The 72,089-nt window shown below is 38.4% G+C and overlaps 2 protein-coding genes across 2 annotated transcripts; one reads left to right on the top strand and one right to left on the bottom strand.

The window, feature by feature from the left end:
- Window positions 1-9,726: 9,726 nt before the first annotated feature.
- On the bottom strand, window positions 9,727-56,597 carry LOC149257431 (uncharacterized). The gene is made up of 7 exons (XM_089414291.1): window positions 55,813-56,597; window positions 15,840-16,171; window positions 12,791-13,121; window positions 11,166-11,314; window positions 10,946-11,039; window positions 10,268-10,339; window positions 9,727-10,165 (listed from the first exon to the last, which is right to left on the bottom strand). Exons 1-7 carry the CDS (start codon window positions 56,344-56,346, stop codon window positions 10,121-10,123), a joined length of 1,557 nt encoding a protein of 518 aa, XP_089270417.1. The 5' UTR covers window positions 56,347-56,597; the 3' UTR covers window positions 9,727-10,120.
- LOC149257432 (uncharacterized) lies at window positions 34,399-35,973 on the top strand. Its single transcript, XM_089369739.1, has 2 exons — window positions 34,399-35,752; window positions 35,876-35,973. Exon 1 carries the CDS (start codon window positions 34,454-34,456, stop codon window positions 35,498-35,500), a length of 1,047 nt encoding a protein of 348 aa, XP_089225865.1. The 5' UTR covers window positions 34,399-34,453; the 3' UTR covers window positions 35,501-35,752; window positions 35,876-35,973.
- Window positions 56,598-72,089: the final 15,492 nt, after the last annotated feature.

A 72,089-nucleotide genomic window follows, 5' to 3' on the forward strand; every position in this document is an offset into this window, starting at 1 on the left:
GTTGCTTCCCAACCTCGCAAGCTCCACAAACTCCCTGGATCCTCTGTGAATTGTCCAAAATTCTATCTACCAAATTCTTTTGTACCAACTGAAAGAGGTAGGACAAGTTGAGGCGTTCATACCTCTAATTCCATAAGGTACTAATGTCAAATGTACTCTTAATAGCCAGTGCATGCACTTTGAACTATCCAACATCCACCAGTGTAAGCAACCAATGGTCATCCACACCAAGAGCAACAGTCTTCTTGGTCTCCCTATCAATTATGTAGCATTTGTGATTACTAAAATTGACATCTAAATGGGGGTTGTGCCTCATAATCTAACTAACTAAAATAAAATTAAGCTCCATACCTAGCACATAATAGAAATTTAGGAACATGAGCATTTTTCCTCCAAAAGAAATTTGCAGATTTCCTATGCCAACTATAGTATACTCCTCCCCACCACTAAAAATCATGAATTCCTTCAATGAACAAAGTGAAATCCGTGAACCAAGCCTACCTATTAGTGAAGTGTTATGGTGCCCTTGAATCAATGAACCAAGCATATGACCTAAGGGAATCTACTTGTGTCATGGCCATGAATACAAAGGCAGCGAACTCCTTTATGTACTCTACGACATAAACTTTTCGTTGAGGCCCTCCCTAGTTGGATTTTTGATCTACCAACCTCTTTTTGCAGTGCTTCTTCATATGTCCTACCTTGCCACAGTAGTGAGGTGATAGTATTCATGCTCTTGACTACATCCTCGCCATTTCCCTGACCATTATTTTTTCCCCTTTTCCTTTTCACTTGACATTCGCTGCAAAGGCATGTTCTGAACTCTCGTTCTCATTATTGCTACCAAATTGTTTCTTCCATCTGTCATGTTGTAAGAGTTTATTGCACAACTCTCCAAACTCGAAGTCAACAAGTTTATGTTCTATATGAAGTGCTCATAAGCATGTGGTAAGTTGTGTAGAAAATTTGTGATAGGTTAACCTCATAATGCAATATAAATCAAAGCAGAATACTATAACCTACTTCTACTATCAATTTGCGGAAGCTTAAAGATCGAGTTGAATAATATAACCAGAAGAAGAAGAATCAATGGCACAATACATATGAAAATACTTTGGGGAAAGTCTCAGATAAAAACCCCACACTATTGTATTATCATACATGGTGGAAATACATAGGAATTATACAAAGCCTTAGCACTCACAGCTAGCCAGCTCTCAGTACAATCCTCACAGATGCTCACAGGCAATCTTGGCTTCTCTCTAGCCTTCCTCTCTACCCTCCAACCTCCTATTTCCTTGCGTTGTTCTTTGTGGATGATTAGCCTATTACCAAGTGGAAAACCAAGCCTTCAAAACTACGCAACCCTCAAGGATGAACCCTTGACTACATGCATGAGTTTTCTCCATGAGAAAACACATGCAATTTATAGTACATTGTCCTTGAACATTAATCTCAACTGGGTCTTTCTCGGAATAGACATGCATGAGTTTCTGATGAGGGAATCTTCAGTTAACTGGAGTAGCACTAGTTGAGTGCATTAATGCATCAATTGACTATTAACTCACTATTAGTGCCTCACGCAGTTTGGAACTAATTTAACTACACTTAACTCAATAAACTGAGTTAACTAATTACAACTCAAATATAACTCAATCTCATCTCCTTAATTTAAGGGATAACTCTTGCATGACTTCAGAAAGACTCCTAACTTGAATTTTTCCAACTAATTAATTTAAAAATAAATTAATTAATTATTTCCAAGTAGCTATTAAGACTAAATTTGATTTTGATTCACAATTTAATTCAAGGACAAATTAAATTGGAATATTCTTGTTTCCATATTTCAACAAGTTGTTTCAACGTGATTACCACCATGTCCTCTTCTTCCATCTTCTATTCAATGGCTTCTAACTGTTCTCAGATGTCCTTGATCATGAGTAACTCCCATAATGATGCACCCTCACTCATCGTGATCAAAAACATGTTCTTCAAGATGAAGGCTCTACCCTTGTCTGAAGTCTCATGCAAATATTTCAAATGCTTCCAAATCATGGTGAAACTCTTCTCAATTTGAATCTCAAGAAGAATATCATCTATCACTAATAACTTGAGCAACATCATTTATTATCTATCTTGTCCATCAAACGTGTCCTATTCTTTATCCACAACAATGGGTCGAGCATCCTTGCCAATAACAATGTTTGAAAAACACGTACTAATAAATGGCCAACATAACTTGTTTCCACATATTGTAGATCTTCCCATTGAACTTCTAATTGCCTTCTAGCATGTTTTTGGAAAGCAAAACCATAGATACAAGTCAAGAGTACAAAAAATAGATGGCCCTAAACAACTATAGCAGCGATGTCCCACTAAGAAACGCACAATTTTGTGAGAAACCTACACCAAATCAACTCAGAAATACTTAGATCTACATACCAATAACTGAAACTTCACAGTCCTAAATAGATTTGCCCTCAAACAGTTCAAAAACAGTCAAATCTACTCATAACTAACAACAAAACAATCAATTTGTCCTTGGATTTGTTGAAAAATAATAAATCAACAGCGAAAACTTCCATATCTACAAATCAAGTCACCAAAATAGGGAAAAACAATGCCAATCTACCTCCAATTCTATATTGTGAAGGAAACTAAGAAATAAGATATTTTGGGCCATAGATCAAAATTTTCTACACTTTTCTAAGAAATTCCATAAAATTTCATATGAATTTCCTACAACTGTATGGATTTCATATGACTATGCTAATGTACAATATAATTATTCTATACAACCTTTGGAAATGATGGCTAAAAATAGTGACTAAAAAACTTTGTATGGTGGCTTAAATTTTACAAAAATTGACCTTGCTTCGAAATAAAGGAACAATACCTAGGTTCAATGAAATCCTTTTGATTCTTCAATGTGCTACACTAGAAATCCCTTGATATTAGTGTTGCAAACTTCTCAATAGCCTCCCAATTTTATCGCAAAATCACAATTTTTTGGCCTCGCCGTTGTTTGCCAAATTTTACTGATATTTTGGTGGTATTTTATTTTTTCCGATGTTTGTTGATTTTTACCGATATTTTTTCAATTTTTATGATTTTTTGGTTTTCCAAAGCCTTGTCGATTTTATCCCAGTGTAGATATTTGCAACATGGTTTGATCTCTTTCTATCGACATCAATCTCTAGGTATTCATGCTATCACACACTCATCAATCTAATCACGCCTTTTTTTATTCTCTAAAGCATGCAACAATGCAAGGGAAAAGCATACTTAGTGGATTAAATTGGCTCTAATACCATATTACAAAAACCAAGCACATAAAGAAACTCAAAAAAACAAAGAATTTTATGTATTTTAGTAAATAGTGAGAAAGTGAAATATTTATTATATAGGTTACAATGGAATCAAGTCAATCTACTTTATGAATTTGGGATTAGACCGAAATATGCACTAAAGATAAATAAGACATAAAAAGCATAAAATAAACTAAAGTCCAGTTTACTTTATTAATGCCCAAGTCTAGTACCTAGTTGACCACTATTAAACTAATATTATTTTAATAATTGTTAGTGTTAATTTCCATGTGTTGTAAAGGCTCTTAGTGACATCTATAGTTCAATATGCCCATCACCACATGACCCAAAGATGAAAATTATCATAGACATTTGAATGGTGTACTCATTTTCTTTCAAACCAAAGTTTGAAACCAAACCTACTTTTGAGTAAAAGTGGAAGAGGTATATCCCATTACCAAACCTTTGGTAAAGGTTCTTTGATTGGTTGACAAGCCTGCAATGGGCTACTTGTATAAGCCCATGGATAGGACCAAAAAATCCATTCGTACCTATTATGAAGAAAAGGAGGATGAGAGATTTGGGAAACAACAAATGATTGATGAGCAATGGAACAATACACACTATCGTCTCATTCATGTTGCAAAGATCTACCTCAACCCTCCATTTTCTTACTCTATTTTTCTTCAATGTGCTACACTAGCAATCCCTTGATATCAGTGTTGCAAACTTCCCGATAACCTCCCAATTTTCTCGCAAAATCACAATTTCTTGGCCTAGTCGATGTTTGTTGAATTTTACTGATATTTTGGTGGTATTTTAATTTTTCCAATATTTGCCAATTTTTACCTATATTTTCTCGATTTTTATGATTTTTTGGTTTTTTGAAGTCTTATCGATTTTATCCCAGTGTCGATATTTGCAACATGGTTTGATCTATTTTTGTCGACATCAATCTCTAGGTCTTTGTGCTATCACACAGTGATCAATCTAATCACACCTTTTTTTATTCTCTAAAGAATCTAACAATGCAAGAGAGAAACATACTTAGTGGATTAAATTGGCTCTAATACCACATTACAAAAGCCAAGCACATAAAGAAACTTGAAAAAACTCAATAGTTCTATGTATTTTAGTAAAGAGTGAGAAAGTGAAAGATTTGTTATATAGGTTAGAATGGAATAGAGTCAATCCACTTTATGAATTTGGGATCAGCCAAAATATGCACTAAAGTGAAATAAGACATAAAAAGCATAAAATAAACTAAAGTCCAGCTTACTTTATTAACGCCCAAGTCTAGTACCAAGTTGACCACTATTAAACTTATATTATTTTAATAATTGTTAGTGTCAATTTCCATGTGTTGTAAAGGCTCTTAGTGACATGGATAGTTCAATATGCCCATCACCACATGACCCAAAGATGCAAATTATCAGAGACATTTGAATTGTGTACTCATTTTCTTTCAAACCAAAGTTTGAAACCAAACCTACTTTTAAGAGGATAGATGGGACAATTCCAATGAGATAGAATGTGGATCCAACTTTCTATTCAGTAATGAGCTATGAGTGAGATTGAATGTAGATCTAACTTTCTATTCACTTGTGTGCACTAGACAATCCTAAGGGAGTTCACCCAAATCTAACAATGTGCTAAAATCATTGTTGCAAACATCCCGATCAAATTGGCAAATAGCGGTTTTTCATAATGCCATTTTTTTTGCCCAAAAAAACAATAATTTGTTTATCGTTAATAAAATCATGAAAACAATAGAAAAATCACGATAAATCGCACCACAACCAAAAAAAACACCCACACACACCTAGGAGCTAAATCGTTTTTTGGTTTGTTTCCCTCATTTTGCAAATAGCGAGTACAATTTGGAGAGCAACAAAGGAGAACATCATTTTCCTTGGCCATCATAGTGAAATTTTATAGTGGGCATGAATTTCCCTTAACATTGGGTACACCTACAAGATGGGTATCAATTTTCTCCCTGCTTTTTGGTTTTCACTATTTTAGTTTTTTCTTGGGGTTTCAATCACCCATGGTTTTCCTAATTTTTATCATTATCAATTTATCAAGTGGAGATGGTTTCCCAAGCAATGACCAACTTCCCATAGCGGTTGATGTCTTTTCCATTTGGTAATTTGCAATCTACAGTTATGCCCCTCTATTTATTCCTTAAATTTCTTTTGTTATTAAATTTGTTTTTATATAATTTTCTTATTTTGAATATTGATAGTAAAATTGGAAAAAAAAAATTGCATCTTAAGTTTAATCATTAGCATTGAAGACTAAATTGCTAAGAAATTTGGACCCTATGTGGAAATATGGTGAACCCAAAGGAGAGTTCAATAGACAAAAATTGAATTGCAAATTATGTGGGAAGCATATGACAATGGTAATCTCTCTATTGAAATTCCACCTTGCACAAATTTTAAAACATGATGTAGGATTTCACTTAAATGCAAGTCTAAAAATCATCCATATTGCCACCAAAGCACTGCAAGATAAAGATGGAGCCAAAGATAACAGTGTCACTATGAGAATTCAAATTGTGAAGGGAGGAGAGGGAAAAAGTGAGTGGTTTTTTGGCAACCTCACCTTCCACAATGGCCAATCCCACATACACCCCATCATTTTTGGTTCCTAGAACCACCCCTAGTGCAAAACTTTCTTTCATGTCCACGCTTAAAAGAAAAGAAAAGAAAGAAGCTAATAAGTTTGGGGGTAGATTTTTCCTATAGAATGATGTTCCTTTCAGCATTGTCGAGAACAATCCATGCTACCAGCCTATGATTGGTGTTATTGCTATTTTTAAGCCAACGTACAAAACCCTTTTTCATGATGAGCAGAAAAGACCTATTAATCAAAATGAAAAGGTCAATTACATTGCTAGAATAAAGGAGTTTAAAGCATCATGGGAACACATTAGATGCATTGTGATGTCAAATGATGCACTGATCAAAAGGGTATAACCCTTGTTCTTGGTTAATTGTCTCAAGAGGACAATGTTTATGAAATATATTGATGCATCTACCCATATTAAGGACGCACAATTATTATGTGACTTTGTTGAATGTTTTCATTTAGGAGGTAGATTCACATAATGTTGTCCAAATCATAACAGACAACATCGCAAATTATGTTGTTGTTGGCACGTTGCTTATGAAGAGACATCATAACTTGTTTTGAACATCTTGTGTTACACATTGTATTGATTTGATAATAGAGAATATAGTGAAAATTCCTTATGTCAAAGATATTATTGAATCATCCATGAGCATAACAAAACTTATATATAATAATGTATCTATTCTCAGCTTGATGAGAAGATTCATACCAAAGAGTTTGTGTGTCTTTCCATTATATGGCTTACCACTAGCTTCACATATCTTCAATCTCTAGACTTATATGTTAGAAGTGACGAGAATCTTTCTTCACAGGAGTGTCATGTTTTATCTTTTAGCCGCAAACAAGACAGAGAGGCCATATGCAAGCCAGTGTCATATCGAAAGAGCTTTTGAGTAAAAGTGGAAGAAGTATATCCCACTACTAAACCTTTGGTAAAGGTTCTTCGATTGGTTGACAAGCTTGCAATGGGCTACTTGTATAAGCCCATGAATAGAACCAAAAAAACCATTCGTACCTATTATGAAGAAAAGGAGAATGAGAGATTTGGGAAACAACAATTAATTGATAAGCAATGGAACAATACACACTATCGTCTCATTCATGTTGCAAGAATCTACCTCAACCCTACATTCCCTTACTCTAGTTTCAAATTTGGTGTTGAGGTAATGGGTGAATTCTTCATTTATCTTCAAAAAAAGGGCATCATTTCCACAAGAATGTGCAAAATTTTCCAAACAAATGGAGATACATAGGATGGTAGGTGGCAAATTTAGCTTTAACATGGCTATCTATAATATGAAGACCAAAATTCCAAGCTTCAATTTGTTTCAAATTTTATTCTCTTATTTGTTGTAGATGTTTGGTGGACAAGTTATGGTGTCAAAATACCCAATCTCCAAAAGTTTGTCATTATAATGCTCAAAAACATGTAGCTCCTTCAAATGAAAATACAACTAATGTATTTGTAAACTCGCACGTCAAGAAGCACAAGTTTCAAAAAAATTCAAATTAAATTTTAAATTCATTATAATGACAAATTATTATTTTTATAATTATTAATTCATAATTTATGACCCTCATACAAGTTGGAGTCCCAGCACCTTAATGACAAAGTCCACATCTAATACAATCTTCAATCGTGGGTGAAACAAATTCAGAACACACAAGTCATTTCATTGGATGGGATTGACACCGCTACTACATGGAGGATTCAAGCCAAAAGGCCTATCATGGAATCAACCCCTACTTTGTTAAAGGAGGCACATGAGAAAGTAGCAACAATAGGGGAAAGAGGCAAAGGTGGCGTTGGTGGAGCAAGAGGAGTTGACACCACCTACCATAGTTACCACTAGAAGATGTCATAGTCTACTTTGCTTCAACTTTCAAATTCAATGTTTTTTCTTAGGTTTTCCTTATTTGTTGTAGATGTTTGGTAGACAAGTTATGGTATCAAAATACCCAATCTCCAAAAGCTTGTTATTGGAATGCTCAACAAACATGTAGCTCATTCAAATGAAAGCACAACTAATGTATTTGTAAACTCACACATCAAAAAGCATAAAAGCATAAGTTGATAAAAAAAAAAAATAATAATAAATAAATAAAAAATCAAATTGAACTTTTAAATTCATTATAATGACAAATCAATATTTTTATAATTATTAATTTATAATTTAAGACCCTCATACAAGTTGGAGTCTCAGCACCTTCATGACATAGTCTACATCTAATAAAATCTTCAATCGTAGGTGAGACAAATTCATAAAATACCTAATACATAGGTCATTTCATTGGATGGGATTGACACCACTACTACATGGAGGGTTGAAGCCAAGAGGCTTGTCATGGAATCAACCCCTGCTTGTTTAAAAGAGTCACAAGAGAAAGGAGCAACCATTGGGGAAAGAGGTAAAGGTGGTGTTCGAGCAAGAAGAGGCGACACTACCTACCATAGTTACCACTAGAAGATGTCATAGTTTACCTCATATTTCTTCTTCTAGAGGATGTCAAGAGTCCAATGCTAGTCCCAGAGCCTTTTCCTTTAGAGGAAAAGCCATTACCTTTTCTAGTAAAATCACTTGTTGGTAGCCTTCTTCCCTTAGAGGAAAAGCCATTACCTTTTCTAGTAAAATCACTGGTTGGTAGCTTATGTCTCTAATTCATTACAGATGACTCTTGATGATGAGATAAATTTATCATATTTTTTGTTGATATTTTGAGACTAAGTCGAGACTCAAGATTCAAAACTTGATTCTTGTTGATGTGGGATGTAGCACTAGACATCTTATATATCAGTTTTATTTTGATATTTATGTGGTAATACATTTATTTGTTATAGATATCTTATATATTAGTTTTATTTTGATATTTATGTGGTAATACATTTATTTGTTATAGATATCTGAGAGGCTAAGAAAAAAAATTGTATTTTTCGATTTTGCCAATTTTGCCTTTTTCTTTAGAAATGAATGGCATATATGAATGCAAGGTCCATGCAAAGGAATACACAAATAGTAAATGATATTATAAATACACGAATGTCTTACTATCCAAGATCTCCCTAATCTTATTCATGGTCTTCACTATAAAATATATTATGAAATTATAATCTCTCTCAAATAGATGGCTATAGTTAGCAGTGGAATACTGGTTTATCTAGCTAATATTATCACTCGTAAATTTTGGAATTTGTATGGCAAGGTCCGGCTTGCCAACAAAGAGTTATGCCTGTTGTATTAGTCAGCCAATATATTGACTTTAAATCACAACAAAACTCTTCCACAAAACAGAAGATATCCCACAAGATAATACATGAAAAACGACCTTCCATTGACCCTTCCATTAAAAGAAACAAAATTTAAAGAACAAACACCAAAAACAAAAAACCTCCATTGACCCTCCAAATACCAAAATGTCAGAAGCTGAAGTTGTACAACATGACCATTTCATACGGCTACCAATATGTACTGTTCCATTGATCGATTAATGTGTGGGGGCTGTATATGCCACCCGTTAGATTTAAGCAAGTACATTATCCAACAGGTGGCATATATTGTCCCTGCGCATTAATGGATCAATGGCACAGTATATATTGGTTGCCATTCCATACTAACTCAATTGCAGAGAAGTAAATTCCTATTTGATTCATTCAATAAATAAGAGAAATCAGGGTCCTCGGATCACCCTAAAACATTGCTGAGATTTGTTCCACGAGTAAAGATCTATTTCAACTTATGGTACAACCATCATATCAAATCAATTTGACACTTGAAGAGATGAATTGGTACAAAACAAAGTTTTGCAATTTTGCAAACATGCTCAGATTCAACAAATCATTTCCCAATTGATCTCTTGGATGTGCTAGAAATTTCGTAGTTTGAAAAAAAGGGATCTCAACAGAGAACCGGTTAACATTTCCTGTAGAGCCACCAGGCTAAACCAATTTGACATCTTTAATGAAATTAATTAAAATAAAAGGTTGGAATTCTGCATAACATGCTCAATAGGAAAAAATGAATGCAGATGTGTCCCTTGAATAAGCTCATAGCTTTGGACATCCTTAAACAATGCACAAACACCTACCAAAATCCAAGACTGCTCTTCTCTAATTACAAAATTTGGATGTTTGACCTCATTACAGCTGGCATTTGCATAATGCAAAAACAGCAACCATCTTATTCAAGCTTAACTCTGTCCAAATCACTAATAATCTCTTCACACTGTAGACACAATCAAGACGAAAGAATTTGGTATGGTTTTATAGAAAGGACATCGAACAAGGGCAGAATACAAAATTTCAAACTTTTGAAATAAAAGCATACCTTGATAATGTGACGCATAAAGTTATCAGCGTATAGCTTTGAAGACTTTGATTCAACAATATGAACAATATCCTGAAAACATGAAAATGTCTCCATAGTTAAACAAACTAATATTCACTTGCAAAACCACCCTAGACCTCAAAAAAATATGGGAACACCAACCAGATGACACAGGAAAATAAACAATCCTATGTTTCTAAAAATAGTCCTCCAAATCGAAGTTTGAAGAATTACAAATTAATTCTCAAACAACGGTCTGACAAATACTTTCGAGAAAGCATTCTTAAAATCAACCTGTACGCATACAATGGATGTCAGAAATATCTGGACATAATAGCCCAATTTGATATATACTGATTTACGATATCTAGGCAGCAATATGAAAGCCATAATTGAAATAGCAAAACCACGACTCTTGTAACTAGGATCTGAACTGCTAAACAAATCTATTTTAACCAAAACCACGACTCTTGTAACTAGGATCTGAACTGCAAGCAAAATCTAGAATCATTGGATCGTCACTGCTCATCCAAGAATAATTTGAACTAGACAAAACACCAGAGTTATAAAATTTAATATCAACGAGACATAGAAAGGATATAAATAACTGACAGCCGTAAACAGACAATAAGAATGCAAAAAATTATAGAAGTAGAATGCAAGACCAAGAGCAAATACCTCATCAATATAAAAGTCAACATCCGCATTTGATATAATTCTTCCATCATGATCAATTGCATGAGTCTTATGCTTGTATGTCATAAGAGTTGTCCTGATATCCAAATGGGGATAAAATTGATGTTAGTTTCAACCAGAATAATGGATGCTTATTATACATTTGGATATCCAAGAAGAAGAAATTTTCTTTAGGAAACAGAGGTCCTACAAGCTTACACACCTTAAGGTAGACTCATCAACGTCCATAAAATTCGCGAGCTTTTCCATTGAGATGGATGTATACAACTTCAAGAAGCTCCGTAGACCTGACAAAAGCTGTTGCTGTCTTACTTCTGATAAGAACAGCTTCAACTGAAGCCTATATGCATCCTGTCAAGAGTCACTTTCCATTAGTTAAATATGACACAACCAATACATACTCAATTTCTTAGAGAAGTAAAAAACACAAAATAAGGTAAAAGAGACCATCTGGAAATAACAACCATTACATTGTTACGAGTGTATAGTAACCTTCTTTGTCCAATTTTGGATCCTTAGTTTGCATGGCCTTAAATCTTCATAATATATATATATATATAAAAATACCATTGACTGATGTATAGCCTGGTTATGTTTTATTCTCCTTGACTATGAATTTTATAGGAGTAATTTTTTAGTCTGACCAATCTGGAAATATCCTAAAAATTATTTTGGTTCATATTTTTTGGTTTACTGATACTGTATGTCTGTGACATAATTTACAACTGGTAATTGTGTTTACTGATGGGGTTACTGTGTTTACACTAACTAGTAACTGTACCACACCATTAAACTATTTAATTGAGAACATGTTTCAGTGTATTCCTATAACCTCATCTATACTGGTTCCTAGTTGTTTGACTACTGTCTTTGTGATTGCTGGCATCAAAGACTAGGTTATGCATCCCATGAATCAAAAGATTCATTTCAGAAATCCAGTTATTCTCTCTAGAACATTTATAATCAAGGATCAAAACAGGATCAGAAAATATCACAATTAATTCAACTGTCCACGTATAGTTATGCTAGCTAATTGATACGAGTCATGACCTTATCATTATAATTCATCACACTTGCTATGTTATAAATTACAAGATGACAGCAATAATGTTTACATTTAACATAACCACAGAACCATCACTGTACACACCCATTATGGCCACTGCAGCATAATTAAACACGGACAAGTCGACTATCAACACCCATATTACTGCCCATGTTCATGCAATTATCAAAAACGTTACAACAGTTCCAGTAGGAGATGATACAGCTGCAGATCTGCTTAATCTACAAGCAATGGGTGATATGGCATGGTCTGCTTCTTGTACTGCATTATGGCACCAAAGATGGTTCCACCTACTCTGACTGCTTTTCATTTTATATCCAACCACATGACTACCATCTGTAATCTAGATGGATCACTTTCAACACATGGCAAAGATGCCCTATGCATATCTCTGTTGATTTCCAATATGCATATGCATAGAACCCATTCTTTGACATCCATAAGACCTTTACTTTCTGGAATATGTATAAGCATCCCCTGCTTCACCCCAAGAAAAGGTTTGAACAATATCTGACTCATGTAGCCAATGGCACTTGAATAAATAACCCTAATAGTGTTTTCTCTCTATAAATTTAAAAAATAATAATAGATCAAAGTAGTACAGAATGTAAATATCATCAACCTGAAATTTGAAATTCATAAGCAAACTCGAACAGTATAAGAAACATAAATAGATCAAACAACACATTCACTGCAATAACATTGGAAAAAGAAGTAGAAGTAGATCCTGGAAAAAGAAGTAGAAGTAGATCCAACATTACCTGGTTATAATTTACAAGAGCTTCATCATAGTTTGGTACTGAAGGAGTAATAAACTTAGGACAGGCATATGAAAAAAGTTCATCATACACAGCCTCATCACTTCTCTGCATTCTTGCCATCTTCTCTCCATACTTCTCTTTCAGCTGATTGTTCACATTTTCCTCAACAAGCTTCATTTGTGGACAGATAGAGAGGCATATAGCCAATAGAGCATACATCTGTTCATTTTTCTTCAGAATTTGGTCAAACTGTGGAGACTTTTGATGGAATTGTTTGGTCTTTATTATATACAACAGAACTTGATTGAAGGCCCGTATTGCCTCAACATACCTGTTACCAAATGCACCAATTAATATGTGCCCTGTCTTTCAAGCATTGACTATAGCCATTTTGCAGAGAGCTACACCCCAAGCTTAGTATATATTTCTTAAAAAATGGAAGAAATTATAAATGCTTTGATACAAGGCAATTTAGAATCTATTGACTGAGACTTAGTACTTAAATGGCAGGGTAAAACACCAAGCAAAACAGAATGCCATGAGAACAACAATGACTGGGGTTATAGTGAACACATGCTGAGTTTTATTAGCTCACAAATCCTAAAGAATAAAATGGTAACAAAAGAGAATGAATGAAATAGAAGCTGCAAGCTATGCATAGCCCAGTTTCAATCTCCAAGCTTGCAACCTGCTGGATCCCAAGCTTAAAACACTAACATAAAAATAAAGACCTTGCTGACACAAGGGAATATATATATATATATATATATATACCTTGTTAATATTGGCAAATCATTCAGGAAGGGGGATGCAGGGAGAGGCAGGGGAACCTTGTTAATATTGGCAAATCATTCAGGAAGGGGGATGCAGGGAGAGGCAGGGGCAGGTCCTTCAGCAGACCAAGCTGCCAATATACACGGTTTATGCCAGCACCCACTGAGGCCCCCTTCTTGGTCAGCAAGCTAGTGTTCACATTAGAAGAGCTTAATTTTTTTAGGCCAGAGTTTGACCAGACCAATACTATAAGTCAGTGAATCCAGGTTGCAACTGCCTCTATGAAAGATTCACACTGACCAGTTTCAGTTTGAGTCAAGCCAAATAATGCACTTTAGTTCCTTACAAAAGTTGTCCAGTTGAGCAATATTGGGGATTCCTTCATTTCTCTTATCATTCGAGGTTCTATTTTCATTGTTAGTGGATGGTCTTTTGTCAGTCATTGTTGGGCTCTGCTGCCTGCATAATTCCTCTCACTCTGCAAATATTCTCAGGAGTTGGGAAACAAAAGAGAACTTTAGTTTCTTTCAAGTCTTACCCCGTTTATCCTGCAAAAGTATAAGAATCTTGACTTTTTATGGAGCATAGTTCTGTTCTCAAATTTTCTCCATTTTTTGGGATTGTCAGCAAAATAGATAGACCTCCAATCAAACTGCAAGCACAAGCTGTAAAAGTATGTTTCACAAGTTATAAGAAAGGCATCAGGTAAGTTGGGTCTTAGGCCTTTTGCAGTTGTTTACTGCACTACATGTTTCTTTGTTTAACATTTCAAGACCAGGAGAAACAAGGAAAATCATAGAAATGGAGCCATAGTTCTGAGTCAGAGAGCCTAGGTTGTATCTTAAAACTTGGCTCCCCGGCTCTCATCTCACAATAGTTGTGCCTTCTTCATTTCCAATTTGAGTAACACTTTCAAATCTGCCTCTTAACAGAATGGAGAGATGTTAGAGCATAATGATAACATCATTGATAAATTCATCTTCGCAGAGATAGAATATCAGAAAGGCATTGAAATCTTCACCCAGATACATGTCTAAGTATACTTCAAGAAAGAATTTCTGGATGAGATTTGGATTTCCAATGGTTCTCACGGAGATATAAGTTGGATAACAAAAATACTGCTTTCAAATACAGGATCTGTAATGGATATGAACATCTTGCTGTGTCTTGCAACAGGAATATCAAAGAAGAACCATAAAAAGGATAAGAAAAGCTTGGATGGAGAAGAGAAGCACCAATGCAAGTTTGGGTTTTCTTCCACATAAATCCACAACTTCAAAAAGAAGAGATGGTCAAATGGCTCTATCTCAAGTGGTTGGGGTGGAGAAATGTTATCCTCTCCACCCGGATTCAAATCCTGTATGTGACATGTTTCAGTTCTCATGAGCCAATTGTTGTTGAGGCTGTAATCCACGTGGAATATCTTACCCAGCTTACAGGCTGGAGCGTGGGCTGCTTGATTACATGTAATACAAGTAATAAATATTTTATAAAAAAAGGAGAAAAAACAACTTCAAAAAGAAAGAGAGAAGACAGATGTTGGGGAAACAATTCTGGCTTTTGATGCAGAGTTAACAAGCTTCATAGAAAACAAAAGGCAGATAACGAGGAAACATTTCAGGTTCAGGCCACTGATGGGGAGGGAAGAAGCTTCAAAGGAAACTGCTTGAAAGGAGATGAAAACATGGAAATCCTTCACGTGTAACTGACAAAAATCAAGTTTTCATGAAAATTAGAAGGTAGTTGAGAGTCAAGACTGAGGCAGGATAATTCATTTCCAGCAAAACACGCATAAAACCTGAAGTGTATTTGGCCGTTCAGAAGGGGCTGAAAAGAGGATTAAACCCCAATTAATCCAGGGCCCAGGCTCTTCTAAAGGTTCTGTAGGTCAGGAATCTGAAAACGCGTTCTTTTGAATAAACAGAAGAAAATAAAGGGACAGGTCTGGAAAATACTATGGACAACCTCCAGAGTCAGGCGGCTGGAGAAAACCACCTTTAGGCCTCTTGACGTTTGGAAGAGGCGGTGTTTCATGTCATTTCTATCAAAGCACTCGGATTGTACAACTATAGACTGGACTTTTTATGAACTTTTCCAATTAACAGAACTAGATTTTAATTAGAAAATAGAAATAGGTATGAATTCCCAAGGTTGTCTTTTCTGTTATATTGACAGATAATCAGAGTGTTCTCCTGGAAATGTCCTAGATCAAAAGATCTGATATATAATGTTGTGACAGACAAAAAATGAAAGATGTATAGTCCCTAGCTTTTACCTTCTCAACATAAGGTTGGCGAATCCATAATAATAAATAGTTGTGATATGGCTTCCAATCACTGAATTGTAGACACCTGTCTGGTTAACATCTATAGGTGCCAAGCACTTGAGTCCACTGTAATAATCTCCAAGAAGGCAATGTACACGAAGTAGACCAATAATACTAAAGTATCCCAGAACCTTCAGAACATTGCTTCCTCCATTGTAGTCATATCCATCAGTTGCAGTAAATGTTAAATTACCTTCTTTCTCTTCCTCTAGGATCTGGATGATCACAGACTTCTCAACAAGAGCCTGTAAATAGTTCAGCACACCATAGACATTCCACACCTGCAAAAACGAAATTGAATGATTTTATATGTCAAACTGAACTCTCTCTCTCTCTCACACGTATATACCCCAGGGGAAATGAAAAAGATCATCCACAACAATATGTAGACACTACATTACTTAATAACAATACATACAATATGTGAGGTGCTTCATTTGACTAGAATTTGTCCTATACACAGTTTTTAAGTTAAAAGCATTTTTAAAAAAATTGGTAAATTGATTTAAATTGTGAATATCATGGTCAGTTTAGGCCATATTTATTGTTTGATGTGCACATTAGGACAATGAAATGAGTTAAACTGGGAGCAAAATTCTATGGAATTTATTTAACTGAGTTTTCAGTGCAAATAAAGGCTTTCAAAACAATCATGGACATTTCAAGCATGTGAATTGCAAGAGTTCAAACCATATCAACTCAAGGGTCAAGACTAAGAAACATAGCAAACATAGCTTACTATGTGTCGAAGCTTTCTGACAGCAATAAAAATAATTTCTAGAATTCCTTCTGACAGCTGTAAAAGTAATTTCTAGAATTACTTCTGACAGAAATAATTGACTTTTAACTAGGGCTGTGGCTGAGATTAGTGAACAAAAGGAACCTAACTTTTCCAATAACGATATAGAAAACAAGCCAGATAGATGTAATTCTAAACAAACACAAATCGATCTTAACAGAGATTTAGAGCATGAAGCAGACGTCAAAATTACACCCTTGTGAAAAGGAACCAACTGAGGAAAATGTTCTAACCTGAATAATGGCCTGGCAAAGCTTGGTGATAGACTTGTTCTCCAGATAGAAATTCAACCCACAAATAGAGGAGAGTGACCAAGAGGAAATTCCCTCTGGCCTAGGAGAATTACAAAAAGTAGATTAGAAAATGAGAATGAGAGAAAGAAAGAGAGAGAGATAATGAGGAAGATGGAGTCAAGGACCAAGGAGAGAACATCCAAAGATGCCAGGATGGGAACTGAGCAGAGGAAATCCGTAGTGAAGATTGGTAAAAAGAGTTTCCCTAGAAGTGTTTTCAGGATTGGAAGACAATGATCAATAAATTTGAAAAAAATGCAAGTTGTTACCAGATGAAAGTTAAGTGGTGGACTCTAAATTTTCCAAACCCTAGGTGACTGCTGTCATATGCTTCTTTATTAAATAATTCAGGTCTTGAATTTACTCAATAACAAAAATAAAAATCTCAACATGCATCAATCACACAGATGGCTGAAAAACACAGCGGAAGCATAAAAAAAAAAAAATCTCACCCACTTAGGTAATTACTCCAAATCAGCTTTTCATTCCATCAAAATACCTTACAAGGAAACCTCCACACACTGCCCAAAAAAGCAGCATGCATGGATACCAAAAAAATTTCTTTAATTGAGCTTGTACAGCCTGTTGAAAAATCCAGAAACAGCAGAAAACTGTTGTAAGATCTGCAGGACAACCTGTATGGTCTGCCCATATGACTATACGGACTATCTGTATGATTGTACAGACTTCAATACAACTCTACAGAACAATGTCCTAGGAATTCGAACTTCCTTCATCCATATTTGGTGATAGCCTGAGTGGAGGTCCAACTTGGTAAAATTTTTGGCATATACAAACCACTGTCTCGTACTGCATGCCACTAAAGAATGTCTTTTCCCTGACTTCCTGCTCTCTCTCTCTCTCTCAACTGCTCAAGTGTGTGTAATAGCCTATACCTTACCCCGTCTTTATAGTTTTAGTGTAAAATCTATTTTTAAGATTACTCCTAGTCTAAGTACAATTTTAGACTCGATTGCTAAAAATAAGACTTTCACTTTTTTTTCTAAAGCAATTTTCAAAATAGAAGTACTTTTCTAAAATTAAAATTACTTTAGAAAATTAACTTTTTCAAAAATATCTCGAATTACTTCTCACATGTTCACACTGAACATATCCAAAGGTTCCTTTATGAGCTATAATTCTCAACACTCTCTCTTAGCAAGGAAAGAATCATGCATCAATCCAAGTTTGTCTCTGAATGCTTAAACTTCCCTTTTTCCAAGGGCTTGGTCAAAATATTAGAAACATGATGATTTGTGGGTATATGTTGGAGCTTCACTACTCCCTTTTGAATCTCGTCTCGAATGAAGTGATACCTGATCTCTATGTGCTTCGACTTGCAATGGAACACTGGATTCTCAGAGTTTGATAGAACTCTAATTGTCATAGTAGATCACTGTGGGATCCAACTCCTAATCAAATAAACTTGCAAGTGACTTGCAAATCCAAATGGCTTCACAACTCATTGTACTATCCACCATATAATCTACCCCTACTGAGCTAAGTGCCATAGAAATTTGCTTCCAATTGAATCAGGATATCATCGTTGATCCCAAAATAAACAACACTCTTATATTCTCTTTCTGTTTGTTGCATTGCTTGCCTAATCGAAGTTTGTATACCTGTACAACTTCACCTCACCATCTCCAAGATAGCTCCGACCACTGTGCTCCCCAAATACCTAAGCACATGTTTTGCTACTACCCAATGCTCCTGACTCAACTCCACCACACACTCACTCAAGGTGTTTGCTGCAATACATATATTTGGCCTTGTGTTGACCAAATACATCAAAGAACCTATAAGTTGCATGTACAACATGGGATCCACCAACTCTGAATATGTAATTGTCACCTTCTTCAAATTAGTGATCATGGGTATGGCCATAGGTTTGCAATCCTCCATCTGAAATGTCTTCAGGATCTCTACTGCATACTTACCCTACCCAAGGAATATCTCCCCTTGTTTCTGCCAAACCCACAAACGCAAGAAGAAATGCATCATGCCAATGTCCTTCATCGCGAACCCATCTACCACATCTACTTTTCACCCTACAAAGAACTTATTTGCACCTAAAAGAAACAAGTCATCTATATAGAGCACCAAAATACACAAACCAGTCCCAGCAAATATAAAGTATAAGTTCAAATCTACTTCACTTTTGGTGAAGCCCACACCAAACAAGTACCATCGATCCTATAATACCATGCTTTCGGTGCCTGCTTGAGTCCATATAAGGCCTTCTTAAGCCTGCAAACATGGGACTCCTTCCAATGTACCTCAAAGCCTTGTGGTTGTTCTATATACACTTCTTCATTAATGATCCCATTAACGAAAGATTTCTTCACATCCATCTAATGTATCCTCCATCCCATCACTGAGACAATAGACATAACAACGCTAATGGAAGTGTGTGTGGTGACTACAGCAAAAGTCTCCTCATAGTCCACTCCCTCTCTTTAGGAGAACCCTCTCACCACAAACCTCACTATGAAGTTCTCAATGTTGCCATATACAGCATGTGTGATCTTGTAGAGCCACTTGAAACTCACAATTGATTTCCCCTTTGGTCTCAACACCATGTCCCAAACATCATTCTTCATGATGTAGGTGTGTTATGGAATCCTGCTAGTCTGCTACCTCCTGGAAAGTGGAGGGCCCAAAATCAGTGATGATGCTCATCAAATGCCATATAGTCAAGAAATTTCTTTGGAGACTTGCTCTCCTTGAATTTGCTCATAGGAGCCTCAACATACCCTTGAGTGTTGAGTTTTCAAGTGCAATAGATACAAGCAAATATTTCTGAAATATCGATAATTACTTCTAATAATCTATATCTTCTTTTAACAATTCCAGATTATCATTAAGCAATTACACTTCAGAAATTCAACCATAAAACCATAAGGACAGTAGAAATCACAATGCACAAAGAGAGCACAGGATTTACCTTGGGAAAACCCAGCTAGGGGAAAAACCCAGCAACCTTTTTCTTAGAGAAATTCTTCAATTCAACAAGAGATACACCTAATGTTGCTAGTCACTATGAGGTCAAACTAACCAACAAAGCTTATGGTCAAACCTAGTCTCTAGCCCTCAAGTCAAGCCTCCAAACTGCCCTGTAACTTCGGCCCTGCAACTCTGCCTGCCCAGAAACTGTTGCCTAGAATTCACAAATACGAGTTCTGGAGAGAGAAATGCGAGCTAGAGAGAGACAGAGATCTTCGTCCTTCTTGTCCTTCGTTTGGATGCCCAGAAACTTCTTTCTCATGTGAGGTCAAATAGTGCCCTTATGGAGGAGGTTGAATGCCTTTATATAGTGTTCTGGCTTCACGAATGGGAATGTCCCTTCACTGGGCCAACTTGACTTGAGGGAGGGCTGACTTGACTATTTTAGAGCCAAAAATTCAAATTTTAAATTTCAAAATTTTCCCTTTTAAATCCGACATGAAGAACATGTCTTATACAAATTCTTTTAAGGGCCAAATAATCACAATGACATGAAAGAATATGTCTTACAAATTCCTTATGCATTACAAGTGCTAAAATATAAATTATGAAGACCAACCATAGCTACAAAAATCAACATCGAGCATCCCTCAATGTTTGTGTGATCAATCGAGGTCTCCTGACAAAACTAGAAGGGGCTAATGTCTCCTCCTCACCTGAAATTTGATTTCTTGAATTGGATAGTTCTTGTTTTAGGTGATCTTGGCTCAACCTTCGAAGCTTCCTACTCATCTTCTATTATGGGTATGGGCTCATGCGGTTTCCTGGATGCAAAGTCCTCCTCAAACTTTACATCTATGCTTACTATTGTTTTACTCTATGCTAAAATATAGATCCTATAGGCCTTTGAAGTCTGACTCTAACCCACAACTAAACCCTTTCTGCTAGAGGGCTCCAACTTGGTCCTTTTCTCTACAGGTAAATGAATATACACTAAACAACTAAAGATGAGAAAATGACTCACCTGTAGCTTCACACCAATGAATGCCTTGTTTGGTGTTTGTCCTTCAAGATTTTGTGCTATGCAAGCTACTATGTTGCACGCCTCTTCCAAAGAAACATGGACAAGTCCTAATCATGTATCATGGCCCTAGAAACCTCTATGATGATTCTTTCTCTCTACAACTCCATTTTGTTGTGGGCGATATGAAACTATCAACTCCCTCTTCATTCTTGCTTACTTGCAAAAATCCTTGAAATCATTGGAGGTACACTAACCCCCATTATCTAATCTCAAAACCCTGATCTTATTTTCTATTTTGTTCTCAACATTAGCTTTGAACTCTTGAAACCTGCCAAAGACTTCATCCTTCATCTTCAATAAATAATCAACATTTTGCAAGAAAAATCATCAATAAAGGAAAAATAGTACATACCTTCCAAAATTGATGCTACTAACTTCAATCCACAAACCTCTAAATGAATCAAATTTAGAATCTCCTTAAAGTTGTACTTACTACTCAAGAAAGCAACCTTGGCATGCTTGCAAAGCACACAACCTATGCATACTCCTTATTGCTCAATGCTAAGATCCAAAAGTCATGTGATTGTCTCCCTCAGAATAGGCAACACTCTATATTGCAAGTGCCCCATCCTCTTGTGCCATAACCCACGTGGGCTATTACTACTATGACCCAAGGCTCGAATAGGTTCACCCTGTAACATGTACAAATTGCCTTCTCTAACCCCAATCACTTGTGCTACTTCTGAGCTAGATTCTTCCGACCTAATAAAGACTTGTGTTTCCTTGAACTCTACTACAAAACCCTTATCTTCCATAACTGAAACTAAAAGAAAAAAAATTCTTTAGACCTAAAACAAGTAACACATCATTGAAGTCAAAGAGCTACCCGACTTGAACAAGAAGGAAATAGTACCAACACCTACTACAGAATACTTTGCATCATCACCAAGCTCAAACCCTACTCATAAGTCCTACTCTGTTAAATTAGAAAACAACCATTCAGTTGATATCATATGACGAGATGCCCCATTGTCCACATATCACGCATTCCTCGAAACTATGCTAGTAAAAAGGCAAGATACCAATAAAAATTATTTCTCAAACTCAATAGCAAACTCGTCCTAAGTTTCTACTAAGGTTGCTACTTGCTTCTATTGTTGCTACCCATTACCCTTCTTTTATGGACATTGTGATGCATAATGTTTGAACTTATGACAAATGAAGCAATTGATATTACTCAAGTCCCTTACCTTTATTGCAACCTATTCCTTTTCCCCTCTTCGTCTAACTAAATAAGGCTAGGTTCTTGTTGCCATCCTTCTTGTTGGCTTTTGACTCCATCCAAGTCTCCTCCCGGATATCATCCCACAGTGTTTCAAAGTTGGGAAGTTTCTCGCAGGCACAAACACCTTGAACAAATGGTTCCCAAAAACCAAGAATCCATTTAGTGCCATGTTCACCAACTCAGTGTCTTGCACCTTTTCTCCAATTATTACAAGTTGATCATGAATCTATGTGATCTTCATCAGATAACTAATAACAATATTAAATTTGATCATCTCTATCGATCTAAGTTTGTTCCACAAGATCATTTTCGTATTATGTTCTCACTATTGTATAAGCTTACTAGTGCATTGAACATCTCCTTAGTTGTATTTCTTCTCAGATATGTGAGGGATGAAGTGATCTTTAATGGCATCCATGATCATCTGTTTGGATATTACCTCTTTGCTGTGGGTTGCCAACTTCTGCGAAATTGTCAGTGGTGTCACCGCATCTTTCACGATGTCCCAAAGATCATTTTTTCCCAACAAGAGAGTAACCCTGACCTTCCAAGATAGAAAATTAGAGACACCAACCAATCTGTTCTCAAACCTGAGGCTAGTTGATGCCATTTCTGATCTGCACACAAACTACTACTCTTCGATCTTTTGATCAAAGAAGCTCTAATACCATGTAAATTTGGAGAAGGGTGGAATCCTGCGTGGTTTAATTTTTCTTCAACGTATCAAACCCTAGGTGATTGATGTCCTATGCTTCATATTAAATAAATCAGATCTTGAATTTACTCAATAATAACAGTGTACAAATAAAACATGTATCAATCACATAGATGGCTGGAAAATACAGCAGTAGCATAACAATTAATTTCTCACACACATAGGTAATTACACCAAATCAGCTTTTCATTCCATCGAAAAAGCTTACAAGGAAAACTCCACAGGCTGCCCAAAAAGACAGCATGCATGGATACCAAATAAATGCTCTAACTGAACCTGTGCAACCAGGTAAAAAGCCCAGAAACATTAGAAAATTGTTGTGTGGCCTACAGGATAACCTGTGTGGTCTATCCATATGAACCTGTCCATACGATTGTATGTACTTCCGTCTGACTGTACATAACCATACAAACCACTGTCTCATACTGCATGGTGCCCATGAATGCCTTTTCCCTGACTGCCTGCTCTCTCTCTCTCTTTCTCTCATGTTCAACTGCTCAAGTGTGTGTAGTAGCCTCTACCTTGCCCTGTCTTTATAGTTTTAGCAGAGATTGATAATATCAGTCTCGGCAAAATATCGGTGAGGGTCCTGAAAACATCTTTTCGGCAATATCAACGAAATATCGGAAAATATCAACAAACATAAAAAAATCATTTTTTCAGATTTTTAAACATATAAAGCAATAATGTTATTTAGCCGAGATCTTCAAAACATCATGATATTTGGCTAAGATTTTCAAAATATCGCAATATTTTTCAAATCTGAAAATATCGCGATATTTACCTGCCAAAATATCGTTTGCTTGAAAATCGTGCGATATTCGCAATATTTCACAAAATATCGCCGATATTATCAACACTAGCAGAGACTCTATTTTTAAGATTACTCCTAGTCTAACTACCATTTTAAACTCGACTGTTAAAAATAAAACTTCAATTTTTTTCTTTTTTCTAAAGTGAATTTCAAAATAGAGTTACTTTTCAAAAAATAACATTTTCAAAAATGTCGCAAATTACTTCTAGTACATTCACACTGAACATATGCGGAAGTTCTTATCCAAGCTATTTGAAAAAATCGAGGAAGGGGCAAAGAGCTCACCTGTATGACTCGAAACCTGAAAGAACTAATAAATAATGAAAAACATGGAGACAATAGATGGTATGTTTAAAAAACAGTCCCTAGAAGGGTTGCTGACTTGCTACCCAAAAGTTTTACCCACGTCATATTATGAAGCTGTCAACCAGATATACTGAATTTAAAAAGTGAAGATCATGGGAGATGCAACTAGAAATGACTTTGAGAAAATAGAAAGGTCTAGGACAAACACCTTGGGACAGAGACAGCATCCAGAACCAGTAGGTGAAGTACTGTTACTTGAAGAATATTATTAGGATGAAGTGACTTCAGACAGGGAACATAACGCAAAAAGAATACAAAGTGTTTGATCCAAAATGTTTTTAGGGGTCCATTATAAGAAGATTAAAGAAAAGATAAAGATATTATGCGAAGGACCAACATAAGAACAACTCGCCCAATGAAGGATACTGACGAGGCATTTAGAAGTGATAACAATAATTATCCAGCATAGATAGATGTTAACCCAGATCTATTGAGCACTGCAAGGAACCAACAAGAAATCAAATAGTAAATTTGCATATGCTTAATGGATCCAGGTTAAATGGATACACACTGGTTTATTCATGTCGTCCTTTTTTGTGTTCTTTTATATTATTGTGATTAGTTTTCTTTTCACTATCATATTGTGCATGTCAATTTTTCTTTCATTTTGAGTATATTACAATCATGTTATTTTACACATCTCATCCATATCATGCTGTAGAGTGCGCTTCACTTTGCAATTAAGATGTTAACCAACCTTAATGTTATTATTCTTATTTTATTATTAATTATCCTTTGTTTTATTTCTTTTCATCCATGTATGCCACATGACTGTTACATTACACCTCATCCACACTAGGCTGTAGAAAACACCACACTTCTCTTGGTGCAAAGATCTTGAAGGATCAGAGATTTGGCCAAGTCTGAATGTCATTGAATCATGTGCAGCTTTAAAAAGTGCACTAACACAATTCGACAGTCAGTGCCAATACCAAAATAGTTTATGTGTCAGCACCATACTCAGTGCCTACACCAAGATCCTGCACTTGCAGAAAGCTCAGCACCTGCACCAGTTGCAGAGCTAGATGGAGGGTCAGCTAATAGCATAACAACAAATCATTTATGATGCAAGAGTGCAATTGTAGCTCTCCAAATCTTACGGAACAGATGTGCACCACGCACGAGGTAAACAGTGCTGTGGAAATGGAGAATCTGCTGGCAGAAGCAGACAACAGGTGATACATTATTTTATATGAATCATTTTTCCCTCCAAGATAAGACAGTTCAGGAAGCTGAAGAGTTTTTCCTTCCCTACAGTTTAATAATTCACTTCTTCCATTGTACCAGGGTTGTTAACTCTATTCAAAACTGTAGCTATACATCTCTATTCTGTCAATAATGATTTTTTATTTCAATACTGCCAAATTTGTTATCAGGATTTTTTATTCATGTTACAGTTATTCTGAGATCTGCCAGTAAGCTTGATGGATGTGACAGCACCACTTGTAATAGCCCTGATAGGAATAACACAGGAATCAGAGAAACTGGATTGCAAGAGATTGCTTCTGCAGGACTCTGCCTAGTTCATGGTAAAACACCAATCACAGACTAAGAGAAAGCATACAAACAAAGAACAGAGCAGAATTGAAGCACTGCAAGAAGGAAGTGGTCATCTTGATGGGAAAATGACAAACCCGGATAGCCAAATGTATCACATTATGCAGATGCAGCAAACATTAACTGCTGCATGCATTCCCAGAATTGATATCAAAGATAAATCAGATTCTTCATGTAAATAAATTCCAGAATCCATTCAGCCTTCTTCATCTTTAAATGTGTTGTCATTGCTCAACTTGGACACTACTCTGAAAGTTGATATGAACACTGAGGGTTGAGATCTTGTCTTATGATGACCAGATGGGTACTCAAGCTGGATGATTGGATGAGTCAGTTGAAGAGGTACCACACAGTACAGCAGTACTGGGATGAGCAAAAACTTGCTTTAATAGAAATCAAAATATGAAGCTTTTGCTGTAGTGGGAGAAATTTAAATTTATATAAATATCTACTAAAGACCAAACCAGGTCAAAGTACGAGAGATCGTAGTTTTAAAAACCAGAACCGGGCTTTGAACCAGCCCACATATCTAACCAGGATTTGAACCAGATTGAACCAGATTCAGTGAACCGGATTTGAAAAAAAATGAATAAAATAATTATTTGTTTATGAAAAAAAAATCAGACCATGATTCCAAACAATTAGAGACAAACTATGCAAAGTTTGCTCATCTATATACCATGTAAGGAGATATATATATATATATATATATCAAAATGGCACTGAGTGCAATTCACATCAAAAACAAAACACATAATCAATGAGGCTCTAAATGGCCTCTAGAGTCCAAAACAATGCTACAAGCTACTAGGCCACCAGCCTACTACAAATCACTAATCAATGTGATCACTCATTAGCCCATGGGGGGCAGCTCAATTGGTGACCACCATGTTATGAAGTATTATGTAAACTGTGAGATTAAAGGTTCAAATCCCCCACGGTTCAAGCCAACCAAAAAAAATGTAATCACTCATTAAACTCATGACTAATTCATCACTAATAGAAATGGGATCGTTAACAAGAGCTACATAAACATCATCCGGATTGGTCTTTAGACTTGGATTCCTCAATCTTACAACACGGTAGAAATTGAAAAAGATTAACATGCCCAATCAATGATTTCGGTTTGAGTGAAGGGTTCATCTCCTCAACATTATAATATGGTAGAAAATCCTTAACATGCCTAAGCAATTATTTTAGTTTTAGTGAAGGGTATATTTTGTTGAATTTTGTAACTATGGTCGCTCTTCATAATGTCCAATTTGTACTTGTAAAGAAAAATTATAAATTATATTTGTGATGAAAGAAAAATTATATTTAGCATGTTCTTCATGCTTGTGATAAAAGAGAATTTATTTATTGATTTGTCAAAAGAATATTTGTATAAGGCATGTTCTTCATGGCCTTTTTAAAAGTGGGAAATTGAATTTTTAAATTTGGATTTTAGACACCACAAGATGTCAAGTCGGCCTATATGTGATCAAGTCGGCTCTGCCCCAAGAGACACCCATTCAGACCCCTTCGAGTGCATATAAATAAGTGATTCATCCTCCCTTCAAAGGCACAATTCAATTTCACACAAAAAGACACCTGTTCTAATCAAAGAAGAGGATAATATTAAAATTGGACAACTAGGTCCAAACTCCATGTTCTGATGCTCAGATTAAGAGGCTAATATTTTTGTTGGATTCCTCTTTCTGAGAGGTGTAAAATCCATATAAAAATAGTCTTAATCCGATGAGCAGAACTTATATTTTGAATTTATTATTCTTAATAAATTATATGTGCAAGGTCAGCCAGTTTTGTAATGTAGGCTCACATGCCCAACAGATGTGTCACACACCCTCATTGATGGATATATATACAGGAAAAGTTGGAGAGAATTTGAACACAACTCACATCTCATTGACCTTTGTAGAACTGACTTGGGTTGACTCATCTACTGGTTGGAGGGTTGTTGTGACACATGCCGGGCTGGCTGACCAAAGGAGACTTTGCTGGTTGAAGCATCCTGTTGACCGCCGAAACGAACACATACATTTTTCTTGTTTCTGATTTGTCTTCTGTAAGATCTGCTTATATGTTCTATCTGCATTTTGCTTATCTACTTGTATGATTGCTGTGAGAAAAGTGAAATTGCTCTTAGCATAGAACATCTACAAAACTTTACATGGTATCAGAGCTGAGGTGAAGACAAACTCACTTCAAGTGATCTCCTCTCCACGTCTTGGGTTTTGGAGAAGGAGATTCACACTAGATTACGCCGGCCTAGTATGATGCCCTAAGGGAGAACGCAGTCATGAAGTCATACGCTATGCAATCATATGCTGGAGTTATGTATACGCAGGAAATGGATGGTTCTGAGATTTCAGATGGGTTCGAGTCTACTGTTCGAATCGCGGGAACGGATAAACCAGTGGATCGCAGAAAAAATTGAAAAAATTTAAGGCTCCTTGAGTTTTCGACGGTCAAGAACAATTAATTGACAGGAGGCGTTGTCGCAATGAGGAGAGCTTTAAATTCCCTCCAAGAACAGCTCGCAGAAGCTGTCTACGGCACGGGAATGTACGGCAGGAATCCCACAAACACGGAATCCCGTTATGTGGCAGACACCGTAAAAGGATCCCACGATTTAACCATCGTGGGATTTTCTCTGGCCAAGAGCATGGGTGTCGGTAATTTCCTTGCGAGCGAGACTTTCAGCGTCGGAGGATACGACTGGGCCATTTACTTTTACCCCGACGGAAAAAAAACCCTGAAGACAATTCTCTGTATGTTTCGGTTTTCGTGGCTTTGGTCAGCGAGGGCACTGATGTGAGGGCTAAGTTTGAACTGAGGCTGATTGACCAGAGCGGCTAGGGGAGGCACAAAGTTCATAGCCATTTTGAACGCAGCCTTGAACGCGGGCCTTACACTTTGAAATACCACGGAAGCATGTGCATGTAGCCGCAGTGATAACAAGCACGGAAGAACCGCAGGTAGAGCCGCATGCATAACATGATAGCCGCAGTGATACAGTCAGCCGCAGTAACGAAACCATCGTCGAGATCCCTCACAGTCAATGAAGAATGCATACGCAATCAAAAGCAACGGAGCTATGAAGAAACGCAGTCAATGGGTCAATAAGACGCAGTGAGTCAACAAGACCTGTTCACGCATTCCTCTGCCATTCTATACATATATACGCTATACAGGTATGCCCATTCTTCATGAAGTCTGGAACAGGGATGGCCATTTTACGGTTTGGAACAGGTATGGCCATTCTACATATTTATGGCAAATTATAACTGTGACAACCGCAGTAAAGGAAGGGTAGCCGCAGTTGAGGAATAACGAAGCTGCTGGAAATGAAGACCTTGCCATAGTATATGCATTGCTAGCCACAGTAAATATATACACGCTGATCATCGAGATAACCTACGCCGCAAATGGAAATATATATATACATATACGCAGATACCTATTCCACTGTTCAATAAATACACGCGCAGGTCGATGGGACATGAATACGCTGTTCAATACATTGTGTATGTATTCATATATACGCTGGCAATGACTACGTATACGCAGGCAATATATACGCAGCAAATAACTGAGGTACATATATGCAGCAAATGGAAATATATATATACATAGTAATATACATGTTGTAGTACCGCTGTAAGGGAAGACAGTCATGATATACGCATAGCATGGAGATACAGTCCTGTAATGAAGAACACAGTCTTGTAATAGAGTCATACGCATGAAGAGCACCATATACGCTGTCAATATATGCAGCTAGAACTCTCTTACGTTCTGGGCCAAAGCATATTTTGGCATACATATAGTTCAATATATATTTGTGTATTGATCTGAGCTCTTGCTAGCTCATATATCCTCAGTAGTAATTCTTGGTTATAATATCAGAACTCAAAGATGCAATCCCGATCTCATTAAGGATGAGCCTCTCAAACGTTGTCACAAGCCTGTTGACAGTGTGAGGTAGTCTAGATGGACAACATGTAAACCTTTGCGTATTGTAAGTGACAGCGTGGCACATAAGACAACCTTAAGGCAGCAACATAATGATGATTCATATTAGCATGGGCAGCATGGGCAGCATGTAGCATGATGATGAATAGGGTTGCATAATAATGGAAAATGCAGAATAATGGGCAGCATGATGATGAAGGCAGATGAGATGGTGCTCCACTGTAAGATGCAACTAATGGACAAAATGGATAGCTGAAGCAGTCACCTTAGAGAATCAGTTGAAGCAATATGTCTTCAACTGATCTCTGTAGATATCAAAAGTCAAAGTGTTGACTTCTGTTGTAATTAGAAGCTGGCATTAAGAGGGAGACTACCACTGCATATACTCCTGAGCAGAATGGTGTTGCTGAACGCAAGAATAGGACTATTGTGGAAGCTGCCCGTGCCATGCTATGTGACCAGGGTCTTCCAAAGTTTCTGTGGGGAGAAGCTGCAAATACTGCTGTGTACATTCAAAACCGATGCCCTCATTCCGCTTTGGACTCCAAAACTCCCGAAGAAGTTTTCTCTGGTAAGAAACCTGATGCCTCACATTTTAGAATTTTTTGGATGTCCTGTCTATTTTCATGTGCTGAAAGAAAAGAGAAGTAAGCTGGATGCTACTGGGAAGAAAGGAATGTTTGTGGGCTACAGTGAGATTTCTAAGGCATATAGAGTCTATGTACCTGGTCAAAGGGAAGTAGAGATAAGCCATGATGTCACTTTTGACGAAGATGCTTCCCTGAAGAAAGTAGTAGATCTTCCTAGATCTGAAGAAAACCATGAAGAAAGACCTGGAAATCTGGAAGAACCCAGGATGAGACTATGCCTGATGTTGAAGGGCCAATGGACCCTATTGATCCTTCCCCTTCTCTAGGAAAGAGGCCATCATGGCTCAGGGACACCCTCGAAGATGCTGAGGGTCATGCTGCCCCAAGGGGAACATTCCGAGAAAGCAAGAAGCCGTGTAGATACCAAGGGTATCTAGCTGCCATGAGTACTATTATACAATCTGGACCTGGATCTTTTAAGGAAGCCATCAAGCATCAAGTCTGGAAGGATGCTATGCATGAAGAATATGAGGCTATTATGAAGAATGATGTCTGGGATGTGGTCCCGAGACCAAAGGACAAATCTGTTGTCACCGCTAAATGGCTCTACAAGATTAAACATGGATCTGATGGGAGTGCTGAAAAGTTTAAGGCAAGATTTGTTGCCCGTGGCTTCTCTCAAAAGGAAGGAATTGACTATGACGATATATTTGCACCTGTGGCTCGATATACCACCATCCGATCCATCATAGCCCTTGCTGCTACGCAAGGATGGAGTCTTCATCAGATGGATGTCAAGACCGCTTTTCTGCATGGTGCAATAAAGGAAGAGGTGTATGTAGAACAACCTCTGGGATTTGAAGTTCAAGATCGAGACACTTATGTCTGCAGGTTGAAGAAAGCCCTCTATGGGTTAAAGCAAGCACCCAGAGCCTGGTATGAGAGGATGGATAGTTACTTGATGAAGCTGGGCTTCACTCGAAGCAATGCTGATCCAAACCTTTACTTTAAGGTTGAGGAAGGAAAGCCTCTCATTCTAGTGCTGTATGTGGACGACCTCTTCCTGACAGGTGATGACCCTCTCATTCATCAATGTAAGAGGGAGCTTGCTGCTGAGTTCGAGATGAAAGACCTAGGACTGATGCACTATTTCCTAGGCCTGGAGGTCTGGCAGAGACCTGGAGAGATTTTCCTTTCTCAAGGAAAGTATATTGTGAAGCTTCTAGAAAGATTTGGGATGGTGGACTGTAAGTCCGTGTCGACACCAATGGAACTCAACTTCAAGAAGTTGAGTGGCAGCGCTGCAGGGCCTATCTTGGCCAATCCTACTGAGTATCGTCAACTCATAGGAGCTTTGATGTTCTTAGTGAACACCCGTCCGGACATATGTTTTGCAGTGAATACTTTGAGTCAACAGATGGTTGAGCCTCATCATTTTCACTGGGTTGGTGCCAAGAATCTTTTGAGATATCTTCGGGGCACGATAAACCATGGGCTGAGATACACTGCCGGGAGTGTGATACTCCGGGGATATACTGATGCCGATTGGGCTGGCAGTGTGGTGGATCGTAAGAGCACATCTGGATGCTGTTTCAATCTTGGTTCTGCTTCGATCTCATGGATGAGCAGGAAGCAGAAGTCGGTGGCTTTGAGCACCGCGGAGGCCGAATACATTGCTGCTAGTATGGCCTGTTGTGAAGCAGTTTGGTTGAGGAAGCTCTTTAGTGAGCTGTTCCAACATGTGCTAGATACCACTGTGATAATCAGAGTGGGATTCGTATGACTGAGAATCCTGTGTTCCACGACTGATCCAAGCATATTGATATCGGGTACCACTTTATCCGGGATATGGTACAGCGAGGCGCCGTAAGGCTCGATCATATAGGAACTGATGAGCAGGTCGCGGATATTCTCACTAAGCCCCTGGGGAAGGTCAAGTTCCTAACCTTCCGTGAGAGTCTTGGTGTCGTGGAAAGACCCTATGATTGGGGTCCTGTTGGACAATGAGCTCTGGGAGCTCTGGGGGGCTTTGGGGATAGCTTCTCGGAGCTATAAGCACTCATAATGCTTCTGCCCCACCCTTGTGATTATTGAGCTGGTTCGCCACTCATTTAATCTGTGCCCCGTATGCATCCTACCCATTGAGTTCAGGGCTCATGGGAAGTACCTCTCATTTGGCCAATGAGGTGTGGAAAAGCTAGAGACTATTAGCAAAGACTGATGGACGCATCAGAGATTGCCGTACTCTCTATCTAGGATGGCATGGTCCAACCACTTGATCTGGGATCAAGATTTGTGAGGTCTGGGACCTCTGGACTGATTATGTCAGTCGGGGAATGATGTCTTTGTGACTGACCCACTTCTGTTCTGAAATAAAGAAGCCAGCAAAGCAAGTTTCGGCGGGATGACTCACGATGTTAATTGCACTAATAGATGGAGTTCTCCCTAGTTGAGAGGGAGTGTTAAAATTGGACAACTAGGTCCAAACTCCATGTTCTGATGCTCAGATTAAGAGGCTAATATTTTTGTTGGATTCCTCTTTCTGAGAGGTGTAAAATCCATATAAAAATAGTCTTAATCCGATGAGCAGAACTTATATTTTGAATTTATTATTCTTAATAAATTATATGTGCAAGGTCAGCCAGTTTTGTAATGTAGGCTCACATGCCCAACAGATGTGTCACACACCCTCATTGATGGATATATATACAGGAAAAGTTGGAGAGAATTTGAACACAACTCACATCTCATTGACCTTTGTAGAACTGACTTGGGTTGACTCATCTACTGGTTGGAGGGTTGTTGTGACCAGTGTTGTTAAAATCGCGATTTTATCGGAAAATCGCGAATTTTTCATCTGCCCGATCAAATCGCGATTTTTATCCGTAAAAATCGCCACTTTTTTTTATACCGATTTTTATCGAAAAAATCGCGATTTTTTGAAAATATCGCGATTTTTTCGAAAAAATCGCGATTTTTACGCAAAAAATCGCGGGAGGCGCGGGCAGCGGGGTTTTATATGGCAAATTCGATTTTTTTTTAATTCATTGTGCTGTCGCCGCGCGGAGGAGGAGGAGAAGAGGTGAGGGAGAGGAGCTGAAGGGTTTCCGTCGGATTTGGGAGCGAATCCAAGCGTTTTTAGGAGGAATCCAAGCCAAGATCACCAATTTTTCCATAAAAGAGGTATGTAGATTAATTTTTTTTGGTTTTGCTTCTATAAAAACTTTGGTTTTCATTGTTTTTAAAGAATTTTTTGAAATTTTTCATTGATTTGGGATGGGTAATTTGTTATGACTATGAGAACCAATTTTTTATTTTTATTTTCTCATTTTTTTTAAACATTGTTTTTTTTTTTTGAATTTTCATTGTTTTTTGGCATTTGCCATTGGCATTTGGTTGGGTAACTTGGGTTTAGAAATTGGGATTTTGGAAATAATTAACTTGTAATTTTGCAAATGCTAAATTGTAATTTGTATTATGTAATCCTAAATTCCTATTTCCTAATCCTTTTTTTTCCATAGGTTTGCATTGTGCAAATTCAAAATTCAAAAACAAACATGCCAAGGAAATTGGATCCTTTCTGGGAATATGGTGACCCTAAAACTCCGAATGATAGACAAAACTTGTATTGCAAGTTGTGTGGAAAGGAAATATTCGGGAGGGTGTACAGGTTGAAGTTCCACCTTGCACAAATCCCTGGACATGATGTGGGGCCCTGTCTAAATACAAATGCTGAAATTATCCAAAAAGCCATGAGAGCATTGGGAGAATTAGAGCACACTAGAGATGCCAAAGAAGAACTCAAAAGGCAACTAAAAAGGTCAGTTGAAGGAAGTGGGCCAAGTGGCACTGGTTCTACTGCAGCGTCAGTCAATCCGGTAGCTGCATCATCATATTTTGTTCCTCGAACCACACCTGGTTCACAACCAACTATTGGTTCAATGCTAAAAAGAACTGAAAAAGAACAAGCTGACAAGTTGATGACAAAATTTCTCCTCTGGAGTGATATTCCTTTCAGCATTGTAAGGAGTAATCCATTTTTCCAACCTACTGTTGATGCTATTGCCAGTGTTGGCCCGGGGTACAAAATCCCTTCTCTTCATAATTTCAGAGGCCGGCTTCTTCAAGATGAAAAGCGTGACTGCACCCAAAGATTGGAGGATTTTAGGGCATCATGGGCACAAACAGGATGCACTGTTATGTCAGATGGTTGGACTGACCAAAAGGGGAGAACCCTTATAAACTTCTTGGTTAGTTGTCCCAAGGGGACTATGTTTATCAAATCTGTTGATGCAACTCATCAAATCAAAGATGCAAGAACTTTATGTGATTTGCTGGATGTGTTTATTTTGGAGGTGGGTGCAGAAAATGTTGTCCAAGTCATAACGGACAATGCTGCAAATTATGTTGCTGCTGGTAGAATGCTTATGGATAGGCATCCTGCTTTATTTTGGACACCTTGTGCTGCCCATTGTATTGATTTGATGTTAGAGGACATAGGGAAAATTCCCTTTGTCAAAGAGGTTGTTGACTCATCAAAAAGCATCACAAAATTTATTTACAATCACACATCTGTGCTTAGCTTGATGAGAAAATGCACCAACAACAAAGAGTTGGTGCGCCCCGCCATTACACGGTTTGCGACGAGTTTCATATCTCTTCAATCCCTCTTGAATTCTATGTGGGATTTGAAGAGAATGTTTCTTTCAGAGGAGTGGCGTGCTTCGTCAATGAGCCGCAAACCAGAAGGAGAGGCCGTCTGCAGACTAGTTTCATACCAGGAAGACTTCTGGGCGGGAGTGCAGGAGGTGTGCGCTGTTACAGAACCTTTGGTAAAGGTTCTTCGATTGGTTGATGGTGAGAAGCCCGCAATGGGCTATTTGTATGAAGCCATGGACAGGGCCAAAGAAGCCATTCGGTCCTACTATGATGATAAGGGAGATGATGGGTTTCAGAGACAACTCCTTCTATGGGAAGTCATTGATGAGCGATGGAACAACACACTCCATCGTCCCATTCATGCTGCTGGGCTTTTCCTGAACCCTGCATTTTCTTATGCATGTGGGTTTAATTTTGATGTTGAGGTCGTGGAAGGATTATTAACCTGTGTCCAGAAGATGGTGAGATCTCCAGAAGAACGTATGGAGATCTCTAGACAAATTGAGCAATATAAGTTGTCAGGTGGCACATTTGGCTTTGAGATGGCTGTCATTGATAGGACGATTAAAATGCCAGGTATTTTTTAGTTTGTAGTATGTACTTTGTAACTTTGTTTCAACTTTCAAATTTCATTGTTTCTTCAAATTCCATTTTTTTCTTATGTTTATTTAAAATTTTATTTGTAATTTTGTTGTAGACGCATGGTGGAAGATGTATGGTGGCAGAGTACCCCTTTTGCAAAATCTTGCCGTACGCATCCTCAGCCAAACATGCAGCTCCTCGGGATGTGAGCGCAATTGGAGTGTATTTGAAAAAATACACAACAAGAAGCGCAATAGGTTAACACTTAAACATTTAAAATATTGCAAATTTCCAAATAAATTTTTGAATTCATTAAAGTTTTAAACAATATTTTTTTTATAATATTAATTATTAATTATTATTTCATGAACTTTGTACAGGTTGGAGTCCCATAGACTTAATGACATGGTCTATGTCTACTACAATCTTCGATTGTGGGTGAGACAACTAGAGAAGAGTAAGACACCTGATACGGAAGCCACCTCATTGGATGGGATTGACACCACTGCTGAATGGAGGGTTGAGACCGAGAGGCCTCTCATGGATCCCACTGAGGATTGGTTAGTGCAGGATGAGGGGGAGGAGGAGGGGGAGGAGGAGCAGGAGCAGGAGCAGGAGCAGGAGGAGGAGGAGTTGGAGGAGCAGGAGCAGGAGGTGACACCGCCTACCCGGGCTACCCGGGCTACCACTACCACCAGTAGAGGACGTGGTCTCCGTCCACCTAAGCCTCCTGTAGCTGCTACTACTAGTTCTTCAGCTTCTAGAGCACGTCAGACTCCACTGCCATTTCCACCAGCACAGGCACCAGCTTCTACATCTAGATGGAAAGAGAAAGCTGTGCCATTTTCTCGCAAGAGGGGCAGAGGAAATCAATAGGATTAGACTTTCATTTTATTGTATATGACATTATGACATGATGAGATACATTATCATATTTTTTGTTGATATTTTGAGGCTGAGTTGGACTTGGGACTCAGGACTTACTATTCAGGACATGATTCAATGTTATGTGTGATTTTAGCACTAGAAATGATATTAAACATCTTATATATTAGTTTTTTTATCATATTTATGTGTCAATGTATTTATTTTATGTTGTAGATGGTTTAGATATTAAAAAAATTGAAAAAAAAAAAAAAAATGAATATTTTTGTGCCAAACGCTTTTTTCCCGCTTTTTTCCGCTTTTTTCCCGCTTTTGTCGATTTTTTCCGCTTTTTTCCCGGCGCCGATTAAATCCCGATCGCGCTTTGTGCAACATTGGTTGTGACACATGCCGGGCTGGCTGACCAAAGGAGACTTTGCTGGTTGAAGCATCCTGTTGACCGCCGAAACGAACACATACATTTTTCTTGTTTCTGATTTGTCTTCTGTAAGATCTGCTTATATGTTCTATCTGCATTTTGCTTATCTACTTGTATGATTGCTGTGAGAAAAGTGAAATTGCTCTTAGCATAGAACATCTACAAAACTTTACAGATAAGAAGGCCAAGACAAGGTGCAGAAGATAGCCAAGATAGGAGAAGAAAGATCCTTCTCCCACATGTGAAAAGAGTCTACTGCAGTCCGAAATTTCTGAGGCACAGATCCGAGATTTTCTGAGGTACAGGTCCAATAGTTTTTTAGGCTCTAGTCCAAGATTTTCTGAGGTGCAATCTGAGATTTTCTGTGATCAAAGCCCGAGTTGTTTTGTGGAATTGGTCCAAGATTGTTCCGTGGTATAGTCTGAGACTGATCAGTGGTACAGTCTGAAACTTCTCTGTGTTAGTCTGAGACACCTTCTGTGACATAGTCCAAGTTATTGGTGAAGGGATGTCTGATCTAGCAGGGAAACAAGCTCAAGTTCTTGTAAGGAGAAGTCTGATCAAGTCCAAATTTCTTATAAAGAGAAGTCTGTATAACAGTACAAGTTTCTTGTGAAGTAGTCAGAGTTCTTGTGGAGTGAAGACTGTCATCAAGTCTGAGTTGCCTGTGAAATGAAGCTGTGATCAAACCCAAGTTTTCTGTGAGACATTGATCGAGCTACTCAAGGTGGACTTTGGTGGACAAGTGGAAGAGGTTAGACTTAACATCTTGTGGTTGTCTTGTAGAAACCATCTTGCTGGTTAGCGTGACCTTGACCTCAACTTTGATGTATCTCATGTTGAACTGAATATTTCTCTAAGAAGAAGGTTTCTTCGTTTTGCCCCCAAGTGGGTTTTCCCAAGGGTAAACTTTTTGTCTCTCTTGTGCATTCTAATCTCTACTGTTTCATTGTCTTTATGGTTGAATTTTTGAATATATAATTGCTTAATGATACATTGAAGTGCTAAATAAACATCTACATCATTGGAACTAATTATTAAGTTTTAGAAATAAGTGTTTGCATAATTTGCACTCAAAAAATCACACATTTTTGTTAAGGGCATGGCAGATTAGTTCAAAAATAAATACCACCAACATCAAGGTACATGCTCTTCATTAAATGCCAATCCCATCCCCTCATACATGATAGAATTTAATGAAAATGTTGCAATCCTAACAATCCTAAAAATTGTTTAAGTCTACTAAATTTTGAGTAGGATATGAAATTCTCCTTTCTACATATGAAGTACGACAAGATTGGAACCACTCTCAAACATCTGAAAACAATTAACAGTAATGTTAAAATTTTAAGTAAAAGGAATTGGCAGTAGTGTTAAGGTTGAGTTAAGCTTTTTGTTTAGATTTAGGGTTTAGGAGGGGGAGGGTTGTTTATATGGCCAGGGGGGGTTGTTTTGGGAGAGACAATCCCTAGTTTCCTCAAAAACCACATGAAAAATTGACATTGTGGATCCCAGATTCCCCGCACAGGCCACACATGTGAGATCTAACTGGCCCAGTTTGGAGCAAAATCAGCCGACTAGTACCAGTTAGGCACCAAACTGGCTGATTTGGTACCTAACTGGTACCAATCAGTCCCCAAATCAGATTTTTCTATCGAGTCATTGCCTGCAGATTATTGACCGGCAGATTTGACTGCTTACTGATTCATATCAGTCGGTTTTTAAAAATATGCTAGAGATTATGCTAGAGAAAAGACCATACAAGAGGCCCCCAAAAGAAGAAATATAATAAAAGCAGTACAATAACAACATGAAATGAAACATAATAACCTAGGGCTATGAAAACCCTAAAAGTGGAGTAGAGTCAATGAAAAGATAAAGTCGATCTTGAAATAAAGCCAATAACAAGAGAGGAGTGAGTAGGAACTCATTCTTTGAATCCCATGCAATAATGCAAATCAAAGTTGAATAGTTTGGACTCAACAAAGACTCCACTAGAAGAGGGCTCAGAAAAACTCAGCTCAAGGCTTGATGAAACTCAAAAATATAATTTGAATCAACATCGAGTTTAGCAAGTCTAGGCCAAGTTTCGCTTAGTCTAAGCCTAGTCTAGTCAAGTCTTAGTCAGTTTAGCGAAGTCTCAAGCCAAGTTCAAGCCAGGCACTTGGCTCTATTATGACTTAAGAAGACTCGCAAATCCCCCATGAGCCAAATTTCGCTTTTGCAAATATCCATATACCACGTCATGCCTACAAAATAATGTCCCCCAAAGAGTGCCCTAGACCAGTAGGCCCTATTGAGTAAACATGGGTGGCATAAGCCTAATCCACCCCTAGACGGAGGCACTGAAAGGAATACTCTTAACATCCATGGCCAGGAAACTCCAAATAAAAATGAAGAAGTTAGCAAGGCATCACTAGGAAGACTAGCGACTCTCTTAAGTTGCTCTAATCATGCTCTTGACATAATGTGTATGAGTGGTGGACGCGTTTGAAGTCATAATATCTACTGCATAAGGCAAGGCATTGTGAGTCATAATATCTCAAGAATGTTGATAGAGACTAGTGCAAGCCCCTATAAAGAGTGTGAAATCTCCCTCCAAACTCAGAGTGCAAAAGACAACAAAAGATAAAGTGCTACTTGGTCTCAAACCCAAATAACAGAGCCTACAAAACTATGCCACTTTGAGAAGGTGGTAATCTATCTCAAGCCTTCCGTTGGGGGCAAAAACAAAACCATGGAGCCACTAAGAATGTCATGAGAAACAACTTTAAGACTCTTGTCAAGGACAAGTTCTACAGTCTACCTAGTTAACAATATGAAGAAACAAATGCAATGGGAATGGCTACCAGTAAATTCAAACCAATGGATACATGCCTAAATCAAGAGTTCAATTGTTTTTACCATTCGGCTCAAGGTCATGGTTGAAGAACCTAAGCTAGTGACAAAGTTCATTACAAAAATGATTAACCCAATTCAAAAGGTGTTCAAAATGTTCAATATCAAACTTTGCAAGATGCCTTATGTAAAGCCACATAAACAAGTTGGCACAAATTCTAGGCCAAAGTTAACAATAGCCACTTCAGAAGAGGAAACAAAGAATATTTTCTATGGTACTATGCAGCAAAAAGGCAAGATGCCTTATGTAAAGCCACATAAACAAGTTGGCACAAGTTCTAGGCCAAAGTTAACAATAGCCACTTCAAAGAGGGCACAAAGAATATTTTCTATGGTACCATGCAGCAAAAAGGCAACATCAAGGATTTTGAGTAAGGACAACATTCTGCAAATGGTTTTGTGAAATACACATCCCAAGGAACCCAATGGGCACTTCCCCTCATTCAAATGATGATGCCTAACATAAACCAAGTTTCACAAAAGCTCAAGGCTTTGTCAACACAAGGCTCAAGGCCATTTACAATAATATACTCAATAAGAGCTCAAACATGTCACTTGTGGGAATTGAACCTAGGTGGAGGGTTGTGGAGGAGTGGCTCCCTCCCCCCCTTCGAATCGCTCCCAGAGAGTGCTCCGAGTGGGAGCGAATCGAGAGCATGCTCCGGCAACTAATAAAAATCGATCCCTGGTTTTTTCACAAAAATTTTGTCACAAAGATGTTCCAAACGTCAAAAAAAAAAAAAAAAAATTCAAAGAAACGAGAATTTTTAAGTAGGGCAGCCTAATATTCAAGCTTATGTCCCTAGTATTGATATGCAATTCATAGTAATGTTAAATTCTTAAAGTAAAATTGAAATTCTCCTTTATCTTTCATTCTCATCCTTTTACTTAAATTTTTAACATTACCGTGAAATGACTCAAGATGTTTGAGAGTGGTTCTAACCTCATTGATTTCATACGGAGAAAGTAGAATTTTAGATCTCACTCAAAATCCAACATACTTATCAATTTTTCAAGATTTCAAGATTGGGGGATTGCAATGTTTCCATAGAATTTTGTCATGTACTAGGATATGGAACTCGTATTCAATCAAGAGCACCAAGCCCTCTATGTACCTTAATGTTAGTGACATTGGTTGTCGAACTCCTCTATCATAACCCTACTAAAAATGTACCCATCACTCAAACGAAATCTTGACTTGACATGCTACATTTTTTCTATCTTATGTTAATTGCTTAGAAGGTGATATTAATGGCGAAGATCCCAAGATAGGCAATGATTTTGACGATATGTAGCTATTTGTTGTAGCATGACTTTTTTGGATGCTAGAGGCCATGTAGAGCATATTTGTTGATGTATTTTCAGTTCAGAGATGGATTGCACTCGATGTTCTTTTGGTTATGTGCGCCCTTACATGCTATATAAATGAGAACTTGTAACTTGTGGACGTGGTTGATAAAGATTATAACTTCTAGATGATTGATGTTATATGTGGTTTAATCCATGTTTTTATGCTTTTTATATCTAATTTATCATTCTACATGCTTTTGTTGACATATATGCATCAAAATATATAAAAATATATATTATATAAATATTCGCTCCTGATTCACTCCCGACTCAAGAGCTTTTGAAAATGCCGCTCCCCGCTCCTGCTCCCAAGTAACCTTGGCAGGATAACACTCCTCTCAACCATCGAAGCTAGACCCAATTGACATCATGCCACAAATGTTAGGAAGAAAAGAGTTTGATTTTGCATTTATGGGATGTGTAGAGGATATCCTACAGAGGAATGTTGGAGCATGCATCTATATAAGAGACCCCAAGTTTTCATAGCCTAAACAATGTTAGAAGGAGATCGTGAATGCTGACTATACAAGCAAAGTAATATGTTTAATGTCTATAGTTCATCCCAATCATTCAAGGCAAGAGAGGTTGTTTTCATTCAAAATCCAAATAAATAAACAAAATAAAAAATGTGAATAAAGATTTTAAAAAAAATGGTATCCACAATGATCCAAGAAGCAATAATAAAGAAGCATAATTTGTCGAGTAAACCACATCTAAACCCCACTCATTGGGTTCCCCTAGCAAGAAGAAGGCCATGTGTGTTTAGCATAAGTACAAGGTGAAGTTTTGCCATCTTTAAGGAATACATTGATGAGGTAGAGCTTGATGTGGTTCCCTTTGGATGTGTTCAATGGAATCTTCAACAATCCTTAGTTATGGGATAGATATCTACCAAAGGTGCAAACACCAATATTGACTAAAGAAGGATGGATAGGCCAATGCAATAACTTTACAGAAAGATCCAATACCACTAACATGTGTTTCTACAATTGAAGGTCAATAACTCATCATGGACACGACTACAATAGCTCATCATGGCCTCACAAAATTCTAGACTACTTGTAATTAGCATTGGGAAAGAAGATAAGACTACAATTTCTATTTGGTGCAAGAATAGAGCCCTTGGGGGCACATGCCTACACAATCACAACTCAAGCCTAATTAAACAAGAAAAAAATTGCTAAGGGGGAAACAATAGGTGAAAAGCCCATCCATCACCATGCAAAATTCTCCAATGAGCCAAAAGGTGTGCCTCCAAAACTTGTTATTGAAAGTTGGATTGATTTGTAATTTTGTAACAAAGAGTAGCCTTGCCAAATGAAACATTTTGATTACGATCATTCTCAACGAATAAGGAGATAAAGAAACACATCTAGGTATTTGTTATATAAGGGACATATTCATCCTAGTTCTTCTCCAAGGGCATCGACCATTATGTCGATTTTGAAAAAAGTTGTTAATTGAAGAATGTTAAAATTGGCAACTAGGGCCAAACTCCATGTGTATCATCTTATTTATGACAACTGATATTTTTCTTGGATTCCTCTCTTCGAGAGATGTAGGATTGATCTAAAGATCATCCGATTCCGACATGTATTCATGGAGATATGAATTTATTTGTATTATTGATAATTTGTCAAGGTCAGCCAACAACCAAATTACCCCAACTTATCCTCAACATTGCATTATGTAATGGAGAGGTCTTCAAGTCATTTCACACACTCATCTCTTGTGATCTCTCTCTCCACTCGTTTGGGTTTTGGTGGAAAGAGAGGTCTAGAAGAGAAGCCCTATACGTTGTCCTAAGGAGAAGCCCTATACGCTGTCTTAGAGGAGATCTAGCCATGACCTAGCCGCAGGTGAAGAGATAGATATGGCCGCAGTCCTAGAGGGGAGATCATACCCTAGCCGCAGTCAAAGAAGGCAGCCCTAGCCGCAGTCAAAGGAAGCTCCAATACGCAGCCAAAAAGGAGCCCTAATCCGCTGTCTAAAGGAGGCCTAAAACGCAGTCATCCACACGCTGTCAAGAGGCCCTAATTCACTGTCAAAAGGAGGCCATAATTCCGCAGCAACGAGAGGCCATATCTGCCGCAAGAGGAAAGGTAGAAGAAGCCCTTAACTGCAGCTAAAGCAAGCCCTAGCTGTAGCAAGAAGAAGTCTGGACAGTGAGGTCATTTGAGGCCAATTTCAGGGGTCCGTTTAGAGGACAGAGTGACTGTTCTTGGAGGCCGAAGCAAGGAGGGTTTGCTGGAGGGTGCAGCAACAGTTTTCGGGTGTCAAGTCCATGCGCTGGGCTTGTAACTGCCCTAAAGGATCAGCATGGATGGCAGCATCCTATTGAGGGACAGCTGCAGCAAGAGGAAGGAATTCTGGGTTAGTTTGAGGGATGTTAGGGACTGTGGTTGGGTGCCTAACCAGTCCAGAACTGCAGCAGCCTAATTACCCTAGAACACTTAGCTAGTGCACAAATTTTGGAATGTATCTTGTATGTGTTAAGTCAGTTTGATGGGCAACTTGTAGGAGTCTTTAGGACAGCAAGTTTGCAGTCAGCATAGAGGGTTAAGGGCTGCATATTGTGCCCTAACTAGACTTGCAGGAGCAGCAATCAAACAATGGTGGAGAGCAGCACCTTTGTGGAGGAATGTTGGGTCAATGTGTTGACCAGATTGAATCGTGATTGCAGCAGACTGTTGCTGCCATGTGGAGGATCTTCTAAACAGCAAGGAGGATACATTGAGCTTACTGTTGAAGGCCTTATCTGCTGCTGTCATTAATTATCAGTTTTGTATATTTGTACTATCTCTCTCTCTGATTAACTATTGAAGAATATAAGAAGAATTGATCAAGGGTTTCCCCACATTGGGGTTTGTCCCTGGCTGGTGCCACATCTTGTGTCCTCTTGTCTTGACTTGTCTTCTACTGTTTATGTTTATGTTCTATCTGCATTTTAACATCATGCTAATGTGATTGCTAAACTGGACATTGATATTGGGCTGACAAGAAAATTTGAAGTAAATTGCTCTTAAGCATAGAACATAAAAAAATTAACAAAGAATGTGTAGATTATCAGCTTTTTACTAAGATTACCATTAAAAAGCAATGTACATTGACTTAAATTGATGATATATTAAATCCTAAGTTGCCAGGAAACAGATACGAATACAGATCTAGATTCAGATCCCAATATGGATCCACAAGATTTTTGAAAAGCAAAGATCTGAATATACTGGGAAAAAGCCATGTACAGAAAATACAATAATATATATTTTTTAAATTTAAAAATATATATATATAAATGTTAAAATCAAAACTAAAATCATGATTGTATCATGCTTTATACAAAAAGGATAACTATAAATACAAAATTTAGTGTATCATCAATGATCACTCTATCAATATGATGATGTAAGGTAGATCTAACTACATGTCCAAAAATGGATCTACATACTCATCATTTGAATATTTCAACTCTGCATCATGATCAGCCTGCCATCTTCCTTGAAATTTGCCTTAAAATCTCAAAATTCCCATCTAGTTACAATGGTAAATGAATATTTTAGATTGTTTAAGGACATGCTATAATCTATGTATCATATTGTTATAAGAGGACTCTTCATCTAGAGTGGGTGGGATTGATCTAAATAAATTATTAATGGCACAGCCATCATTTGTACGCTATACATTATTATCTATGTATTGTCTCAAAGCTTTCATGTTAGCATTATCGAAAAATGAAAATTTTAATTTTGGTGTTAGACCTTCTAGCTAGCATTATCATGTGCTATATGCCCTATAGGTAATTAATAGCTTAAGTATACAAGTATATATCCTAAATATTACTAATAGGCTCTGAAACCGGTTTCATTATTTTTTGGCCACGTGTCCGAATCCGGCGAATCGGATTCTATTCCCCCTAAATCGTGTCTAAATTTTGTGACATGTCATGTCCGAATGGGACATGATCGAATCCAGATCGTGTCCCATTCGGACACAACGTGTCACGAAATCCGGACACGAATCTGGCAAATCAGGACCCGCATGGCCATAAAAGGGCGAAAATGCTTATGTTTTTTATCATTTTGGGTCATTCTTTTTGCAAGAAGTGAATTGTGGGTTTGTTGTTAGGAGTTTGGGGCAAGGAGCCAAGGGTTTGGAGCGTTTTCAAGGAGATTCAATCAACAGGTAAGTGCATTTCTTCTCTATTTTTTTTGCATTTGTATTACATCAGTTTGTATATGCATTTCTTTTACAAATTTGTGCATTATTATTATTATTATTATTATTATTTATTTATTTTTTAATTTTTTTTCTCAGTATTCATGGCTCAATCAAGGGCAACAAGTAGGGGGCAAACGAAGGGGAAGAATGTCCCCATTGGAGATGCCCCTCCTCCCCCAATATCATCAGAGTCTACTGCAAGTAATGTTGAGGGAAGACTTCCTCCTAAAGGTAACATTGAGAAATATCCCTTATGGAAATATGTCACAAGAGAGGATGGGCCAAGCAGCAAGGGGAAGGGAGGAGGCGATGTAAATTGGAGATGCAACTTTTGCCACAATATTTTCAAAAGCACATATTTTCATGTGAAAGGCCATTTGTTGGCTTTACCAAGTTGTAGAGCTGGAGCTTGTACACAAGTTTCTTTACAAAAGAGGAAAGAAATGGAAAAAGAGTTCATTGTTGGTATGGCAAATGTCGTTGCAAAATCAAAAAAAACCAGGAATGATGACCCCCTTCCATTTTTGAGGAAAGGCACCACCAAATTTCCAGTTGAGAGTTCTATTGGGGAAAGAGCAGCAAAAAGAAAGGCAATTTCCTTGGTCCAATAGACAAGATTTTTCAAAAAGAGAAACGAGAAGAGCTTGATCTCACCATTGCCTTTTTTTTCTATCAAAACTTCATATCCTTTAATGTTGCACGCTCACCTCTATTTATTGAGATGTGCCGAGCTCTAACTCACGGATCTCCATCATGGTATGTGCCTCCTGTTTCAAAGAAGCTTAGAACCACATTGTTGATGATGGCAAAAAAAGAGGTGCAGAAAATGCTTGAGCCTATTAAAGCATCATGGCCAACATCTAGGGTTAGCATTGTTTCTGATAGATGGACAGATCCAGCACGACACCCACTCATCAACTTCATGGTATCTTCCTTGAATGGTCCAGTTTTCTTGAAAGCAGTGGATACACTTGGAGAATACAAGGATGCACAATATATGGTTGAGTTGTTTATTAAAGTTATTGAAGAAGTAGGTGATGATGCTTGTGTGCAAATCATTACAGATAATGCACCTGTTTGCAAGGTTGTTGGCATGATTGTGGGTGTTAAATATCCACAAGGGTTTTGAACACCTTGCATTGTCCATTCATTGAACTGAGCACTGAAATCCATTGCTTCTGATGTGCTTTGGATTGGTAACATTATTGAGGATGCACGGCATATCCATAACTTTGTGCAAAATCATACAAATTCCCTCACTATCTACAAGGATTACAACAATCTATCATTGTTGAAGATTGTTGATACACAGTTTGTCTGTTCATTCATCATGTTGAAGAGGTTGAGGGAGGTCAAGACCATTCTTGAGGCCATGGTTATTTCAGAGTTTTGGTCTTTTTGGAGAAAGACAGATCAACTAGCCTCTAAAAGAGTGAAGGACACAGTGCTAGATGATGCTTAGTGGGAGAGGGTAGAACTAATTATTCAAATCGTGGACCCTATCATTTCTTTGCTTCGATTTGCAAATACAGACAAACCCATCCTAGGAGAGGTTTATGAGGGATGGGATTCCATAATTGAGTATGTGAGAAGCATTATTCAATAGAGTGAGTGCCCCGAGTATGAGACATCACCAGAGGCCTTCTGTGGTACTATACAGGATATTCTTGTCAGCAAATGGGACAAGAATTGCACACCTTCACATTGTTTGGCTCACTCATTGAACCCAAAATACTATGGCCATGAGTGGCTAAATGGTGGACCTTCCCGCAAATTCCCTCCTCACATGGATGGTGAAATCTCGCAGGGGGAGGAAAGATGCATTCAGGCGGGTTTTTCAGGATAGAGCATTGCTTGATGAGATGGAGGATTCCTTTGCAAAGTTTTCAACTGGCACTGGTCGATTTGCAGGATATGATGTGATTAGAGACATGGGGCTAAGAAGCCCTATTCTTGGTGGGCAAATCATGGGGCAACAAGCCCTCCTCTACAATAGTTAGCCATGAGGCTCCTCTCTCAGGTGACTTCATCCTCTTGTTGCAAGAGGAATTAGAGCACATATGGGAATTTGTATAGGGTTAAGAAGAGCAGGCTTGAGCAGTCCAAGGCGGCGACAATGGTGTATGTGCACACCAACCTTCGTCTTATTTACAAGTAGAGGGAAGAGTGGTTGAAGGGAAAGACAAAGATGTGGGATGACTTTCCTGATGATACGGGTCTGGACAGCAGTGTTGAGTTGGCATTAGCCAACATGGATCTCAATGATCCAGTGCTAGAGCCCGTTAGATTTGATGATGGTGATACTGTAGAGGGGTCATCCTCCACACCAATAGATGCAGAGACGACTATGGATATAAGGGAGGAGGAGGATGATGAGGAGAGCAGTGGTGACCATGATGATGAGGACAGTGATGTTGATTCTAATGAAGACTATGAGGATTGATGACTCATGAGTCATGGGCTACCTACTGCCTTGAGGCTTGTATACTTGTTGTTTTGTATTTTCTATTTCTATTTGCCATTGGCATTGCACTACCTATGTAACACATTTTGATTTTGATGACTTAATGAGAAAACTACAGCTGTCAGTGTCTTTATATTACTATCATGTCTGTCAGTGTCTTTATATTACTATCATGTCTTTCTCCTATTGGATCATTGATGAATTGAATATGTATTATGATTTATCATTTATGAATTTAGAATTTATGATCATTGATTTATCATTTATGTGACATATATTTGAATTTTGTATGTATATGCATGCTATAATGTTACTTACTTTGTAAACAGTAAAACTTACATCTAGATGAAGATCTATGTTTGAAATCAATGAATTTGTGTAATAAATATCTAATTTTTAATATATATGTATATATATATAACGTATCCTAATGTGTCCTATTTCGGGGGGTCAACGTGTCTGAATCCAACACTTGAATCCCCGTATCCGACGAATCCCCGTGTCAAGTTACTTAGCTAATAAGTAATCTAACTAAAAATCTAAATAGAATGTTCAATTTGTAGAGTTTCAAACATGTGGCAAATATCCTTAAAAAATAAACCAAAAACTCTAATGTTATTTGCTTAGGATCTAGCAAGTGAGGACTAGCTAGCATAGGGTCTGTTTGAGTAGCATGGGATCCATTTCGAGGTTTGAAGGATCTGTATATGTGGCGGATCCTACGTTGATCTGGGTGGATCCATATTTGTATTTGTATCCAAAACGCAAATTCGCGTAGCCATCATCAAAACCCCATGGGTCCAGTAACACACATTAAATCAATTGTAGGGAGCTACATACATCAATAAGATTGGTATGAAGCCCAACTACCACCAAACCAACATGAAACAAACTCGTTAAGGACTACGCGAGTGGCTAGTGATGGCTTTTTGTCTTGCTAATTCCCAAATAGCTTTTATGTGGATGAAAAATGAAGTAATGAAACCATATGTGGACTCTTTTTTTGTAGTTTCGATAGACAACATTGGTGGTGTTGAACAAAATGTAGGAGGAACATTTGCATCATCTGAACCAAGTTTTTGCAACTTTGGACAAAAACTAGTTGTTAGACACCTTGAAGAAATATAGATTCTCAGAACAAAAGTTAATCTACCTTGGATTCTAAGTGAATCATAAGGGCTTGAGAATTTATCTAGCTAAAATTGAAGCCCTTGTCAATGATGGCTTGTTAGGTCAATGAAAGCAAGTAGCTAATATAGCTCTCACCCAAGTTCAAGTCTATCCAAGTGGAACGCTTATGCATACCTATGCTTGCACTTGTGGATGTGCACCTCCACACGCAATAGCAATTGGGGCCAAGGGTGTATTGTAGGCGACTTTAACAAAACAGATACCCCCCCCCACTCATGATTACTTCGTAAAAAAGCAACAAATTTGAATGATGCCAATGGTACCCCCGTAATGATAAATCTGGGCACATTAGCCTCATCATGATAAGTGAAAAAATAGTTCAAAATAATTGAAGTTGTTGTCATTTGTCCTTGACCATAAAATTTGCACAGTTTTATGGGGATGTCAAATTATTTGCATAAAGTCATTGTACATTTCTCCAACACTCAAGCCCACTTACCTCCTCGACCAAGGATCGTGTTTAGTTTGACTAGGTAGTAGCACAACAAATAGAATTTGATGAGATCAAGCACAAGGTAGTTATTGTCCCACATCTTGCTTTGTTTAACAATCAACAACCATACAAGATAGAAATGGATACTTCGAAAAATACAACTGGTACATTGTTGATGCAGAATAAGAGACTTGTAGCATACCAAACTAGAACTTTCTCAAGCAGAATTCTAAACCATTTTGATGTTCACACAAAGTATGCTTTGGCACAAATAGACAAACATTGATGACATTGTTGGCTAGGCTAGGAGATGATCGTGCACAATGACCACAAGTGGTTCTAATACATCTAGACTCTAAGCAAAATTTAGAATTCTCAACATATGAAACGCATAAATTATCGACAACAATTTAACATGGTCATCAAGTCTTGAAAAGGAACTACCAACATTATTGAGGATTTCCTTTCAAGGCCATCAATAAACAAACTAGCTCTACAATTTGGATTCAGCGAATTCAAGAAAACCTATAAATATTACCCAAACTTTAAACAGATTTACACAATCATGCAAAACCCCTAGAAATTGTTGATAGAAGAGTTACACGATGATCCACTAAAGGACAATATACCATAGATGTTGCAAGCAATGTGTCCTTCAAGGTGAACATTTGATGTAGATGTTGCAAGAAGTGGATTGGTTCAAAAATTTAGGACACTTTGAAGTGGAGAAGATCACAATAAATCTGCAACACCATTTTCAATGGCAAGGAATTGAGTAGATGGTGGCAAAGTTTACCTAAAATTGCCACCTTTGCAACATTTTCCAATCGATTATGTTCATTGACAATCATTAGAACCAATGCATATCTATCGACAATTGAATCGCTTCAACAAAATGGTTATAATGATTCCCTTCAAGTAAATTATCACAGTGCAACTTGCAACACAATTGTTCTTCAACAAAGTATATGTGTGTTTTGGCTTACAATCTTCAATTAATCTCTAGCAAAGACACTAGATTCTTGAGTTATTTTAGAAATCCCCATGAAGATTGATAAACAAGAAGATGAAAAAGAGCATTGCCTTCCAACCAGAGACAAATGGGCATAATGAGGTAATGAACCACACCATGTTCAATTGTAGCACATTTTCAATCACAAGACCTAAAGAGTTGGGATTTCAACATCCCTTATGTGTAGCATAAGCTAGAATTGTGCTTGCATGTTGCAATTGGCATTTTTCCTTTTCAGGTTCATCTTTGACTTCTACCTAAAGACCTATTCTAGTCAAATTGGGTCTAGTAGTTGTGACAATGATGAGAAACGAACTTTTGTTGCACATGGGCAAGCAATTCAATTTATTGGATCACACCTAATAAATTCATACGCAAGCACTGGATGCTTTGCAAAAAAATTCAAGTAAAGCAAGACCCCTAACATGAACTACACAAAATTAAAATATCAATTCCAACAAGAAGACGAGCCATGGATTTACATTCGAAAAGTGTGCTTCAAATAGAAGGATCAAAAGCTAAAACCTCTCAAATATAGCCATCCACCATTTTCAAGAAAATACAACATAGTAAGTTTTGGCTAGCCTTGTCACAATACACAAGCATTCATCTTGTGTTCAATGCAACTTGTCTAAAGCTCTTTCAGTCATGGGTATTAAATGGGGACAAAAATGGAATTATTAGTGCATTTCTTAAGGGGACAACTACAAATGTTGACACTAAGTTGAGGGAAAATAGTTTTGTAGAGCAGCTAGTTAACAATTGGATATAGTTCGTCTTTATCAATTAAAGGGCAATTTTGCTAGCCAAAAAATGGAATACCACATAATAGAATAAGATGTAGTTTACCTTACTGATTTTGCAGTTGATGGGGACCAACAACTCCTAAGTAAGGAATTTTTCTCATAGGATCAACTATTTGACCAAGTCAAAAGGTCATTGATATGTACACAACCTCAAAAAAGCACGGGAGGAAAGTTTTACACCCTCTACACCAAAACAAGAATAGTTTCTGCATTGATTCCATTCTTAAAAATAGCACCAAAATCCAATACTTGCATCAGGGCACAACACTACACCAATGCCAACATCCCCAATGTGTGTTACAATAGTAGATGGAGGTTTGCTAATAGTTGAAGAACGAATCACTCACACTACTATTCAAGTGTAATTGCAGCACTGCAATTCTTGCAGAAAAGATTTCCATTGCAAGTTGAATTCATAGAAAGCATGCAAAATACTAGCAATCACGCAGTGAAATGCAAAATTTACTAACAAAAGCAAACAACAATAGATTGTCATGTATGAATATTTTCTCTTGTACATTACACATTGTAACATTAATCTTGTAATTGCCCTGCAGAGGATGTGAATCAACAAGTTGCCCAGTTGATAATGATATTCTATCATCATAAGCAAGGGTATCAGCTTGCCCACACCTAGCAGCTTGTCTGGCAAGCCCACTGCCACCATCCCAATTCCAAACAAGGCATCGCATTAATCATTTCAAGCATAAACGTACGAAGGGCGATGGGTAACCTTTGGATTCGTATATCTCATCCCATGCAAACCAAGCAGACATTCATGGCTCTGCAAGGTCAAGGACACCACCATCATTTTAAGCAGAGGGGGGTTGCTCGCAATATCACTCAAGGAAAATTAAGGCTAGTTCTCGCTACATTTTAAATCATGGAGACTACCCCCACTTCCCAGCAGTGCAAAGCCAAAGACTTCAGCTGCCAAGCGCAATGCAATTCCTAGCATTCACGCTTGCAATAAGCCCTCTAGGATCTCAACTCTCAGTATTCATCTGTGCCTTGCCCCCGCAAGGAGCTCTATCACTCAAGTTCGAATTTCTAATTGATACACCCTACAATGCATTCCAAGATTGCCTTCTTTTCATGATCTCTCTACTCTCTCCAATCTGGAATTCTTGATTCTGCTTCTTTGTTACCTTTCTTGGCTATGTTTTTTTTGCAAGCTTCCTTACTTCAATGTCCTCACAATTATAACTTTCTCCCCCCACTATCATTCTGAGCAATTTGTTCCCCCATGGTCTCACTCTGCCAGCCCTTTGTTCTTCCTTCTTGTAAATTTCCCTTCACTCATGGTTTAACAAGTCTCTCGCAACTCGTCGAAGGGGCAAGTCTAGTCCTGCCCCCCTCTCTCTGCATGCCACCCATGCACATGCCTCAGCTAAAGCAATAATGAATTGTTATTAGTGTATCATTCTGGAAGTCATGCACCAGGTTATTACCAACATTGAAGGGAAATTTCAATAGGCAAGAAGATTCGTTCTAGATCATCATGTTGAGAGAGAAACCTAGGATTAGATTCCCGACACAAGGAATTCCACTAGAGCAAGGACTTCTACCTACATGTAGACAGTCAACCTATGTTGGCATGTCAAGACACTTATGGGTCGAGTCCTTACCGACCGAACTAACACCCAGCAGGAGCTCCTCATTTGCATGTCTGAAATAATGGAAAGATTAGGCACCATGGAGAACAAAGCAAACAAAATGGATGACAAACTCAAACTCTAGAAGCAAATTTTTGGTGCCACCCCGTCGTCGTTAGCCTCAATCGAGGACTCTTGCTCTCCAACTCAAGCATAAAACCAAATAACATGATAGCTCACGCAACTCAAATTTTGTGCCACGACTTGTTACAAAATGTATTCTTGTCTCTCAGTCCATGTAATTTTGTCTATATTCGGCCCTGTATTTGGTTTAAAGTCTCAGACATACAGGTCAAACACAATGAGGACACTCTGAAAATTTTGTTTCTTTGTTATTGGTTTAGTCTCCCCAGTGGCAAACTAGACAAGTCCATCTATGATGTAATCAAGTTTTTTCATGCATTAATATAAAAGCGCTCCTCTGATCTTATGAAGAAAAAAACATTAATCTTGTAATTGGAAGTTAGATAGTCAAGAATCTAAGTAATTTGCCTCAATTAGATTGTTTAATTGTTACTTCCATTGTACCAAAGTTACTAACTTGATTGAGACCTTTACTTCTACATCCTATTTTGTTAACACAAAATTTAGATTTCACAGATGCCAAATATATTGTGTGATTGATCTATCCATGTTATTATTCATCAATTCTGCAATGAAGTTTGTTGGGTGCAATTTTGTTGCACCACTCTTAATAGTGTGCATAGGGGCCAATGGCAATGAGGAAACATTTTCCTATTCTAGGAAAGTGCAATCTATTGAGACCTTGTTAAAATGTGCAACTAGGGCCAAATTCCACTTTGGACAGCTCATTTGAAGAAGATGATTATTGGATTAAATTCCTCTTTCTGAGAGGGACCAAAATCAACCTTAGCATCACTGAATTTGCACAAGGAAAAATATGTTTCTGAAATGAAGCCCACACATGCAATTTGTCGAGGTCGGCCTGGGGTCAAGTTGGACAAATTGACCCTCCTCCATCTCATATAAATAGAAGAGACCTCCAATCTCATTTGGCACATTCACAACACATCATTCTTCTCTCTCCTCATCTGATTGGGTCGTACAAATCACAGGCAGCCTTGTTTCATCTAACATGTGCGAGTTTTTGGAGGATAGTTTGCCTGGGCGTTGACTTTTTGTTTCAGCCAGATTTTACCAGCGTTGACTGAGCCTTGTTTGACCTCCTTGACTGCAATTTTTGTGGGAGATTTCTGTTTGGACAGGTCACACTATTTGGCACAGAAATTGAGAATTTATGGGCACTTCAGGTTGACCAACTTTGACTGCAGATTTGTTGATTGTTTTGGGCTGACTTTGACTAGCAAGAGAGGCCGAGTTCCTCTCTCCTTTGACCAAGCTGTTTTGGAGAAGTTTGACCAGACTTTGATTGCTGTTGACTTTCTGGTTAGAGCTGATTTGACTGCTGTTGACTGAGAGCAGAATTGCAGATTTGACAGGACTGTTTTGGACAATGCTTTGGCAAGTCAATTTTGACTTTGACTTTGTATTATTGTACCCTCTCTCTGTGCTAAACATTTGATATTTATAATAAGAAGATTGATCAAGGGTTTTCCACATCTTGGGGTTTTCCCTGGCATTAGCCCAATATTGGTGTTCTCTTGTCTTGGCTTGTCTTCTACATTTTGATTTTATTTATGTTCTATCTACAGTTACTGTCAATGTGATTAACGGTTTATATGATTGTTATTGGAAATTACGTGGAAATTATCATTGGGCTAATAAAAGGACATTGAAATAATTGTTGCAAACATAGAACATACCATTGTTATCTAAAATTAACAGACCTCCAGCAGTAAAAGAACAAGATGTTCATTATGAGGACAGCCCATGTAGGTGGATGATGGCATGTTAGGAAGTCCTAAAATAGATAACGATGTTTCTACAAGAACAGCCTGCACAGATGAAGAACAACCTATGAGTACATTGTACTATCAAATTAGAATTAGAGATGTTTCGCCGAGGTTCAGGGAAGTGGGCAGTAAGTTTTGTGGTAGTTGTTGAGACCCGCCAAAACTCAAGAGACAGCACTGCCAATGACAGGGATCAGGACCTGTAAATATGTATATATAAAGAGAGAATACCAGAAAGACAATGACTTGTTATGAATGGTTAAATCCCAAATAAACATAACGCAACAGCCAATTATGTATTTTGAAATTGAAAGAGGTGAATTTTTGAAATTGAACGAGGTGAATTACTGTTTTTCTAGAGGCATCACTTGTCCAGCGTCTGAAAGAGGTGAATTACTGTTTTTCTAAGGGATCGCTTGTCCAGGGTCATAGACAGCTGGCAACAATAAAATGAATGGACCTAGACATAAATGTACCAAGTTAGAGAACAAAAAAATAGGGATAAATAAAAGGGATGCAATCAAGCATGTAGGAAATGTCAAAAAGCCTTGTTCCTCTTGCAGGTAAACGGGTGTTATAGGCCAACTGTTTCTATAGGACGTCTATAAATGCCATTGTAAATTGGAAACACGTGCTTGCAATCTCTATTTCAAACCTTCAAGTACCACAACGAGTTTGTCGGGCTTATTGTAGACCATAAGATACTCTTTAAAGAATATCCTTTTTCCTTTCTTTGGTTTAAAACAGACATTTTGTCAGACAGCAGAAGCTTACCAAGTTCAAATTAGGGGCGTTTCTTCGACCTTCTGGACCATTTTTTTTACCAGTGAAGCAAACCTACTGTTATATCATATATGCTGTTTGGTGCAGTAGTACAAGAAGCAGTATCTCAAAAATAAACTGTAACGAAAGGGCGGCGAACAACACTGTTCTAGTGGAAGCGCTCAACTACTTACCCCTTTGTAAAACCTAGTGAGCAGGTCAATATGAAGCCCTATCAAACCTTGATGTTTTTATAACCCTAATAAATTTCTGGAGTTGAAAGCCCTAGATTCAGCAAATAATAAAGCTTACAGTTCAAAATTCAAAAAACAAGGGTAATCGCGTGTGAACCTCATCACATTCCCGCAGAAAAGCTAGTTCTTGATCAGTCTTGTTCCTGAGCTTAGCACGATACTGACAAAACGACTGGAACTGATAAATAAACTCATCGATCATATCCCAGAGCCACTGATTCGGTAACTGCATGTTAACCACGCCGTGAACAATGACCTGAAACAGACTACAATAATTGTCCCAGGATTCGACCCGCTGCTTCAGATTTGGGGACAGCCTCGCATAAAGATGGCGGAACCACATTTCTCTGTAAAGCAAACAGAATACATGATCGTTGTCGACGAATGGAGCAATGGCCTCCACCGAGGGCCACGGAGATTCCTTGAACATTCGTTCGCTCAGCTTCTGGAAGCTGCCCTCGTACATCTGGTGGATTTCGTAGACATTTTTTTCTCTGATATGTCTGTAGAGAAATACCACGAAGGTCCTCACAGCGTCTGGAACGAATAGAGGATCGTAGGTGGATTCCTGCTGTTCCACGCCGTCATCGTAAGTCTCCTCGTAGTCGCGCCCATAGCTTTCGTACGCCATGAATAGATGAAACTGAGCTAATGGGTTGCCTGTCACTGTTGAAAAACGAAATGGGTCGTGCCTTGTCTCTCAAGCTCGAGGAACTACCATGGGGGCCGAACAATACCAGGGTTTCAACGATGTGCCTTCAAACCCTATTCTGAGGTTTTGCTCTATCTGCCTGTGCCTGACGACGTGTGATATTAAATTGTTAATTGTTAAAAATAATAAACCCTGCGCACTTTGCTGTGCATGTCACTAATTTAGTGGGGGGTCTAAGTGCAACACCTATGCGATACGTTGTTTTGATTTTGTAGTTGTCGTCATTTATGGCATGTGTGGGAGGTTTTTTTTTTCTCTCGAGAAATGGAGGGTGTCTAGTCCTAAATTTTTTTTTAGTCTAGAGTAATAATAGGAGGGTGTTTATATACTTTGTTGTGTGGTTTAATGCTAAGTTTTGTTGAGTGAATGTCACGAAACCATGGTTCAAATTTCATTGAGTATAGTGTCATGTTATGATCTCGATTCAAGGAGTGGACTCTCCTTTTTTGTGAGTGTGGAATCTTGCTAAATCATAAGATTTGATATGTTGTATAGTAGCATTCCCAAATTTCATTGAGTATAGTGTCATGCTATGATCTCGGTTCAAGGAGTGGACTCTCCTTATTCGTGAGTCTGGACTCTTGCTAAATCATAAGAATTGGTATGTTGTATAGTAGCATTCCCTTAGATTAGTCCAACCAGTTACTGATTCACCATGTGGTAAAAAAAATGAGAAGGGTGTTTAGGCTTAAATCATAAGATTTGGTAGCTAAATCATAAGATCTGGTTGATCCTATGTATCCCTTAGATTAGTCCAACCAGTTACCAATTCACCATGTGGTAAAAAATTAGAAGGGTGTTTAGGCTTAAATCATAAGATTTGGTATGTTGTATAGTGGCACCAACGAGGGTTGATCTTGTGTCTCCCTTAGATTAGTCCAACTAGTTACCGATTCACCATGTGGTACAAAAAAATAGAAGGGTGTTTAGGCTTAAATCATAAGATTTAGTATGTTGTATAGTGGCACTCTTGCTAAATCATAAGATTTCGTATGTTGTATAGTGGCAGCAACGAGGGTTGATCCTGTGTCCCCCTTAGAGTAGTCCAACCAGTTACCAATTCACCATGTGGCAAAAAAAAATAGAAGGGTGTTTAGGCTTAAATCATAAGATTTGGTATGTAAAGATTTGGTATGTTGTGGCAAAGGGTTTCCTGTGTCTCCCTTAGATTAGTCTCTCTTATCATGTGTCTCCCTTAGATTAGTCCAACCAATTACCAATTCACCATGTGGTAAAAAAAATAGAAGGGTGTTTAGTCTTAAATCATAGATTTGGTATGTTGTATATAGTGGCAGCAACATAAGATTTGGTATGTTGTATAGTCGCAACAACGAGGGTTGATCCTGTGTCTCCCTTAGATTAGTCTCCCTTATCCGATTCACCATGTGGTAAAAAAAATAGAAGGGTGTTTAGGCTTAAAAAAAATAGAAGGGTGTTTAGGCTTAAATCATAAGATTTGGTATGTTGTATATAGTGGCAGCAACATAAGGTTTGGTATGTTGTATAGTGGAAGCAACGAGGGTTGATCATGTGTCTCCCTTAGATTAGTCTCCCTTATCTTGTGTCTCCCTTAGATTAGTCCAACCAGTTACTGATTCACCATGTGGTAAAAAAAAATAGAAGGGTGTTTATTCTTAAATCATAAGATTTGGTATGTTGTATAGTGGCAGCAACATAAGATTTGGTATGTTGTGTAGTGGCAACAACAAGGGTTGATCATGTGTCTCCCTTAGATCAGTCCAACCAGTTACCGATTCACCATGTGGTAAAAAAAAATAGAAGGGTGTTTAGGCTTAAATCATAAGATTTGGTATGTTGTATAGTGGCAGCAACGAGGTTGATCATGTGTCTCCCTTTGCTAAATCATATGATTTGGTATGTTGTATAGTGGCAACAATGAGGGTTGATCATGTGTCTCCCTTTGCTAAATCATAAGATGATCTAATATTCACCCTATGAGTGACATTAGTTAAAGATTTATTAAACAAAGGTATTACAGACTCATGTGCTGGTGTGTGTTATGTGTTATTGAGGCAACGGATCGATCAGATTGCCAATACACAGACAATAAAATGGAAAGACAACAGAGAATTATAGTAAGCAAACATAAAGACACAAGCAATTTTAATAAGGAGTTCACCCTATTCTCCAGGGCTACATCTCTTGTCCAGCTTTCAGTGGTGGCCTTGTTTTATTGTGCCTTTAAGCAGAGAAATTACAATACAGGGACTCAATGTGAGTTCTCCTAAAGCAGGTTTTGCTTGACAGGGTGGTCCTTGGATTCCCCAAGCCACTTGAGTACACAGACTTCTTCTTCCTACCAGCTCTGTGACCTTCTAGTCAACAGGGGAAAGCCCAATGTGGTGCTCAGCCGGGACAGATCCTCTCTGGGATGGCTCGAATCTCTCAAGCCTTTGGTGCTCGATGTTGCCTCTGGTCAACTCGACCCTCCGTCCTCTTTTGCTTTGCTTTACTGCCTTCTTTCTCTGTGTTCTGTCCTCCTCTTGGGATTTTGGTCTCTTCCTCTGTCTCTCTTGGGTTCTCTGTCCCTCTCGATGATTGATTAACTGTGTATCCTATCTTTGTTCATGGCTTTTAGCCATTCGTTCCAATGCATGTTCAGTTCCTCTTCCGCCTTTGTTGATTCACCTTCTGCAGCTGCGCTTGGAGTTCCTTGTTCGACGTCATCATGAACGCTCAGGGAGTGGCCACATGTCCTCCTCTAAACGGCGCCAACCGACTTCATCAGTTCGTTTCTTCAATTACGTCATGGATGAATCTTTCCTCCACCGTGGCAGTCAAACGAATTCCAAATCCCTTCTAAAACGCGGCATATTCCCTTGTCGATTCTACTTCCTCCGTCGGGCACGATCTCAGCCGTCCGATCTGGGCCCTCTAGATCCAATGCCATACGCACATTTCACGTGGTTGACTTGCTCGACCGATAGCGCGGGATCAACAACGGTTTTCTCTCACCTCCGCCTGCCACGCGTCGATCGATGTATGGAATTGCTCCGCTCTCGTCCAAAACCTCTTACCGTTTAAGGGCGCCCCGATCAATACCACCGGTTTTCTAGAGAGCGGGTCCCGCCTTGTATGTTTAGCGCTTTTCCTTTTCCGCCTGCGGTCCTCCGGCTCCCAATGCGACCGAGTGCTCGGGCTTCCTTCATTTCGGTCCTGTTCGCCCAGCGATGCATATCAAATTCCACCTCTGTTTCTCGATCCAAGGCTCCCAGGGGCTAATTCGGGCTCCTGCGCAGTCTCCATGGGCCTCGGTCAGCGCACTTTGACCAAGGTCCTCGTCGTTCCACGCTGGCTGCCATTGCCACTGGTTCAGGGGTGTTTTTGATCATTGTTTTGGATTCTTTAGAGATTTGTCACGTCCGAATACATTCATGGTTTCTTGACAATCTTCTATGGATCTGATTCGGATAACAACCTTCCCACTGAAAAAGCTTTTGGACCACCAAAAATTGGTTTTCAAGCATCGACTAAGTGAGGGTACTGCTTTCTCACTTGTCCATTCTCAATCCACTTTGCACTGCTCGGTTTTGAACCTTTGAGCCCAATCCTGAGGTACTCCACATCTCCTCTGCGTGTTGTCCTCACCTTCCTGTCCAGCACTGTGTCTTCCTGCAACTCATTAAGATATTCAGGTAGCAGGTCATCAATAGAAGGCAATTGACTCTACTCTTCCGGGTCCTCAACCATTGAAGGTTCAAACAATCTCAAGCAATCTGCATTTACGACTGAGTAGATGTGCATGTAAGCTGGTAGATCAAGGCGAAAAGCATTTTTACCTATCTTCTCAAGTATCCTAAAGGGTACATACTTGATAGGCTTTAGCTTTTTACCTTCACCTTGCATCCTGTCCTTGCTGATATACAGCCAGACTTGGTCTCCAACTTGAAAACTATGCTCCATCTGATGCTTGTCATGCCTAGCCTTATACTTGGCTTGGCTCCTTTCCAGTTGTTCTTGTGCTACCTGGTGGATCTCCTAGATCTGTTCAATGAACCTAGTTGCCTTGTCCACATCATTGTGTCCATCAACCATGGTATCTTTACCAAAGACAAAATCCAAAGGATGTTGCCATTATGATTCTGGTTTGTCACTATGGCACAGGTGTTGTACTTGATGGCAACTCACTCAAGTGGCAGATCTCTCAAAATCATAAAAAATGAGATACCGCAGGTGATCCTAAGAGAAGCTGCGGACCCGCAGGTACGCCGACCAAGAAATGCGGACATACCCGCAGGTGCTCCGTTCAGAAGATGCGGACCCCAGTTCACTTACTCCATTGGGGAGAAGCGCGCACACGTGGGAATTCTTATGTTTGGCCCATGGTATTTAACCCGTCGTTCATGATCCTATGGTTTTGGTCCGTGGTATAGGATCTAAATTATTGAACCCCGGTTTGGATCCCTTGTTTTGGTTTTCGATGGTTTTGTCCCATGGTTTGAATAAGGGCTTGCCTATAAAAAGGAAAGGAGATCTCTTGGCTAGTCACTTGTGAAATTTGAATATCTTAAGATCTGAAATTTTGGGTAATCGGTTTAAAAAGCTAGATCTAAATCAAGGTGAAATCTGTAAAGTGTAAGGCGGATTTGTTGATAGGTCGTGATCTCTTGGGCGCATGATTAGATCTGTGGATTTGACAATCTATGGTACATTGGAGGACTGTTAATTTGGCTCTATTTGGAGGTCCGCAGGCGATCCACAACTCAGGTGCGGAGGTACGCAGCGCAGCAGAAGGCACAGGTGCGGGGGTCCGCAGCGAAATAGAAGGCACTGGTGCGGAGGTACGCAGCGCAAAAGAAGGCACAGTGCGGAGGTACGCAGAGGAACAAAAGGACCAGATGTGGAGGTACGTTGTCAGGCAGACAGTGCAGGTGCGGATCTGCGCAGTTTAGACACAGAAGAGCTGCGGATATCCGCAGGTTTATATTGGTGAAATTGCGGACTTTTCTTGAAGTATTTGTTGGCTACCTTTTATCTATTTGCTACAGAGTTCTGGGTTTAGATTACTGGTATTGCTTTTCTATTTACAACATTCTGAGAAGTTGGGTGATTCATTGGTTGATTGTATAAGGAGATTGGTTGATTCACATGTACTTGATGATTATTTGATGTTCTTGGATCCAGTCTGAAAATTAATGAAACGTGGTCCTTAAAGAAGTAGAAGAGCAAAGGGGGTTGTAGCTCCCTTCCAGGAGAGACTGGAAAATGAGAGAGGGTTGTAGCTCTCTGCAGGTTGCAGCCTGCGTACTGGTAAAGGATTGCACCAGTACAAAATCATTATAAAAGAAGTTTCTAATTGAAAGAAGATAGAGACATATTGCAGCAGGTGGTTTTCACCCACATTGGGTTTCCACCTTATATCTGGTGTTCTTTGGTGTGACTATCTGTATTTTCTTGTTCTTGTTCATACAAGTTAATGATCAAATTTGAAGAATAAACTAAAATATAAATCTAGAAGGTTTATTGAAAAGAATTTCATAATACTGATTCACCCCCCCCTCTCAGTATTATTTCCAACAAAGGAGACCTTGGTGTGAAACCAAAACAAGTCTCGAAAGGAGATCTCTATGTAGAAGAGTGCTTGGCTCTGTTGTAAGCATGTTGCACATAACACAAGTGTTCATCCCAAATCTTAGAATGTTTGCTGCAGTAACCTCTTAGTAACTAGATCATTGTTCTGTTTACTACTTCTGTCTGGCCATCTGTTTGTGGATGAAAAGTTGTGCTTTTCTTCAGTTTGGTGTCCATCAGTTCCCACAGACTCGACCAAAACTTCCCCACAAATCGGGTTTCTCGATCAGATACAATGGAAGTGGGTAATCCAAAATGAACCCATACATGTTCAAAGAATAATTTTGTTGTTTGTTCAGCTGTAATCTATTTGTTACAAGGTATCAAATACACATTTTGTTGAACCTATCCACAACAACATATAAATAATCATGACCTTTTCTAGACTTAGGCAGTCCTCCAACAAAATCCATGGAAACACTTTCCCAAGGGTGAGAAGGAACTGGCAATGGAGTGTACAAGCCTAGTTTTCTATTGTTGGGCTTGCTTTTAGCACACATGGCACACCCTCTTACATATCTAGAAACTGTCTCATTCATTTTCGGCCAATAGCAGAACCTTTGTAGATATGCAGCTATTTTACTTACCCTAAAGTGACCTGATATCAGAGAAGTGTGTGCTTCCCTAATTATCTTTACCCTCTCGGTTTGTGGAATGCAGAGTTTCGCACAATAATATAAGAGTCGGTCCTTCACATGATAGTCCAATTCTTCTACTCATTTGCCTTGACTCAAAGTTGCATATACATCTTCAAAGTCCATATCCTAAGCATATTGTTCTATGTAGCTTTCATGTAGCACATAATTATGCTTAAGTATGGTAGATGCATTTATAATGGGTCTAGATAACATGTCTGCAACCTTGTTATGTATGCTCTTTTTATATCTGATGACTAAATGAAACTGTTGTAGAAAACCCATCCATCTGTAATGTCTTGATTGCTGCAACTTAGTTTGGGAGTGTAGATATTGAAGTGGTTGATGATCAGTATGTATTACTATTTCTTTGCCCATTAAATAATGTTTCCTTTTTTTCACACTTTGAACTAATGCATACAATTCTTTATCATATGTAGGGTAGTTAACTACTGCAGGATTAAAAGTCTCATAATGATAACATATGGGTTAACTGTGCTATGTCAACACTGCTCCCATGGCATAGTCACTGGCATTAGTTTGGATCTCAAATGGTCTTTGTAAATCAGGTAGTGCTAGTACAGGTGTTGTACTATTTTTTTCTTTCAAGGTGTCGAAGGCTTTCTGATGTTTGCCTCCCCACTGAAACACCTTATTCAATCCTGTTAAAGCATGTGAGGGAGCTACAATCGAGGAGAAGTTAGAAATGAACTTCCTCAAATATTGTGTTGCTCCTAAGAAGGTTCTCACTTCTGTAGTAGACCTAGGTTTAGGCTAGTTCACAATGACTGCCACTTTAGAGGGATCTATTTTCAATTCACCTCCCCCTACTATATGACCCAAGTAGTTTAGAGATGTTTTGTCAAATTCACATTTTGAGAGTTTACCATAAAGTTTTTCTCTTTTCAAAACATCTAATGTCTTCTTAACATGCTTTAAATGTTCTTCCCATGTTTTACTAAAAATCAGAATGTCATCCAGATACACAATAACAAAATCATCAAGAAAAGGTCTGAGTACATCATTCATTAATCTCATGAAAGTAGCAGGAGCATTAGTTAAGCCAAAAGGCATAACCAGCCATTCATACAATCCCTGCTTTGTTTTGAAAGCAGTCTTCCATGCATCTTGCTTTGCAACTCTGACTTGATGGTATCCACTGTGCAAATCCAGCTTGGTGAAATAAACAGCTTCCTTCAATTGATCTAAAAGATCATCTATGCGAGGAAGGGGATAACGATTCTTGATTGTTATCTTATTCAGTGCTCGGTAGTCAATGCACATTCTCCATGAGCCATCTTTCTTTCTCACCAAAACGATTGGTGACCCACATGGTGATGTGTTAGGCCTGATGAAACCCTTCTCGAGCAACTCTTGCACCTGCTTCTTGATTTCAACATTCTCTAAAGCAGACAACCTGTACATACCAATGTTAGGCAATGGAACATCTTGCTGCAAAATAATATCATGTACTATTCCCATTTTGGGTGGCAGACCTTTAGGTTCTTGAAATAAGACATAAACTCTGAAACAACCTTTTCTATATCAGCTTGTTGTTCAACATTACAACCCTCAAATACATTGGTTTTATCAGGTTTCTTTTCCTTTACAACCATCAGTAAGAATTGTTTGCATGAATTTATCATTCTTTTCATCTGTCCTGAGTTTATGAGAGTATAATTATTCTTGAGCTTATAAACTCTTACAAAGTATTTGATTCCATCTTTAACAAGTAGATACTTGTTCTTAGCTCTACAGAAAATAGCCTTCCTATCATACAAGTAAGGGCTTCCTAAAACAATTCCACATACATCCAAAGGAATTATGTCTAACTCAACCTCATCTACAAATGCTAACCCAAAAGAAAACTTGAGTTTGCACTGTCTAGTCACTTGTAGTTGTGCTTTATCATTCAACCATCCTAATGGGTATGGTTTCTTGTGAGGTGTAGTTGCTAATCCCAATTTCTTTACAATTGCTTCATAAATCAAATTTACTTGTGAGCCACTATCAAACAAAGTATCAATCTTTTGATTTCTGAAAATAACTCGAATATGGAAAAGCTCATGTCTTTTTCTATCATTTTCTTCATCAATAACAGATTGAGTAGAATTACTAGTAGATGCTTCAGAATTCTTGCCCTTAGTACCTGTGGCTGCTATAGTTGTTTCATCTCCCGAGTTTGACCCCAAATCTTTCTGAATAGCTGCAGTTGTCTTCTTCTTCTTGCCCTCGGACTTCTTAGGTCTCAGCTCTGGATGCAGAATCCAACAATGCTCATCATCATGCCCCTCATTTTTACAGTGAGTGCATGAAGCTTTGGCTTTCTGTGCAGTGTTAGCCTTCCTTTCTTTCCACTTCTGCTTTCTTTTCTCCTTGCTCTTGCTTACAGTGGGTTGGGATGGTCCCCCAACTTCTGGATTTCCATTCTTTCCTCTAGCTTCTAGATGAGTAGCTTGTACAGATACCTCATCTATACTAGTGGGATTAAACATGAGGATGGGATGCCTCATATAGCTGTGTAGACCACGAATGTACTTCAAAAGAGTCTCTAGTGAGTCTAATGAGATAACCAACATCAATGCTCTCTTTCTGAATTCTTGAGTATACCCTTGCACACTTTGCCCCTTCAACTGTCAAAGAGTTTGCCAACTCATCATGGCTTGTTGCATGTAGCCCAATGGATAGAATTGCTTTTTGATTGCAGAAACAAAGTCACTCCAAACAGAGATGGTCTTATCATGTCTTTTCATATCAGCTTGGGTTCTGCCTTCCCACCAAACCAAGGCAGTGCCTCCTAAGCGTAGGCTTGCAAGCTGAATCTTACTCTTGTCTGAGTTTATGTTTTGTACCCTGCAATACACATCAATTTGTCTAATCCAATTGTCCAACTTTTCAGCATTTAGCTCTCCATCATATATAGGCAAATCAAATTTAACATCTAGCTTAATCAAAGATGCTTTCTTATTATGCACAGGGCTATTAGGAGGTGTAAGAAAGCTTTCCACTTTCCCCTTTCCTTTGGAGTGGTCATGGCAGTGAGACTCATCTTCTTCTTTATCTTGTTTAGAATCTGATGAATCTTCCACCTTATGCTTTCTAAAGTCTCTGTACATTTCTTCTACCATAGACTTTATAGCTAGGAAACTCTCTATGAATTGAGGGTCTGGCCCTACAGAACCTTCTTCTGACATTGTCTTCCGAGGATAGACTCTCCCAATTTCAGGATTAGTTTCCACCAACTCTCCTTCTCCTAATTTGAGCTTTGATCTTGTGAGCATTCATAGCTAAACCAACACAAGCTTGTCTAACCTTACAGCCTAGAGCTCTGATACCACTTGATCTGATATTCACCCTATGAGTGACATCAGTTAAAGATTTATTAAACAAAGGTATTACAGACTCATGTGCTGGTGTGTGTTCTGTGTTATTGAAGCAACGGATCGATCAGATTGCCAATACACAAACAATAAAATGGAAAGACAGCAGAGAAATACAGTAAGCAAACATAAATACACAAGCAATTTTAATAAGGAGTTCACCCTATTCTCTAGGGCTACATCTCTAGTCCAACTTTCATTGGTGGCCTTGTTTTATTGTGCCTTTAAGCAAAGAAATTACAATACAGGGACTCAATGTGAGTTCTCCTGAAGCAGGTTTTGCTTGGCAGGGTGGTTCTTGGATTCCCAAAGCCACTTGAGTACACAGACTTCTTCTTCCTACCAGCTCTGTGACCTTTTGGTCTACAGGGGAGAGCCCAATGTGGTGCTTAGCCCAGACAGATCCTCTCTGGGATGGCTCGGATCTCTCAAGCCTCTGGTGCTCGATGCTGCCTCTGGTCAGCTCGGCCCTCTGTCCTCTTCTGCTTTGCTTTACTGCCTTCCTTCTATGTGTTTCGTCCTCCTCTTGGGATTCTGGTCTCTTCCTTTGTCTCTCTGGGGTTCTCTGTCCCTCTTGATGATTGATTAACTGTGTATCCTATCTTTGTTCATGGCTTTTAGCCATTCGTTTCAATGCCTGTTCGGTTCCTCTTCCGCCTCTGTCGATTCACCTTTTGCAGCTGCACTTGGAGTTCCCTGTTCAGTTCCTCTTCCGCCTCTGTCGATTCACCTTTTGTAACTGTGCTTGGAGTTCTCTGTTCGGCGTCATCATGACCGCTCAGGGAGTGGCCACATGTCCTCCTCTAAACAGCACCAGCCGGCTTCGTCGGTTCATTTCTTCAGTTATGTCATGGATGAATCTTTCCTCCACCATGGCGGTCAAACGGATTCCAAATCCCTTCTAAAACGCGACGTATTCCCTTGTCGATTCCGCTTCCTCCATCGCGTGCAATCTCAGCCATTCGATCTAGGCCCTCTAGATCCAATGCCATATGCACGTTTCACGCGGTTGACTTGCTCGACCGATAACGTGCAATCAATGGCAGTTTTCTCTCACCTACGCCTGCCACGCGTCGATCGATGTATGGAATCGCTTCGGTCTCGTCCAAAACCTCTTACCGTTTAAGGGCACCCCCGATCAATACCGCCAGTTTTCTAGAGCTTGGGTCCCGCCTTATATGTTTAGAGATTTTCCTTTTCCGCCCATGGTCCTCTAGCTCCCAACGCAACTGAGTGCTCGGGCTTCCTTCATTTCGGTCTTGTTCGCCTAGCCTTTCCACCTCCGTTTCCCGATCTGAGGCTCCCAGGGGCTAATTCGGCCTCCCGCGCAGTCTCGGTCAGCGCGCTTTGACCGAGGTCCTCATTGTTCCACGCTGGCTACCATTGCCACTGGTTCAGGGGTGTTTTTTATTGTTGTTTTGGATTCTTTAGAGATTTGTCCCATCCTAATATAGTCATGGTTTCTTGACAGTCTTCTATGGATCCAATTCGAATCATAAGATTTGGTATGTTGTATAGTGGCAGCAACGAGGGTTGGTCTTGTGTCTCCCTTAGATTAGTCCAGCGAGTTACAGATTCACCATGTGGTAAAAAAAATAGAAGGGTGTTTAGGCTTAAATCATAAGATTTGGTATGTTGTATAGTGGCAGCAACAAGGGTTGATCCTGTGTCTCCCTTACATTAGTCTGTGATCTTGTGTCTCCCTTAGATTAGTCCAACCAGTTACTGATTCAACATGTCGTAAAAAAAATAGAAGGGTGTTTAGGCTTAAATCATAAGATTTGGTATGCTGTATAGTGGCAACAACGAGGGTTGATCTTGTGTCTCCCTTAGATTAGTCCAACCAATTACTGATTCACCATGTGGTAAAAAAAAATAGAAGGGTATTTAGGCTTAATCGAATTCTGATGATAAGCATCTCATTATGTGTGGATTGGTCAATAAGCAGGTTAGCCTCGGCTTAGTCGCACAAAAAAATATTTAATGGGTAATATGTTGGAGTAATTTGGATGAGATCTAAGATCAAATTTTCCAACTATCATTATAACACCAAAATTATATATAACAGCACCTAGATATATCAATAACTTTTAATGTCCATGGAGAAGGAGGGCACCTGCTCTTCGAGCCTTATCACAACCGGCCAACATGTCCCTATACTAATCAACCCTAGGTAAATAGAGAAAAAAACAATTTTCCCAACCACTCAAGTTACCGAGCATGATGTCTAAAATGTTATATTACTTCAGTAGTATATATCTACACTAATATCAAAGTATTCATGGAGGTAGGTTTGTTACTTTAATAACATGTCTTTTTGTTGAGATTTTGTTTTAAGAAGAATCATTATGAAGATAGTAGTCTTCATCTATCTTTGTGTTAAGATTTCAATTCACTGGGGATATCAATAAAGGTAGCACTAACGTAATGGTTAATTGATTTTTATATGGTTATGATTGTGTCCTCATGGTTCCCCTCTTTTTTCTACCATCACATGTATATGTGCACAAATGTGTTAATATTTTGCTCTAAGGGAGGCATAAATAAAGGTAGTAACCCCCCTATTGAGATAATGTTTGATTGGTTGTGGGGTGATTATTTGCTTCCTTGGCCTTCCCCTCCCTCCTCTATGTAGCATGTATATGTTTATACAAATAATAATAAAAGTAATAATTGTTGAATGCATTTATACTATGGTGTCTTAAAATAGCTTATACCACTATGAAATCTCATTGTATGCTTCCCTCCTTCAATATTTAGAATAATGCAATTATGTTATGGTCACATGAATGGTCTTGAAGATGGTATTGAGTTTGAAATAATAGAGGGGGAAGGACCTATAGGGGGGGGAAGAATAAGGGGAGTATTATTTGGAATAAAATCCCAACATGTGGGTGTATCATTGTAGTAAGCTAGCACCTAACATGGCATAGCTAATAATCATAAGACAAGAAAAACCAACAAGGCATGCCATCAAAACTATTGACAATGTTAACACTAGAATGATAGAGGATGTTATCACATCAACCCAAGGATTTGTGCATTGTTACCATGGAATCAAGCAGGCAAGTGCAAAGCCCTACCAGGAAACCTAAGTCTTCTGCCAATAAGAGATAGACACTATTGTCACCTCAGTGGCTTCTCTCCAGATGTTTAGTAGTGATATTGATCCCACGAGGGAGCCTTCCCTATAAAATATCACCTGAAAGTTATTCAATTGAGGAGGATGGTGATACAAGGTCTAATGATAGGAGGAAAGGATTTGAAAGAGCCTTGAAAGGCTAAGATGATGGTTTCTTAAAGTCCAAGTAGGCTTCCTAAAGACCTTCATAATTTAGAGGGTTTGTAAAATATGCAAATTTAGGACACACGGTGGCATATAGCAACTCTAGAAAATAACTTATAAAGGATATGATCAATGAAAAATCAATAGGAAATGAGAAAGGAAAACTAGAGTTAAGTAAACAACAATTTTAAGTGGTTAAAAATGCATATGACAGCAATAAATACCAAGATGTCAACTCTAATTTTAATATTAAAATATGCAAATAGTGCTAGATTTTAACTTTTATTATTTATTAATTAAAATTCCTTCCAATAGGGCAATAACACATGGACATAAAATTGTTGTAAATGTAGATTTTAAACTGGCCCTAACCTTAGTTACCATGAAATTAAAGAAGAAAGAGAAATTTAAAATGATCAACATCGACTAAACCAATGCCTTTATTCAATTAGGCAATTGAGTCAATCAGGGCAACGTCAATGATGGAGGCCTTAGATGAAGAGGGTGGAAGATTGGATAATTTCTCTTAGAAAACCCTAGTGACTTCTCTCTATGTGGGATATCTCAAGGTCAAATGATAGATGAACCAAGTTCATTTGATGGATCTTTGCAAAACAAATTTTACATATCATAAAGAATCAAGATTTCAAGGAAAGTTATTGCACTTTTTAATATGGCACACATAGAAACCGTAATTTCATAAATATAACACGCAATATGGAAGAAAATGACATTGAAGTTACATAATTGCAACAAGAATGACTTCAATCAATCCCAAATGTCTCTCCATGCAATCATATCCCTCCCAAGACAATTCGCTCCATAGAAGATCACATTATGTCCAAGAAAAAAGACAAAAACTAGTGCACACTTCTTAGAGAAGAGAAGTGTGACGAATGATGATGATGATAAATGGAAAGTGACTCTCCTCTATTTATATGAGGCTAACGAAGTCACTTTTCTATAATTTTACAAGAAAAACCCTAAAAAGTTTGCTTCAATTGTTCAATTAGGTCAAAGGTCACAAGCCAACCTTAAGATAGCTCAAAAACATAATAACATTCCAAAATAACCCACATGTGGGAAATAAGACTCTTCATCATGACATCATCCTCGAAGAATTGATGAATTGGTCCATTGAGTGCTCCTCACTCCAAGAAAGCATCAAAGTACATGGGTACATCTCCAAAAGGCACCTCCTCCACCATGAAATCATCCACGAAAAAGGATTTCATTGCCCTCCTAGGGCACGTATGAATGGTGTGGAATCATCTAGGGTGAGTGATGGCACCAAGACACAGTGTGCTAGCGCTCCCAATTCATCTTGGTGACATCCATCCTCACTTGGGCTCTAGAATAAGGCAATGTCCATCAAATAGGGTCAAGGCCAACTTGAGGTCATCCTGGGTCCATCTAGGCATATCATCACGCAAGGCAATGCCTAAGCTTTCTAGCTCAACATTTCAACATCTAGTGGTACATAAAGAGTTGCATAACCATGTGGAATCTACTCAATGCTTAATGTTCATCTCTAGAGGAGCAATGTTGGAGTTACAAGGTCACAACAACTCTCTGAACATGGCAAAGCATCCTCTAGAAAGTGTTAAAAAGGAGTCAACTAATCCCTTTTGGGATCTTTATTGCATGTGTGATACCACCTTAATAGTCCTATCAATATTAAGCAAGATCAACAATATTATGGACAAAAGTCATTAAAGCATCATAGTAGACCTTATCAAGTGCTAGAGCATAGGAATACAAGACCTACCTTGAAATGTCTAATTGGCTCAAGATTTGTAAACAAGTTGCCTTACTCATGGTAGGGATGATTAGGTCAACAACCTTGTTAGGTGTTTCCAACCCCCAAAGGGTCCTAGGTAGACCCATCAATCTATAGGTGTAAGTGATAATGTGAACATGGAATGGGAAAGAGTTCAAGGAAGATGCCGCATCCATGAGACTGACTAATGGAATTCTAACATCCTAACTATAATGATGTAAGGAGGGAGCAATTGTGTAGGCATGAATTACCCCTTTCCAAGACCTAATTTTTCCACCCCTCTAGTGCACCTTTTGCTTTAATTATTTATCTTTCTTTGGTGCATAGCTTAGGAGACCAAGCTTGCTTTGTGCATTTTCAATTACCCTCGAGGATGTAGCGGTTTCTCACTCATTAGGGTTAGGATATTCAAGAGTTCCTCTATTTTAATGAAGCATTACATGTTTTAGAAAATGGATGATGGCTAATGAGGGGGTAGATCTCATATCAGGATATTTCCCATGTGCTAAATAAGTCTTAACCATCTTTAGCATTTTACATTTTCTTGCCATTGTGGCGTTATATGCTCTTATCATTCTTTTAACTACATCAATCTCTGACTGCCGGTGGATACAGTCTCGGCGTTATGCCTACATATATATGTAATCCCTTTTTGTAATAAAAGGACGGTCTTTTTTCTGTGGAAAAAAAACTACATCAATCTCTGAGGCCAAGTTTTTGGGCCTTGGTTCAAGGATGTGGATATAGGGTACCATTCTCAATCACCAATGACAATCAATCCAAGGAATGGAGATGATTAACAAGGAAGGATGGAAGTGTTAAGTATGGATTTCCATGGACATGCTATATCAATCAATGCCCCTTATAAGTGCCCTTCTTAAACCAAAAGGCCTTAGAGGAGGTCCCAATGGACTAGAGTTAAAGGCTAACCTCCCAGGTGAAGGGTGGGTGTTAGGAAGCACGATTGTCGTTAAACCAAAGCCCGAAGG

Source organism: Pinus tabuliformis, chromosome 6, assembly GCF_031772625.1.
Source record: "Pinus tabuliformis cultivar Carrire ecotype Pingquan chromosome 6, CPIR1, whole genome shotgun sequence".
In the NCBI taxonomy this organism is placed as follows: Eukaryota; Viridiplantae; Streptophyta; class Pinopsida; order Pinales; family Pinaceae; genus Pinus; species Pinus tabuliformis.

Bases quoted from the DNA above. Each gene is read 5' to 3' on its own strand.
- LOC149257431 (XM_089414291.1), bottom strand. From the start codon at position 56,346: ATGGCGTACGAAAGCTATGGGCGCGACTACGAGGAGACTTACGATGAC. The intron at 16,172-55,812 runs GTTCACACGCGA...TCGTTTTTGCAG, and splicing joins TTCTGCGGGAATGTGATGAG to GTGTGGAATGTCTATGGTGT. The intron at 10,340-10,945 runs GTATTTGCTCTT...TCATGTTTTCAG, and splicing joins TTGACTTTTATATTGATGAG to GATATTGTTCATATTGTTGA.
- LOC149257432 (XM_089369739.1), top strand. From the start codon at position 34,454: ATGTCAGATGGTTGGACTGACCAAAAGGGGAGAACCCTTATAAACTTC.